This window comes from Ruditapes philippinarum, unplaced genomic scaffold (assembly GCF_026571515.1).
Source record: "Ruditapes philippinarum isolate M1 unplaced genomic scaffold, ASM2657151v2 ctg1745_1_1_1_1, whole genome shotgun sequence".
NCBI classification, from domain to species: domain Eukaryota; kingdom Metazoa; phylum Mollusca; class Bivalvia; order Venerida; family Veneridae; genus Ruditapes; species Ruditapes philippinarum.
This window is the reverse complement of record NW_026863729.1, coordinates 128,640-200,728: the sequence shown is the minus strand read 5'-3', so window position 1 is coordinate 200,728 and position 72,089 is coordinate 128,640. Positions and strand designations below refer to the sequence as shown.

General features: G+C 31.7%; 3 protein-coding genes and 1 long non-coding RNA gene across 5 annotated transcripts; all 4 read left to right on the top strand.

Annotated features, from left to right (window-relative positions):
* Positions 1-21,015: 21,015 nt before the first annotated feature.
* On the top strand, positions 21,016-22,185 carry LOC132723160 (BTB and MATH domain-containing protein 36-like). The gene is made up of 2 exons (XM_060707835.1): positions 21,016-21,287; positions 21,794-22,185. Exons 1-2 carry the CDS (start codon positions 21,020-21,022, stop codon positions 22,183-22,185), a joined length of 660 nt encoding a protein of 219 aa, XP_060563818.1. The 5' UTR covers positions 21,016-21,019.
* A 15,510-nt stretch (positions 22,186-37,695) lies between these two features.
* LOC132723158 (BTB and MATH domain-containing protein 38-like) lies at positions 37,696-46,651 on the top strand. 2 transcript variants are annotated; one of them, XM_060707832.1, is made up of 4 exons: positions 37,714-37,767; positions 38,250-38,284; positions 42,788-43,145; positions 45,839-46,651. In XM_060707832.1, the coding sequence occupies exons 3-4, from the start codon at positions 42,839-42,841 to the stop codon at positions 46,408-46,410; spliced, it is 879 nt and encodes a 292-aa protein (XP_060563815.1). In that variant the 5' UTR covers positions 37,714-37,767; positions 38,250-38,284; positions 42,788-42,838; the 3' UTR covers positions 46,411-46,651. The 2 variants fall into 2 exon arrangements, with proteins under 2 accessions (XP_060563816.1, XP_060563815.1); XM_060707833.1 differs by lacking the exon at positions 38,250-38,284 and having other exon boundaries at positions 37,696-37,767.
* An 8,010-nt stretch (positions 46,652-54,661) lies between these two features.
* LOC132723159 (BTB and MATH domain-containing protein 38-like) lies at positions 54,662-55,805 on the top strand. The gene is made up of 2 exons (XM_060707834.1): positions 54,662-54,927; positions 55,667-55,805. The coding sequence occupies exons 1-2, from the start codon at positions 54,662-54,664 to the stop codon at positions 55,803-55,805; spliced, it is 405 nt and encodes a 134-aa protein (XP_060563817.1).
* Positions 55,806-60,164: 4,359 nt separating this feature from the next.
* Positions 60,165-63,585, top strand: LOC132723150 (uncharacterized). Its single transcript, XR_009624706.1, has 2 exons — positions 60,165-60,200; positions 63,228-63,585. It is a non-coding gene; the product is annotated as an uncharacterized LOC132723150 (long non-coding RNA).
* Positions 63,586-72,089: the final 8,504 nt, after the last annotated feature.

The following is a 72,089-nucleotide window of genomic DNA, read 5'->3' as shown; positions in this document are numbered from 1 at the left end:
CTATGGTGATAATATACTTGCTGACTATATAAATGAAGCATTAGTTTTACATATACACATATGTTTACACAGAACAAAGCGATTTAAATTGTAATAGAAAAGTAATTAGCTAGAAAAATATGAAAGAGATTAACATGCAAAATATCTTCTTAAAAGTATATATTAATAAACTTGTTCCATTATCACCATAGTACTATAGTGACCATTTTCTGTTACAGTTGTTTTTCCTTCTTTCACTTACTTCTTACCTTCTATTACCAAACCCTTTCAACAACTTTTAACTTTCATTTCCATATCTTTTCTTTATTTTTTTTCAAACATGTTTAAAATTTCTATTATTATTTTTGATTAGTTTAAACGTGCTAATTTGTGCATTTATCACTTACGTGTATTTTTGCAACAGAGCTAAAGGGTTTTCCTTTACTTTTTTATGTCTATACACATGTACATTATTATTAAAGATCCTGTATGTTTTTTGACTGATATTGTTACTGTGTGAATACCACACTTGCAAAATATTATATAGTATATAATTATGCAAATTAAACAATTTTCGAACATCGAAGAATATGTCAAATGTGTACTGCAAATATTTGTGCACATTATATTGAATCAATTAATTACATGCATTATTTTCTTATTGGAAAATTTGACCTAGAATTTATAGAAAATAAATTTCTAATTACCTCCCTTTATTTACATGAAATGTTAAATTGGGTAATATCTTTATAAATAATGCTTATTGGAACTTACAATATTGACAAATCTTAATTTGAGCATCATATTTATGAAATTAAACCATGAAAAAATTGTGTTACAGGATCTTTAAGATCGGTTCGATAAGGACAAAACGATTGCAAATTGCTAATTTCCATGACATGTAAAGAAGCAAGTTGATAGTGAAACTGTTAAGTATATTTACAAAAAATACGAATACAATTGTTACCAGTTTATACATATTCTTTGAGATAGTGTTTACGGAAAGAGTTTCTTAAGAAGCTTTTCAAATTTCCTTCTCAATCCGTGTCAATATCATGTAAATGAATTCTTTATGAATAAAATATTGTTTAAACTAACTGGGCACCAACATATATATGCATCTTTTTAATTAACAGATTGGGCATATTTCGGTAAACATTAAAGGTTCGTCATACATTTATAGTTCCATATAATAGCATGCATTTCAGGAAGACGGTTAAAATATTTGATTAAATGTGTTGTCTAATCGTTCTACTCCATTTTTAACCTCATGGTATTCTGATAAAACGGTTTGATCTCTTCGTTTCAATAACCGTTTGATTACTCAAATGCATAGAGTCGCGTCCCTTCTATAGTTTTAAGTAGGAAAAATGCGAGTTAAGGTGACAACGGAGTCAATTATCACTGAAAAAACCTAAAATTTAAAATTTTTTTCCCAAGTAAAATTTTTTCAATCTTTTCTGAAAAACATTCGGATTTAAATTTTTTGGAAAACAGTTAGTCCAAAAAAAAGTGTTTTTTTAAAAGTTTTAAAAAGGTACCTATACTATTTGTAATCTGCTATTCGCGGTTTAACCTGTCGATTATCGATAACGCTCCGCCCCTGTTGAGGCCATCAAAATGAGGGAAATCGGTAGTTCCATATTATCCGTGAATTACAGGTCCATACTGGTCCTTACTTACTCGTAATTACATGTATCGTACAACTAAACCGTACATCTCTTATGAATAATCTCAACATTTAGCCTTTTTTATAAATTAAGAAATTGGTCGGAATGTTACGTAAACATAATGTATGAAACATAAATAATTATGCATAGCGGCAAATTCCCACCGACCGCACGGGGTTGATTAAAAATGTCTAGTTGCTAAAATATCCATAATGTGTTGAGAAATAATTTTGTCTGTCCCGTTAATCTGATAGATATTACATTGAGTTGATAGACTTTTGTACAAGATTCAAGGGCTTACTTAACATTCAACCTCGTTTTTCTAACAATTGCTCAAGTAAAACAACAACAAAAACAGAAACATTTTTTATGTGAAGCGCCTATATGGACTTGTGGTTTAAAGGTGTCCCTACCCAAATTACTAAACCATTTTAGATTGTCTAAGGATGAAATGTTTTCTCTATGAATTAAAAAAAGATATTTAAAATATATTCCTCATGAAAATAAATTGTTTTCGCCAGTTTAAATCGGACACAGTCTAATAAATCTGGTTTTGACAAAGTATGAAAAATTTATTGTCTATCCCGGTAGAAACTGGATTCCTCTATGCCGGCATAGATGATATTCATTTTAATAAATAGAAGTCAAGAAGGCCAATCATAATGATCGATAATACCTTTTATTTCTATTAAAATATTGTGAAAGCAAATTATTCAAATTTGTTGGAAAATATATAATATCCCCGTTTCTTTATTTTGTACATTTATTACCATGGACTTTAAAAGGACTGTCAGAAGCTCAGTGTTTTGTTATTTTAAATTTTATATTTTTAACGGGTAAGAATTTCAACTACACGGAATACAACAGACGAGTGACACTGGTATAATACAAAAAATCAATGCTGATTGATAATAATAATAAAAAACTTCAAAAAGGAAAACAATTAAATAATTCGCAAGCGGTGCGCAAATGCGTTCCATTTCCCCCACTGAGTGCCTCAAATTTTTACCGATAGTCACGTGACATATGCGACAGATACCAGACGAACAGAAATCACGTTAAGAATTGAAGAAATTTCGGCTTTAAACTGATATTAATCAGCAGCTTTTTTTTAATTGGTCAGATGTCACTGGGGTCATAAAATGTTGTTAGAGTAAATTTCCGCGCAACTTGTGACCCTCTCTGGTGCTATATTTGTGATTATGCAATTATTTAGCGTGAAACGTAGGGGGGCCGAGAGAGAACAGCCGATTTATGAACTTTCGTTTGATGCGGGTCGGACTAACTTTGAATCGGCATAACTTTTTTAATAATCAAGAAATTTAACATGCGGTTTTAAGCACATGAAAGGAAATTCATTTACGGAGGGAACGTGTCAGGGATTTTTGTTGGCTAATCAGCGACTTAAATTATCTTTTAATTACCGTTAATAGTATGGTGAAAAAATAGTCGCATAAAATGTTTGACGTTACGTAATATTTTTTTTTGAGGAAAAGATAGAAAAAAATTTGAGACAACGGTTCCCCAGATAATATAAGTATGGTTATTTTCCAAAAGTTTGATGTCAAAAAAATAAAAAATGACTTTGATATACGATTTAAAATTTTAGGATTTTTATTCAAAATCAATCATTTACAAAGGCATTTTTTTCAAATAATGTTATTTTTTATGATGATCAACGATATTTAATGCACAAAGATTAAATAAATAACAATTATTACTAAAATAACTTGGTTTAAATGACATTTATGTGAGTACCACGGAAAGTGTCTGTTGTCACCTTAAGTCCCTTTCATACTCTTCAAGCAATTGGAGCACATCGATTATTTGAAATTTGGCGGGAAGGGCCGAGAAGTTGCGATTATTCTGGAAACGGAAAGTTTTATTGTAGAATGTTTAATGAGGTGGGATGTTTATTTTTGAAGTTGAAAGTTTTTCTTTTATCCTGTTCTTCTCACCAGTCATAGTACCTGGGTTTGTTATCTCTACAAAGGTGATAAAAATACCCTTTCACCAACGAAAGGTTTTTTTGAAAAAACAAAAAGAAAAAAAAAGGGGGTTTTCATCTAAAAGTAAAAATGGGCCATTTTAAACCGAATGTTTTTTTTTAAAATTGTCATTTAAAAAAATTGAAATATTTTTTGGGAATAAAATTTTCCTTAGTTTTTCCCCTTTTTAATAGAAACCCTGCGTTTTTTGTAAAAATTTAAAAAATTTTCCCCCAAAAATTAGCGAAAAAAAATTTTGAAAAAAGGAAAAGGGCAAAGGGCAAAGCCCCTTTTCTGTTTAAAATTATTTAAATTTTCAAATATTTAAATGATTTGAGAAAAAATTTTGGGAAATTTCCTATATAATGTTTTTTATTTTTAAACCCAAGAAACACACGGGTAGTTTTGGGAAGGGTAAGCAGGGGAAATTTTCAATTTAACTTCTAAAAATGAGGAAATTTATACAAAAACGTTTACTTGTGTAAAAGGAAAAGAGGAGGGGTTGTCCCATTCGAAAGTAGATTTTTTTAAAACCCAGTCTGGGGGCCAGTTATGTCCCTTTTTTCGAAGAAAAGGGCTTATGCGAAAATACGAAATTTATTCAAGTAAAAAACAGGTCTATAAAATAAATCTGCATCGCTCACCAGGGTTTTTATAAAATTTTTCGGGCCATGGCCTTAAAAATATAATTAAAAACTTTTTCAAAAAGTTTTTTTTTGAAAAAAATTTCAAAGTTTTATTTTTTTGAAATAAGTTTAAAGGGATTTAACCATATAATTCCCTAAAGGTTAAAAAAATTTTTTGGGGTTTTTAACTTTTTGTTTGTTTAAAAACGTGTGGACGGACGGTTTTGGGATATTCAAAACCGAAAAAGAAGCGTATACTAAACAAAAAGTATTTTCCAATGCTAAACACAGGGGTGGCAAAAATTAGTTTCCTTTAAATTTCCTTTTAAATCGGGGGAAAATTAAAAACCGGCTTTTTCAATGGGATTTTAAAATGCGGGCTGAAAAAAACCAAGAAATTTTCTAAACAAAATTTCCTTTTTTTTAAGTGGCGAAAACCAAAATTCAAATTTTCAAAAATTTTTGGGATCAAAGAGTTTTATATATTTATTTTAGGGTTTAAAAAATTTCCCCACTGTTTAATTTAAACTTGTTAAGCAATGTGTTTGCATAGATTTTTAACTTACTATTTTTTTTATCAGGTTGTTTTTCATTCAAACCCCACACTTTTATTGATATAAATTAAAAATTTTATATCAGGTTTTGTTCGCTTTATTTTGAAGGAAGCAAAAGCGCAGACTTAACTTTTTAAAGAAAACCCCCCGGGAAATAGGGGGAAATAAATTTTCCTTAAACAAAAACCAAAATTTAATTTTCGAAAAAAAAAAACTTTTCCATAAAAACTACAATTAAGGAGAGTTTAAAAATTTTTTTAATAAACAACCCCTTTTTAAAATTTTTCTAACTTTCCCTTTAGGGAAACTTTTAAATGTTTAAAAATTAAAATTTAAGTAAAAATGCCCAACCCTTTTCGTGACTTTTACCCAACCTTTTCCCTTTTTTCTTTGAGGGGGGAAAAAAATTTTAATTTCGAAGTTTATCAAAAAAAATTTTGTTTAAATTAAAAAATTTGGTTTTAAAAATTTTTAGAAGTTTTTAAATCTCCTTTGGGGTTATTAAAACATTTTTGTACCGAAGTTGTATGAAAAATTCTTTTTTGGGTTTCCTGGAAATAATTTTCGTTTTTTTTTGTAAGAAAAAAAAGGGGAAAGGGGTTCCAAAAAAAAATTCAAAACAAATTTAAAAGGTTTTTCGCACAAAGGGGGTTTCAAGGAAAATGCATTTTTAGAAGGTTTTTATTTTTTCGTGAGGTTTAAAATTGTCCTGACAAATTAAACCAAAAATTAATTTTTAGTAATGAAAAACTTTTTTGGTATTTTAATAGAAATTAAAAAAGACATTTTTTTTAAAATATTTGTTGAAATTTAATTTCCATTTTATTAGACCCCCGTCAAAATGGACACCAAAATTTTTCCTAGCAAATGCTGAAAGTAATTGTCGGGGAAAAATAGAAAATTTTTCAAAAAAACATTCCAAGATAAATTTAAAAAATCTGATAGTTTTAGGGGCGAAAAAAATTGGGAGGGGGCTATTTTTAACCCAATTACAGGGCCGTGGGACTTTTTCGGTTTTTGTTGGCTTTTTTAACCATTTTTTGGTTTTTATGTTTTTTGGCTAAACCCAACTATTTTAATTATTTAAAAAAGAAACCTATCAACAAATGGGGCCATTTTAAGAACTATACTAAAAACTGTCCCAAATGTGAAGTACCCTATACAATAACTGCTTTTTGTAAAAAAACTATACTTTTTCTGGGGGGCCCCTTATTATAACTGCCCCATTTGAATTTTATATAAATGCACTAAACTAAAACTGCCCCCTAAAAATTGGGGTTCTAAACTGTATTATATGTAAAAACGTCTATAACTGGGGCCTTGTGAAATAACAAAAACTTGCCATATTTATTGAAAACTTATAAACTGGGGCCCATGTGAAAAAAACTTAACCCTTTTAACTGCCCCTTTTGGAAGAAAACCTTTATAGGGGAATAAATTTATTAAAAACGGGCTATAAGAAGGTAATTATCCCCCAAACGGGTTAAAAAAAAGTAATTTTATTTACCTGCCGCCCATGTGAAAGTCCCTATACTAACCTGCGGCTATGAAAAAAGGCAACTTTTTAACTTTAAAAAAGGGCGCCATGTGAACTCACTATTGAATCTGCGCTTTTAAAAAAATTTAAAATTATAAATACTATAACTGCGCCGTATAAAATTTCCCTTTACCAAAAATTTCCCGTAAAATTTTTGAAAGTGGGCAATCCCAAAGCACTAAAAACTGCGTCATAAAAAAGAAAACTTTTCCCATAACTGTCCCCTACAACAGGCCCCAAATTTTGAAATAAAAAAAAACTTTTCCTGGGCCAACCCAAATAATTTTGAAAATTTTTTGGGGAAGTAACTAAATTTATTAGTTACATTATTATAATGCACCATGTAAATTTAATTTAACAAAAACTGCCCCCAATGAAATAACGTAATAAAAATGCGTTTGTGAAGTAAATAAAACTATCGCCCCAAAATGAAAAAAACTATAAAAAAAATTCCCCCAGGGAAAAAAACCTATATTTATAACTGCCCCAATGAAATAACTATAAAAATAACTTCCCCAAGAAAAACTATACTAAAAAATGGGGCCATAAAATTTTAACAATATTATAAATCCGCAAGAAATATCTATTTTTCAACTCCGGCCTTTTTGAAATTACTATACTATAACAAAAACAAATAAAGGGAAGTAATTATACTATAAACTGCGCTAAAATAAAATTTAACTTTACAAATTACTTCCCCCTTGTAAGAACTATACTATAATTTGGCCCCTTTTGTGAATTAATTTTTTCCCAAATAACTGGCATATAAAGTTATTTTAAAAACCTTTAACTGCGCCTTGTTATTTATTTTAAATTTTATTTAATTGGTTTTTGGGGAAGAAAGATACTTTAACTGGGGGCCTATTTTAACTCCCAAAAAATTTTAAAAAAACACGATATTTTAAACTCCCTTTAAAACTATATAACTGCCCCCAGGGGGAAGTAACTACACTGCGCCATATGGAGTAACTATACCATAACTGCTTCATATGAAGTAACTGTACTATATCTGCGCCATGTGATGAAACTATACTATAACTGCGCCATATGAAGTCACTGTACTATAACTGCGCCATTGGAAGTAACTATATTATAACTGCGCCATGGGGAAATTTTTTTTAATACTTTTAAACTGCGCCCCCTTAAAACGCACCATAATTAAATACCAAATTCTTATATGTGTTTTTAAATGGATAAATAAATTAAAACTTTTTTTTGGGCCCCTTTTAAAATTATAAAATTTACTTTTTAATTTTTTTTTTCCCTTTTTGGTTGAATTTTGGGAAACAAAAACTGAAAATTCTGTCCCCCTTTTGAAAATGTTGTATTTCCCAAAAGACTTTAGCCAGAAATGGATTTACTAAAATAAAAAATTGGGCCTATATTTTTGGGTAAAAAAATTAAAATGGGCATTTAAAATAAAAAATACAAATTTTTCGATTATATTATTTGCCCAGTTTTTAAATAAAAAAACATTAACTAAATTTAATAATATGAAATAAATTGGAAAAAATAAATTAAACTCTAACTTTTTTACCCTTTTTAAATTTTTAAAATAGATTTTTGACTAAAGGGGAAAATTTTGGTATAATAACTGCCCCATATAAAATTTTTCCTTAACCCATTTTTGGGCCCAGTAAAAGTACTTTTTATAAACTCCCAAAATAAAAGCAAAACCCCCGGGAATATTGGTTCCACCCATATTTAAAAATTTTTAAGTTTTTCTATTTTTTTCCCATTCAAAATTGGGGGGAAAATTTTAAAACAGGATATGTAAAAAAAATTTTAAAATTTTCCCTTTTTGGGAATTTTAAACATTTACCTTTTAAAAACCCAAATTTGCCTTTCATTTTTGAATAATTAAAAGGGACCAAAATCCCCGGGGTATTTAAAATTGTTTAAAAACTAAAATGGAAAAATAAGAAAACCCATCAATTTTCCTTTTTCGTATTGGAAAATAGGCATTTTAAATTTAAATTAGGGCAACATTGAAGTAAAAAAATTATATTTTTAATTTCCCCCCAATTTTAATTTTTAAACTTTTTTTCCCTTAACAATTTTGCGCCAAATTTATTTTTGCCAATAAAAAAGAAAAAAATTACAATTTTTTTCGCACCAAAAAGTGACTTTTAAAATTTTGGGAAATCTATAAAAATTGGAAGAAAACCTGTCCCAATTTGGTGGAAAAAAAACCCAAAAAATCATAAAAAAATGGCCCGGTTGCAAAAATTTAAAACTTAAGTTGTTTTTGAGCTGGTTAAAGGTAAAAACATTACTGCACCATAAACAAATTTACATTAGTTTGCAAAAATACATAACTGCCCATGAAAAATATACTTTTGCTGCCCAAAATTAAAACTTTTTAACTAAAACTATAAAATTGACCATAAATAATTAATTTGAACAAAAAATTTTAAAGTTTTAAAAGGATGTGAATCCTTTTTTAATTTTAAACCATAAAATAAAAATATTATAAACTGCGTTTAAACGAATTTTAAATTTTGGATTACGCCCCAATAAAATAAATACTTTTTTACCTTTCCTTTTGAAATTAACTTTATTTTCCATTTGAAAGGGCAGCAATAATTTACCCTTAATAATTTTTGCCCCGGGAAAAATTATTTTACTTTAATTTAAACCCCAGCGCCATGAAATTTTAATTTTACTAAAAATGCACCCAAAGCAAAAATAAAAAAACTAGGAAAAATAATTTATTTTGGTAAGTAAAAAAAGGCCCATTGTACTGCCCCTTAATAATAATAAAAAAAATACCTTAAGCAAAATTAAATTGGGTTTCGCCAATTGAAATTCATTTAAATATTCCCCTAAAAAATTTAATAATGAGAGCCAAAAAATACCAGTTTCTGGCCAATCGGGAACTTTTAAATATAAAACTTATAAACATAAATAAAGTACATAAACAAATTTCCCCAAAACTTTTAAAACTATAAAACTGCCCCAATGTAACATAAATTTTACTAAAAAACTTTAAAATAACGGGCCCGGGGGAAAATAAAAACCACCAAAAAATCAATAAACCTGCCCCCTTGTGAAAATTATGGGCGGAAAAAAACCTTTAAACTGAAAACTATGAAATTTTCTTTTTCCCTTTAAAAATGGCCAGAAAAAGGGTTTTTAAAGCCCGATAAGTTATAATTTGATTTTAAAATCCATCAAAAAGCTTTTTGCCCGGGCCCAAAGGGCAATGAAAAACTTTTATTAAATATAAACCTTTTTTAAAAGGAAAATTTTTCACCCCAAAAGTGGAGAAAAAATTTACAAAAAATAAAGCAAAAATTTATATTTGCCCCATTACAAAGTAAAATATAAACTTTAATATTATTTTTTATAAAATGGCCCAAAGGAAATAAAAACTAAATTTTTTACTGCGCCATGAAAAAAATTCTGGGGACGTTTTAAACATATAAATGAAGCTCAAATTGGCCCCAAAATTTTTATTAATGGATCCCAAAACTATAGTTTTCCCCCTTTGTTTTTTAGGGTCAAGATTTTAATTAATTTTATTTAATTTTAGGTTTATTACACACATTATAATTTCCTTTTGCGCCATGAAATAACTTCACTTTACTATAACTAAATAGTATAATACTGCGCCTTTTAAAATAACTTTCCTTTTTAAAACTCCCGCCTTAAAAATTACATGGAAAAAGGCCAGTATATAAAAGGTAATTTTAAAATTATTTAAAAAATGGCGCCATTTTAAGATAAAAAAAATTTTGGCCCACTACTGCGCCATGAAATAACTTTACTATAACTGCACCATGCAATAACTATACTATAACTGCACCATGCAATAACTATACTATTACTGCGCCATGAAATAACTATACTATAACTGCACCATGCAATAACTATACTTTAACTGCACCATGCAATACTTATACTATAACTGCGCCATGAAATAACTTCACTATAACTGCTCCATGAAATAACTATTCTATTACTGCGCCATGTGAAGTAACTATACAGTAACTGCGCCATGTGAAATAACTAAACTGCGCCGTATGGAGTAACTATACTATAACTGCGCCATGTGAAGTAACTAAATTGCGCCATATGTAGTTACTTTACTATAACTGCACATGTAAAGTAACTAAACAGCGCCATATATAGTAACTTAGTACTAACTATACTATAACTGCGCCATGTGATGAAACTATACTATGCCTGCGCCGAATGAAGTAACTATACTAAAACTGCGCCATAGGAAGTTACTATATTATAACTGCGCCATGTGATGAAACTATACTATGACTGCGCCGCATGAAGTAACTATACTATACCTGCGCCATAGGAAGTTACTATATTATAACTACGCCATGTGATGAAACTATACTATGACTGCGCCGCATGAAGTAACTATACTATAACTGCGCCGCATGAAGTAACTATACTATACCTGCGCCATAGGAAGTTACTATATTATAACTTCGCCGAATGAAGTAACTATATACTATACCTGCGCCATAGGAAGTTACTATATTATAACTGCGCCATGTGATGAAACTATACTATGACTGCGCCGCATGAAGTAACTATACTATAACTGCGCCGCATGAAGTAACTATACTATAACTGCGCCATGTGAGGTAACCATATTATAACTGCGCCATGTGAAATAACTATACTATATCTGCGCTAAACTATATCTGCACCATATGAAGTAGCCAAACTGTGTCATATGTAGTAACTATACTATATGGGCGCCATTTGAAGTAACTATACCATAACTGCGTCATGTGAAGTAACTAACTATAACTGCGTCAAATAAAGTAACTGTACTATATGATCAAGAAATACGAGAGAGGAAAATGTTAAAGGTAGTGAAGCAGAAATATCCTAACTTGCGTGAATTCGATTCAAACTTGAATATGTTTTATTGTTTTAATGCCTAATGTTTCTAACATGGTTCGTCATAATGGAAGACAATGCAATACTTATTTAAAAAATTAAATTATTATATGGGAGGATAAAAGTTTTTATTACAATTTTATTAACAAATAAATTTTCTGATGACAAAACCCACACCTTCTATCGTCTTTTTTTAAAAGTTACTTACGAACCCTGAAAAATGTTTTTCTGTTTTGTTATTGTGTTTAATAGGCTGTTAGACAAAATTATCTAATAATTCACATAAAAGTATGCTGTGTAACTATGTTATGTCTTTTATGTTTATAACAAGTGATGTCTTGATGTTATGTCATACGATGTTTGGTTATGTCATGTGTGTGATGTTTTGATTTTTGCTTATGTCATGTGCTGTTTGCTAATGTCATATGAGTGATGTTTTGATTTTTGCTTATGTCATGGTGCATTAACGTGGTGCATTAACGTGATGTAATGTATTGATGTGATAACAAGTAATGTAAGTGTGCGATATGATGTTGTAATGAGATGTGTTGATGTTATGTAATGTGATGTATTAATGTGATACCATGTGGTGTATTGATGTGATGTCGTGAATGTAATAAGTGATGTCGTGGGTTTAAAAGGTGCATTGATGTTGTGGGGTGTATGGGTAATGCGTGTGATTAAATTTTAAAGGGGATGTATCGATTTTTTGTTTTTTTTTTTGTATATTGAAAGCATTTTGTGATATAATTTTATTTTGTCATGTGAAGTAAAAGATGTGTGTTTTGATATTTTGGGCTGTGATGTTGTTGTGATTCATATAATGTATTTGATTTTAAAGCGATGTAATGTTTTGTTATGTAACAAAGAATTAAGTTAAATAACATGTTAAACACTCACCATAATTAAGAATAGAATATATGCAAACTAATTTGCAAATTCCGCAAAGAAGACACTTTCCAATTAAGAAATATTCTCTAAATCCGTGCTCCAGTGCTAACAAAAATTGTTAAAATACTGTTTGAAAGTACAATCTTATACAAGTATACTGTTTAATAGCGTATTAAATCATTTTTTCTTTCGAAACTTAGATTTTTATATTAAATTTTACCGACGTGTCGTTTATTCATTAGTTAACGCTAAACTCTATTCGGTCTAATTACAAATATGACGTTAGATAAGGTTTATTTTTAAAAAATTGATCAAAGAGCGATTTCAACAAATGACTAAAATAGAATACTGACTTAACAACTGGGAAACCCTGAAAAGTGTTTAAAATATACAGAATATTTGTATCTGGCATAATTATAGAATTTGTTAAACATGATATTAATATCTGCTCTAGTTTTTACAGGCAGATGGTCAGTACGATTCATAAAAATTACAAAACATAATGGCACGTGAGAAGAACCACCCAGGTTCCGTTAGCCATCTGGAAAGCGTCCTCAAATAAAACAGTCCGAAGACAACAGCGCGTTTCGAACCTACAGCGTTAAGAGGGTAGTGGTTTTGAAGTCAACGACCTTAACCACTCGGCAACCAGAATCTGGAACAACTCATCTGAACCTAAGACAAAGGATACTATGGTTTAGTGGTGAGCATACCGGATCGACAATCCAGACACCCGTGGTTTTAGTCCCGGTTGCGGCTTGCCGATTTTTTCTTAAATTCAGTTCTTACCTGTAAATTTTACAGGAAGTCAAACTGATTTTAGTATATTAAGCAGTATAAAGCTTGTTCAGACAGCAGACTGGCGTGGCAAAGGCTTTTCACTTCCGGTTTCAGCAAAGTATGGGTTAATTTAAAACGGGATATGCGTTTTAATCTAGACAAAACACGAAACTAAGTGTACAGGTGTAACTGTCGTACTTTCGCTCAAAGAAATAAAAAAGGCATAAAACAATAAAAAATTCAATACATTAAATTTTTGTTTGTCTTTCTATGTATGTCTGTGAACTGTAATTGTTTTCAACATTAGAATTGCCAAATATCTATCAAATGAAATGGATTGACAATTATGTTTATGTAGTTTTACAAGCATTTAACGTGCATGAAGAGAAAATTTGTCATGAAGTTTTGTAATAGGCACTAAATGTAAATTGAATTAAAAGACCACTAGACAAAGAATTTAAGAAAACAAGGAAAGTATTGACCAGACTTTGTTTTGCACAATAACTTAAATAATAGCATAAATGTGTTGTATATTAGTTAAGTTAAAATTGGTGGAATATACTAGAATAAAGATTTTAAAAAAATAAACCATTTTTTGTAATTATAACATGTTATTTCCATGTAAAACCTTTTTTCATCATCATCATCATAGTCATCACCATCATCACTATCATCATTATCATCATCATCATCCATCACTATCATCATCATCATCATCATCATAGCCATCATCATCATCATCATTATCATCTATCATCATCATCATTATCATCATCATAATCATCATCATCATCATCATCTCAACAACAACAACAACGATAACAACATCATTATTATCATTACTATCGTCATCAAAAACATTAACAACAACAATTAATACAACAGCAGCAACATCAACAACAACAATCACATCATCATAATCAACAACAACAACAACAATATCAACATAATCACCAACAACAACAATAACATCTTAATCATCATCATCATTATCATCATCAACAACAACAACAACATCGACAATGTACATGAGACAAAGTATAGAAAAATGTTTAAACAATAAAATGTGCCAGTTAATGTATATACTGCATAAAAAGTTCATTGCCATTCATATTTATTAACTTACAATGTACATAACTCTCTTAAACAATTTATTGAAACTTTTAACTATAAATTTATCATACTCACATATATTTCTAAAGACAAATTTATTAATGCGTTTAAACCAAATTATTCATGTTCATTTTTGAATACAAAATACTACACAATTATAATTGAAATAAATGAAAAATGTGTATTGACAATATTAGGTTAAAAAATAACTTATTAGATAAATAACAAATAACTATGTAAGTTGTTTATCCTTAAATCATTGTTTTTATGTACGATTGACCCATATTTTTGTATTATCAATTACTATGATATATACATGTAATTTAATATAAAAACTGCAGTAAAAATGAAATCTACATTTATTAAATTATTAAATGAATATCACCTATCATATAGCTAAGTTTAGAATTTAAAATCAATAATGTATAGATATATATATATCGGTATGTAAAATGTGTTATCTTAAACAAAACTCGGGTATCACATTTCTCCTTTGTTTTGGTTTTAAAGTACGAACATGTGTTAAATAGAACTTTAATGTTTCAACAAGATCTGTCGGTAGGACAGCAACGCTCGACTATTCTTAGTGCTTGACAGTAAAAAAACCTTGATAATGTAAAATTTTCTAAGTAAAGAAAGGGGCAAATGTTTTCTTTAAATCCATATTACAGTTATAGGCCTTGGAGAGAGTAAGTGAGTGAGTGAGTGAGTGAGTAAAGTCTTTATTTACTGAGGCTACACTTTTGGTTACCCAGTCTTCTATGTGGGCCTCAAAACATAAATATACATAAAATATACATAATTTACATCATGGTTATACAGTGAAATTCAAATAACATACATGCAAACACAAAATGCATAATATATACATAAAACAACAAAAACAACAAAAGCATGTACATACATTACTTTACAAGATCAAGATCAAGGTACTTATGTGAAATTCCAACTGATATAGGAAGCTTAGAATTTTCCAATAGTTTTAGATTAACGAATAGAAAGAGGGATATTATTCCATAGTTAAGGGACTGAATATGTCAGAGATTTTCTTAAAGAGTCCTATTATACTCTCAAAGAATATTATAACATTTCAACTTGTTTCAAAGCCATATGTCAATGGACTTTCAAAATATTTGAGGTATTACAAAAACTTTAACGGAAATTATAAGTCGAAAAGGGGGCATATTTCTGTCAAAATGTTTGATACAGTTACCTCCTCCTGTCTAAAGGTTGGGGTCATGATGGTGAACAAGTGTGCAAAGTTTCAAAGCCATATGTCAATGGACTTTGAAAATATTTGAGGTATTACAAAAATTTTAACATAAATGGTTAAGCCGACGCCGTATAAATTGCTGTATTACAAATTTAACGGCAGATTTACATCTTTCAGTTTAGCTAACACATTTCTGTCTTAAATTTCCATTTTTACACAAAATTTCTAACAACTTGAAAGAATGATACGTATTGATAATTATGTTCATTCAACATGTATTATTTTTCAAAATTATATGTACGCATTCAAAAGGATTAACCTTCATCGAACTGTATTGTATTTTTACAATGCTAATTAAGACTTGTAAATGTCAGAAATCAATTACAGAAATTTGAGACTATAGACAACCAATAATCCGATACAGTAATATCTTATTGTTCGATTTCGTCAAATATAAATGTTAAACAGCTAAGGGAATAACTAGTTTATTTATGATAAGAATTCATTTTGCCGGTTAAGAAACATTCGGAATAACTTAGGTAAGGAAAGACAAAGTTTAACCTCATGTTTAATTGTTAACTTATGTATACTACTTACATGTCAGTATTATATTATGCAACGTGTGCATACATGTTTTTAGCTTTTGTTTAATAAAGTCTAATATTTCATTAAATTTCACAAACATAACAGAATAATAAAAACGACCATTTGAAAATATAAAAAAAGACTGAATGAAGTTAATTTAGAATTCATTTAAATGAATTGCCATTCAGGTAATTTGGATAAATCAAAACAGAATTTTCCTATCTCGTAAATAATCATATTTTAGTCACATATATATACACCTGCATATATATAGTATGAAAATAGCATATTAACTGTATGAAAATAGCTTAAATGTTTTATAAAAGTAATGATATACAAAATGTATATTTCTAAAGAAACTTGGTTCTACTAATAGCGTGTAATATAGCTACTTTCAATTTCAAATGTATATGTTGTGAAACATAGTGCAAAGTTCTGCCATGATACGAGGATCGGTCAATATGTAATGTAATATGGTCAATAAATGTTTTGCTTTAATTGTCTATTGCATAAGTTTGAAATAATTTCCTCCTACAAAAATAGAAAGTTCCAACATTTTAATGTTTCTATAAAGTCCTTCTTACGTATACCTTTTAAAAATGGACGACCCACATCCATTTCTATTCTTGTTGTGTAGACCTGCAAGTTTTTTTGTTTAGTAAAACAAGGATAACAAATCACAGGGTGCCATGTCTTAAAATATTTGCAGATGTGTTTATTCGGAGAAACAATGTAACATTCAGCTATCTGCTATGAATGTTGTTATAATTGTTGGAAGTAGTTGTTGGTAATTTGTTGGATGATCACCAAACTTTGTCTGTAGCGTTCATATGTGGTCTTTTATCAAATGTGCTCATATGAATTTAGCTAAAGCTAAAATTAGAAAAACCTTTTAATCAAATGTGCTCATATGAATTTAGCTAAAGCTAAAATTAGAAAAACCTTTTAATGTCTCCTTCTACGGATGATCACCAAACTTTGTCTGTAGCATTCTTAGGTAGTCTCTCATATTGATTTGATTGGAACCGTTTTTGGGGCCGCCTAAGCTAAAAAGAGTTCTTTTTAATCTTATTTTTCTACTGAACAAATGGATGGATGATCACCAATCTTTGTCTGTAGCATTCTTAGGTAGCCTTTTATCAAGTTTGCTCAAATTAACTTGTTTGGCCACTTTTAGGCGCCGCTATAGCTAAAAATAGAAAAACCTAATAAAAAACATTTTTTTTGTACTGAACTAATTGATATATTCTCGTTGCATTCTTATATAGTCCGTTATCAAATTTGTTCAAATTTATTTGATTGGTCCCTTTAGGTGCCTTTACAGCGAAAAAAAAACCTCTAACAGCTTCTGCTACAGAACTTATTGATGGATGATCACCAAACTTTGCCTGTAGCATTCTTAGGTACTATTGCATCAAATTTGCTAATATGAATTTGATTGGCCCCTTTTAGGGGTCACATAAACTAAAATGACCCAGGCCATGACATTTCTTCAAATTATAGTCTAATAATGAAAGGGAAACAACTCATCTTGGAATGTCTTCCATACATGTGTACATGTTATGCAATTTTTCTAAAATAAGAGAAATTCTTAATGTCATGACCTGTTTGCTTTTCAAAGATCTTGAAGAAATGGTTTGAGATCATTTGCTTTGTATCTGATCAGTTTACATATCTGCACATTGTTTTTCATTTGGCATACTCAAATAGGACCTCACTAGACGGCAAAGTTCAATTGTATAGAATATAATCTATTCTGGAACTATTTAGTGTTCACAGATGCAATGGTAACAAACATTCCTCTTCTGTTTGTGTTAATTACTTTCAGCTCTAGAATTTGAACAGGCATTGCATCATTCTGGTCATTTGTAGGTCAGTGTAGACAATTTTTCGCAGGAAATGAAATTATGCCTAAAGAAAGATTACATTTATTACCTGTACCTTATTAATATGCTCAATTTGTTTTATTGAATTTTGTTAATTTTGTTGAATTGGACACAAACTTGGAGAAAACACATGTCAATAACTATTGGAACACACTGTTGAACCTAATGTTTCATGTGCATGGATTATTGTCACTGTATATAACAGGTGATTGTTTTTTACTGTGACTCATTTACAGTATATGTTGTATTGTATGAGAATATAATAATAATATATTGTATAGCCTGATCGATGGACCTGTGAGGCTCCCAATAGCCTGAACTGAATCCTAGTTATTTGTTGTTGTTTTGTTTTTGTTTGTTTGTTTTTTTTAATAAGTAATACATGTATTCAAATACTTTTTGAATAGAGAAACACTCTATTCTAGTAAGTTAAATGTTAATAAAATTGAATTTATTTCATAAATGTAGATATGGCTAAAATTCTTTTTTCATCTTATTTTACTTTATAATCTTTTGTAACTTAGCATTGTACATTAAGGAACAAAACTTAAGTCTGCGTGAACTCGTGTCAACTTTAGCAGTTTTTCTTGCATCCCTTTATGTAATTTGTTATTCTTTGTGCTTTTATAGTATCACTTTCAATTGTTTCTATCCAGAATCACATTTTGCACTTGGTTCTCACTTGTTCAAAGTAATTTTGCTCTGTTTCATACAACCCTGTATGTAAAGTTGTTTTATTAAAAGATTTTTCTTGTTCACTGAATACACTTCATTAAAACAACCTTTTGCTATTTTTCCTTTATGTAATTAAAGTCACAATTCTTTCTATTTCTATTAGAGAGTAAGATAATTTAATCTGAAACGTTAACTTTCTGGTCGAGTTGACTAGTATACCTATATTACCTTAAATAAATATTGACCGGTGGTGTCATCCTGACAAACGGTGTAAATGTATATCTAAATACTGAGATTATGTAATTATCTATTTTTTTAGATAAGTAAAAAAGGAAAGATCGCAATTCGAAAGACAGTTATCTGCAAATTTTCTCACAAAATAATGGATGGATGATCAACAAAATTGGTTCCTACCATTTTTACTATGAAGAAAAATAAAACAATCAGTGTCGGCAAACTTTATATAACATGAGAGGCAAGTTGAAGTTAAGCTGGACTTGTCTTTCTACAAGTTAATTTGAAAAATTATTTCTATAATCACTGAAAAAAGTTGTTTCTGGTGAGCGATTCCGGGCCATGATGGCCCTCTTGTTTTGTTTTAATGGCCTAAGCTTGTCCAAAATTGTGTTAAGTTGGCTACTAGGGGACCTGTAGGGCTTTATACAAACTGGTCTTAAGGCATACTTAAGGGCCTTAAAGTGTCCAACCTAATATTATCCGCATTTAAAGTAAACTTTCAATTACAGAAAAACCTTGTTATTTTGGGTTTTAAATGTTTTCATCTAATGAATTAAGTACGTGTACTTATTCCAAGTGATAAACTAGACTGACAGAGTATCATGCTGTAACTTACGAAAAACATCAAGCTACTGAATGAACATGTACAAAACTCATCATCCCATATCACCAAAATGAATACTAGTATTATCTCTGCCTGTAAGTCGTCCTGGTGCATTGTTTTCAGTTTTAATATTTCTAAGTAAATTGAATATATATTTTGGAGCTTATTACTGGTTAAATTCAACAGTCTCCAAAGCAAGATTTGAATAAAGCAACAACAAACAAACACATAAAATATTATAAGAAAATGTAAGGTGACATTATACATAAAAAACGTCTTAGTAATCAGCTTTATAATACTCAAACATGGGCTTTAGCCCATCACCTGATTAAAAGATATGTAATTGTTGTTATAAAAGTAACAAATAGTCCAATAGTAAACAATATACATTTATATTGTATTCTATCCCTTAGTATGCCGAAAGCGAAAATTTTTTAAAAATAATTTTTCATAATTGTTTTTACAATAAACTGCATGTACTAATTAAAATAATGTTCGATACTAATTATTGTTCTTTATTTGTTTTTTTATTATATATGCAATAAGTACAGAGCGGGATATTTCTATTTATTTGTAACCTGAAATGGTTTATTATGAAGTATACAAAGTACCCACAACCTGTTTGTTTCACTATGAACTTCTTTTATAACAATAACAACAATTATAGCTACCATAACTAAAGATATATACAAGCATGCACTAGTCACATAAAAGCTACATCTTAACAGTAACAAAATTTTTATTAGTATGAAGCCGGTATAAACATACAAATCAGTCTCATTTAACTATGATTGAGATGGGCGCGCATGTTTTGTAGGGATGTAACAATACTTATAATAAATGAAATTTTATATACGTATATAATTATTCTTCTAAAATAATTTCCAAACATCCAAGAATATGAACAGAACAGAACAGAACTTTAACATTATATTACATAACCATAAGTATTCAGCATAACCCTGACCATATAGCATAATCCTCAGCATTCAGCATAACCGGTTTAGATTAAGAGATATGTTTTTTCCAGAACTTCTTTTGTATTCTATCTACATGTCTCTTGTTCATAGAGCGCAAAACGGCATCATTTATATATAAATATTTACTATATTCAAACTGAATTGATTGAACAGTTTCTATAATGCTTAAGATATAACCCTTTACCTCATGAGCATATTGTGAAAAATGGCCGTTTCCATTAAAAAGCCTCCTGTTACAAGTTCAAACTGCTATGAAACTTTGAAAAATGCTTCAATACTAATGAAACTTGGCCCAAATGTTATCTGGACCATAGCCTCTGTAACAGAATGCTCAATCTTAGATTTCCTGTTACTATGGCAACGGTAGGACGTCTCAAAATTGCCAAAAATTACTATTTTGCATTGTTTTTATCATAAAAACTGATTTCAAAGTGCTGCAATCTCAATGGATTGATATTGAGTAAAGGGCTTTTCAGTGTTGGTTACACATTACCTTACGATCGAACTAAGGTCATTTGTAGCCTGTCACATGTCCAAATTTTCTTGGCGATGAGGGGGCTTCCGCTCCCTTCAAACCTTCGAAACAGAAGGGGCACATCCCAATTCTGGCAACCCCTTATTGATATGGTGCGGCGCCGAAAAAGTGATCACTCTTTTATCAACATTTCTCAAACGAAAAACAATGTTTGGGGCCTAAATAGGGTATGTTTGCACTGTTTGAGGCAGTCAAAAACACGTCTATATGAGGTAAAGGGTTGAGGACTCAACATGTTTGTTAAAATATATATCAGCTCATACAGTAAAGCCTTATATCGTCTAAGTTTTCAGAATGTCACAAGCAAAGAATATCAGCAAAAGAAGTTATAAAAAAGAAGACAATAATGACTTTTGTAAAGAAAATGGATTCGCAGACCTAACATTGAATGTAGAGAATCACAGAATACACGTTTCTAAGACAGTTTTGTGTATAGCATCCCCCTGGTTCCGCGCCATGCTAGAGAAATCGCAGTCTGAGATGTCATTACCTGACAAAAGTTATAAACATTTCGTGGAGTTCCTGAGATGTATATATCCTGATATGATGAAGAAAGTGACCGGTATGGCATTTATAGAATTTATAATATTTGGTTATCATGAATCTTTAAATTTGATATAGTTGTGTGAGTCTGTTAATATAGTCAAGGCCAACAAACGAAATATTGAATTCAAAATCCATTAAAAACGTGAAATACATAGAATTAGATAATAAATAATGTGCACTTTATTTCATCTTATAAAAATTAAAAAATTTGATGATAAATGATATTTTTTTTTATAAATGTACGTTTCATTAAATTAGATATAATGTGTATTTTGATATAATGACATTATTTTATATAATGTTTATATAAAATATGAAAGGTATGAGGGGGCTAACCACGATACTCACCACGGATGGTAAACGTGGTGTCCTAAATGAAACCTCAAAGGTAGGTTTCGCTTTGAAACATGCGGATGTAAACTTTGCTTTTCATTTTAAAAGTACCAACATACACAGGTTCATTAACATGTAACATCAAAATGTTCATCATGAATCTAAATAGAAATATGTCATATTTTGTAGAAAAGAACGTCTACATGCTTCTTCCATTGGCTCATGAATATAACGTAGGGAAGATGATGAAACGTTGCGAAAAAATGCTCAAGCATATAGTAAAGAATAGGTACACAAGGAATGTGGAAGAATTATACCGGCATATTCATTTGTCTGAACTGTATAGCCTAGAAGAATTGAAAGAAATATGCATTAATTTGGCCTCAGACCATACTTTAAAACAGTTCAAAGCTGCCAGAACGGCATACCAAATATCAGATGAGAGTCATTTCAAGATTATAGAGTTTGCTCTAAGGAGACATGAGCTGGATAAAACGGATGAAAAAAATTTTGAAGTCCATAAGAATAAGGAATATATGGTCAAAGTCTATACTGACAGCGAAAACGAGTTAGATGATTAGTGAAAAATATTTGCAAGATCGCTAAAACTAAAAAAAAGATAAAAAATACCACCAATGATCCACAAATGAAGTCAAATTTGTTAAATTGGTTACAAACTGTTTATGGGAATGTGGAAGAAATTGTAGAATTTGATATTCTCACAGAAAATGTTAAAAATGTTTCTTAAACAACAGTTAGGATTGATGCCATCCTTTAGCGCATACAGTTGATATTTAGGAAATGGTTCCAACAGAATGAGTGTGTTTTGAAATTTTTGAAACAATGTGAGTTTTCTTTCAAAGGCATTTTTTACCTATTTTTTATTTATTCATTCAGCAACAAAAGCATTAGTTAAAATTTTATTGTGTTGTTTCCGGAAGTATTCATATCAGCATCATTATTTGCATTAATGCACCACAAACATACACGTACGAAGTAAAAGGATGTCAACAGAAAATGGCAACAGAAAGTATGAAATGCCTTTCGCATTGTGTACACGTACATGTTCTGTCCTCCGAAACAAGATGATGCTTCTCGAAATAAAAGTATTTTTACTATGGTCAATAACATCCGAACATGTCGCCGGATACAAATACATTGTATACATATCATAAGAAATATCATTGTATATTAAATAAGAAATATCATTGTATATTACAGAAGAGCGTGGAGGAGCACGTGATCTTTACACAGTACCTGATATGTTAGTAAAGGAATCATAATAATATTATGTCTAAATTTTTCAAAGAATTTAATGAGTAAATTACATTGAAACGGACTAAATTAATGTTTGCACTGAAGTACTCGTTTACGTGCAAATGTCTTTGTAGAAATAAATGGAGGACTTTGATGCTTACAAACGTCATATGATTTCGAGCTTTTAGATATACGACATAAATATGGATAAATAAGCAAATTTCAATATCATGAAATGAATGAAACATTCATTCTAAGTCTTGATTATTCGCAAATGATATGATAAAGAAAATAGCACAACCTCAGATTTATGAAAACTGGCTATGCATTTTAATTGTTACACATAAATCAAGTTATTCAAGCTAGCACCACAAGTCATCTTTATTTATCAGAGTATCATCTCAGACATTAATTATCTACAAGCAAGAAGGACAAACATATAAGAGTTGAGAATTAGAATGTATGATATGGAATAAGATACTAGTATTTGCTATGTTGTTCGTGTTTTTCAATGATCATAAATACTCAGCTAATTGAACAGTCACAGCTAATGGAACTGTTACAAGATAATGATGATAGAGAATATATGGAAGAACTATTTCTTCTCCCAGAAAATATTAAAGATGCTGTACAAAATAAAAAGTGAGTGACGGTAATTGAAAAGGCTTGCAATTAACAGATGTTTTTTATTTTTTATTTTAACCTAAGGGCCCTTATTTGAACAAACTTGGTAGACACTAATAAGAGGATGTTTAATGTTAAATGTCTTAGCTCTAGCTCTTTGGGGTTATTAAAAGAAGATTTTTTAAGTTTTTACTATACACATAAAGGGAAAAAACAATGACCCCCTGGTGCGGGCCATTTTTTTACCCCAGGGATTTTATTTGAACAAACTTGGTAGACACCCATTAGAAGATGTTTCATGCTTAATATCTAAGCTCTAGCTATTTTTTTCTTATTTTTAAAACATCTTTTAAGTCTTTACTATATACAAATTAGGAAAATCAATGACCCCCTGGGGCGGGGCCAATTTTTACCCCAGGGCTTTTATTTAATTAAACTTGGTAGACACCCACTAAAGATGTTTCATGCTTAATACCTAAGCTCTAGCTTTTTGGGTTTTTTAAAAAGAAGATTGTAAAAGTTTTTACTATGAACAAATTAATAAAATCAATGACGCCCGGGGCGGGGCAAATTTTGACTCCGGCGCATTTATTTGAACGAACTTGGTAGACACTGACTAGATGATATTTCATGCAAAATAATTTAGCTCTAGCACTTTATATGATGGCAACCTATCATTTTGCGATGTACATGTATGGATAAATTATATGTTAGCATCAATATATATTGTCAACTTATCAATATATCATATCAATCTTTCTTTATACGATGTGCATTCATGAATATATGTTGTGGTAGCATCATTATACACTGCCAACTTATAAATATGGCATGTACATCTTTCATTATTCGACACAAGTGAATATATCTTTACACGATGTGCATTTATGAATGTTTTATGTAGTAGCATCATTATAGTGTCAACTTATCGATATATCAGATCAATCTTTCAAAATACGATGTGAAATTATTATTATACGATGTGCATTTATGAATATATTATGTGGTAGCATCATTATATAATGTCAATTCAACAATATATTGTCAATCTCTTATTGCACGATGAGGAATTATAAATATATTTTGTGGTATAAATATATTTTGTGGAAACATCTTTTTATGTATTTTACATTCTAACACTCCTCGTGACTTTGTCTTTATACACAAAGAAGAAGAAAAAAACGATGTTAAACTGCCAATAAACACTGGTTAGAGGTTGTTATGTTTTCTCACTCGATTATATAGTTTACAAAGCCTTTTAAAGCAACAATAAATCAAAGTGCTGCAGCACTGAATGCGACGGACATGCAACCGGGGAGACATTTAGGGTTATTTAGAAAAAAAAATAAAACACAAAATATAGGAATCTATAACAGAGAAAATTTGTTCCATACAAGGAGCAATATATTTTGTGTCCCAATCTGATATAATCCAGATTTTCTACTTTCAAGCAGAATGAAATATATGCCTAAAACCCTGGTCAAACTTGTAAATCAGTGTCATTATCGATTTATTCCAAGAAATGATATGTAAATGGAAAAAAAACTTTCAACGACATATTTCTAAAATAAAACCATGCAAATAGACTTCAAGCATAATACATTATACCACGGATAAATCCGTGATTATACATGTAAGAATGTTATTTATAATTGCTTCGTGTTTTAACATAGTGGGCATATAGACAATAAAATATAAGTCATTTGTATTTTTATTTCTTTTGGATATGTACGTCTCATTAAAAATATCTTTGGTTAAAATCATCAGCAATTAATAGTCACCGTATTTTTTAGATTTCTTTTATTTGCAAGGGCCAGAGCACATCGTTTTTATTTTAATCTAAATGTCACAATTTTTTTTTAAAAGCACTATAGTGTTTAGTTGTCCTTTTCATTTTCACACTAAATTACATTTTCAACTTGTTTGCTTCTTACAATTGTATAGAATTTCTAAAAGTATTGCATGTGAACAAAGTAAGTATCCGCTGGTTTATAACATGTATAATGGTTTATAACATGAATAATGTGTACTCCCTACTGTCCGAAAATCAGCACAGGTAAAGCAGAATCTATTTTTAGAATAGCGAAGGTTAACTCATATCGTGACCTAGAAAATGTATCTAATTTATTAATAACTGCTGAATATTCAGCTAAACCCGCGGTATGAGTCACGAAAATAGTTCTTCTTTTATTAAATGCGCGAGTTATTCTAGAGTCCAAAAAACTTTTGATTTGTTAATAATAATGTTTGTGTATAATGTAGAAATATTTATTTCCTACTAATAATTTCTTGGAACTCAGAGCTTACACCTTTATTATAGTATAATTTGCTGTCCTACTTTTTCGACAGCGGTAAATCGTTTCGGCAGTAATTTGGCATAATTGCGCAATAATACTACGGGACTACAACGTTTTTTATCAATCATATACGTCCATATTTTAACTTGGATAACTTAATTTGAAATTGAAAGGCTAAATATGGAAGATTTTAAGATATCCGACATAGTATGGGAGTTTTAAAGGATCAAATTCATGTACTTTTTCTTGGGCTGTTAATCGGTTGAGGACACTTTGCGCGAGTGTAGCAGACGAAATCCCATGTAGATGACTTAGCTCTGAACGCGCCTGAGGGCGCGTCCGTCGCAAAAAGCATTTTTATTGATATTGTAAGTTCTTATAATGTTTTCTTTTCAAATAATACCTAAATAATTTCTCACTTACTCTAACGCCACGAATTTGATCCATATCATTTAATGAATATTTTGACAAAACGGCGCCAATCCGCAAGCAGCGTAATGACGTCATCCTAACTTAGGATTCCTAAGTATACAACTCATTCATAAACGCTGACGTCATTTCAAACATATAAGAATGATAAATTGGGCACTGGTGTAATTACAATGCAATCCATTATAAGACGTAAGTTTTTATCGATGAAAACTTGATAGAATTACTGTTTTTCTCATCATTTCTTTTGTTTCATTATTTCTATATCTTAGCAACAGTAGGGTGCGAAGTCAAACAGCGTTATACGAAAATCGGCACCGGAAGTTTTTTCCGCTTGAAAAAATAAGTGATCTTCCTTATTTAATCTTGTTTATGAATCGAAATAACATCAGTCTAAGCGGTGTTTATCGGTTATTTAACATCGGTTGGGAGTTTTGATGCGAAAGAATTGACTACGGCCTTCGTGGATAATTTTTTCGCATCAAAACGACAAAACCGATGTTAAATAACCGATTAACACCGCTAAGACCGATATTATTTCTTAAATATAAGCGGTCAATATGTTATTACATGATGTCAATCTATCATGATATGATGTGCATTTTTAATATATAATGTGGAAACATCATAATATTTTAACAACATACTTATGTCAATATGACATTATACATGTATGATGTCATTGTTTTCATTATATGATGCCAATTTATCAGATTACGATATGCATCAGGGAATATTTTATGTGGAAACAGCATACTATAGAGTTAAAATAACAATATGTCAAGTAAATCGTTCATTATTCGATATGAGAGTGTTCGATATCAGTTATATTGTTATAAGGTGTGTATATTTGAATATATTAGTATTAAAATGACCAATAAAAAAACATTGCCTATATTTCTTCAATGTTAATATTCATCGGTGCATATTGTATAAAGTAAGTTTGACTCAATATATTGCTATTTGGAAATAACAACGGTCAGTATTTTAATTATAACAATATGAATATACTTTATCTACCAACATTATGTTAATCTATCTTTTGAAACAAGGCGGTAAATGTTTTTTATCTCGAGAAAGAAACGTTATAGTGCTTCTTCTTTTGGTTCATGAATGAGGGATTATAAATCGTTGCCAACAAGTGCTAATGCAAATAGTAAAGAAAAGTAAAGAATATGCACACAGGAAATATTGAGGAAATATACCGGCAAATTTATTTGTCTGAACTGTATAGTCTGGACGAAATGAAAGAAAGGAGCATTTGTCTGCACTTAAGCACACTCTCTACCGACTCAAAGTTACCAGAACGGCAGTCCCACAGTCCCAGCACAGTTTATGTGTTTGCATTTAATATACTAAAGGAATAACTCACAATTGCAGATCTTTCTCATTTTAATATATTGCCGTCCGGTTATCATGTCATCAGGTATTGACTGTATGATTGTTTACTTTTTATTGACACTGGACGAAATAAAACTTTTGTTTGACGGAAAAACTGGGAATTTTCCTGAACCGCATCGGCAAGATTGACTTTCACTTCAAAGCTGTATCAAAACATAATGAACACAAAAACGCATTTGTACGTAAAAATATTCGACGCGTCGTACATAAGCTCAGGATCTCTAGCTGCGTAGGCTCTAACCCTGTGAGAGACATGTCTTTGTTTTAAGCACGAAATACGCATTGCCCGGGAACGAAATCGAACTTATAGCTACATACACATTCAAACTAAAATAAACTAGAAGGGTTTTTAATACAAAAACGTTTGTCTCCCAAAACTATGTATGGTCACTCATGTGAAGTTTCACTGAAATCCCACCAGTAGCTTACCTGTGAAAGACAGACAAGATTTTTCTATTTATAGCTCTGACGGCCATTTTGTGCAGCAAAGCGGAACGTGCAGAAGATGTGCACAACCAAGGCTGGTACTGATCACTCCTGTAAAGTTTGGTTGAAATCCCACCAGTATTTTGACCTGTTAAGGCCGGACAACAATATTCCATTTTTAAATCTTGTCGAAATTTGTGCAGCAAAGTGGATTAAGCCGGTAATGTGCATAACTAAAAATAGTACTGATCACTCCTGTAAAGTTTCGTTGACATCCCACCATACGTTTGACCTGTGAAGGCCGGACAAGATTTTTCTGTTTTTAGCTCTGGCGGTCAGTTTGTGCAGTAAAGCGGAACGTATCGGTGATGTGCACAACTAGGAATGGTACTGATCACTCCTGTAAAGTTTGGTTTAAATCTCACCAGTAGTTTGACCTGTGAAGGCCGGACAAGATCTTTCGATTTTTAGCTCTGTTGGCCATTTAGTGAAGGTAAGCGGAACATGCCGGCGATGTGCACAACTAAGGATGGTACTTATGACTCCTATGAAGTTTGGCTGAAATCCCACCAGTAGTTTGACCTGTGAAGGTTGTATAAGATTTTTCGATTTTTAGCTCTGGCAGCCATTTTGTGCAGCGAAGCGGAACATGCTGGCAAAATGCACAACTAAGGATGGTACTGATCCCTCCTGTGAAGTTTAGTTGAAATTCCACCAGTAGTTTGACCTGTAAAGGACAGACAAGATTTTTCTATTTTAACTCTGGTGGCCATTTTGTACAGCGAAGCGAAACGTGCTGGTGATGTGCACAGCCAAGGATGGTACTGATTACTTTGGCAAAGTTTGGGTGAAATCCCACCAGTATTTTGACCTGTGAAGGCCGGACAAGAATATTCTATTTTTAGCTTGGGTTACAATTTGTGCAGCAAAGCGGAACAAGCCGCTAATGTGCACAACTAAAGATGGTACTGATCACTCGTGTTAAGTTTGGTTGAAATCCCACCAGTTGTTTGACCTGTGAAAGCGGGACAAGAATTTTTAGCTCTGGTGGTCATTTTGTGCATCCAAGCGGAACGTTCGGGTATTGTGCACAACTACAGATGGTACTGATCACTCCTTTGAAGTTTGGTTGAGATCCCACCATAAGTTTGACCTGTGAAGGCCTGACAAGATTTTTCTATTTTAAGCTCTGGCGGTCATTTTGTAAAGTGAAGCAGAACGTGCCTGTGATGTGCACACTCAGGGATGGAACTGATCACTTCTGTAAAGTTTGGTTGAAATTCCACTAGTAATATGACCTATGAAGGCCGGACAAGATTTGTTTTTAATTTTTAGGTTTTGCGGCCATTTTGTGCAGCAGGGAGCGGAACGTACTGGAGATGTGCACAACTAAGGATGGTACTGATCACTCCTGTAAAGTTTGGTTAAAATCCCACCAGTAGTTTGACCTGTGAAGGCCGGCAAGATTTTTCTATTTTTAACTCTAGTGGCCATATTCTGAAGCGAAGCGGAACATGCCGGCGTTCTGCCCACTAAGGATGGTACTTATCACTCGGACAAGATTTTTCTGGTTTTAGCTCCGGCAGCCATTTTATGCAGCAAAACGGAACATGCTGACAATCGGCACAACTAGCGATGGTACTGACCACTTCTGTGAAGTTTGGTTGAAATCCTACTGGTAGTTTGACCTGTGAAGTCCTGACAAGATTTTTCTATTTTTAGCTAAGGTGGCCATTTTGTGCAGCGAAGAGGAGTGCCGGCGATGTGCACAAAAGGGGATGGTACTGATCACTCCTGTAAAGTTTGGTTGAAGTCCCACTAGTAGTTTGATCTGTGAAGGCAGACAAGCTTAATGCTAAATAATTGTCTAAATGCAACAACTCTCATGAATTTCTATTATTGTTCTATCTGTGGAAAAAATTCGAGATATTGTCTTTAAATGTATTAATTGTGAAATATCTAGTAGTAAGGTTATTTATGACCTATCGTGTAACATTCAAAGTTTTAAGTAAATACCTTAGTTTAGAGATTTGCAGATATGTGTAATTTGTGGACATTTTTATGTTTTGAAAAAAGACGTGCCAGTAAACGGTGGTATAACTATATCAAAATTAAAAAGGTTGTTAAATTAGGCCTACTGTCCCGTTGTATATGGTTTCATGTTAATACCTACTGGTTTAAATATGTTTAACATCCCATTGATTTCTGTTAGTAAATACATTATTTGTCTAAGTAACATATATTTATATATGGACATATAAATAAAGTTGACTTTTAAATATTTGAAATTAAATAACGAAAAATGCAAGTTGGTTTTATGTGACCTAGCTAAAAACGAGAAAAAAATCTAAATTTAGCTTCACCATACAGTTTCACTATCGCTCACTTTCTTAAGTAACGCGGGTGCATTCAATCAATGAGCTGCGAAGAGAGCGTAACAGGAAGAATACGGGTAAGTTCATATACATGTATCTATTAATAACTTATAACATTTTATCAATTACTCAAAAATATTTATAAATAAAAACGATCGTTGACAAAAAAAAGCATTTACATAACTGAATCTCATGAAATTGTGTTTTCAAAACAACTTTAGACAAAGGAAAAGTAAATTTTCTTGAAAACGATTGTTTATCATTTTTAAACCATATCTATCTGTTTCAGTATAAACTTGTTATACTAGTATAAATTAGCTTATTTTATTTTAAATATCTAATCACATAAAATGAACTATTAATTGTAATATTTTGCACAGACCCATGAAAGGATCGGGAAAAATCGGAATATTTCGACATGTTCCGTGTTTCTAAAGGTCGTGTCATTCGACTACTTTCGTAGGGAATGTCAGCTTAATGTTTACTCATTCCTATCTATTGATATATATTGAAAAGGAATTTGTACATATCATTTATCTCGCTGTAATATATTGATTTTGTCAAGTCTTTTCTCAACAGACTTATTGTATTGCAACAAAACAAGTATTAACACATGAATAGCATTAAAATGTTTAAGTAGCACTGTAATTAAAAACCAGTATGCATACAGTATTCGCTGTGCATAACCTGTGCGGGCTTAAATGTTACAAATGACTTCTACAGTTTTGTAGGAAACAAATGTGAGTACTTTGAACACGAAAATGTGATACAAATGGCATTGAAAAATTCAAGGGGAACTGTAGTCAAAATTCTAAATAAGGTCCAGTTGGCTGACATACCATGCATGATAAACCACAAAGTTGTTTCATTGTGTCAAATGGTTTTAGAATTTTCTATTTGATAAGTTTATCTTACGTTTTATTTGGTGGCACATCCTTCAGCGTTCAGTATAACCCGTTTAGATGAAAGGATTTGCTTTTGCCAGAATGATACTTGTACTCTATTTATGTCCCTGATAATACGGTCTGAAAAATGAAAAAAGCCAAAAGTGTATTGTTACGAGCCAGGCGTAACGAGAAAGAAAAGCCAGCAACAAACTTGTAACAATAACAAATTTATTACAGAAAGGTTATTAAAGAAAAATTGAAGAACAATTTATGATTATAAATACCTGAAGTCAAAATAAAAATATTAATCTCAAATGTCTAGAAGATCACTCTAGATAAGTATTTTATGTTCTTCAGTAATCATAATCTAGCACCTTCAACAATAAAGAATAATCTGGAAATTTCTATCTAAATATAATGCATGAATCATAATCTAGAATTTTCTACAACAGTTAAGAAACTTCTTGTTAAATCTTTTGTTTATATTATACTATGGTACACATGTAGTTTATGTTCTAAAAATAGAACAGTGATAATATTGGAAATACCAACTTGTCAGAGATAAACTTTATACATGTAATATGTTGCATACATAACAGTATAAATATTTAATATATTTAAATTAGGTTAACTGAACAATTTTTAACGCTAAAAGAACCAAAATGTTTTGATAAAAATTCGCTCATACAGTAGTATATTCTATCGTCTATGTTTCCAGAATGTCAAAAGAAAAGAATATCAGCTACAACAGTCATTTAAAGAAGAAATGATGCGTAAAGAAAAAATGACCAACAGCAAATTTTGTGAAGAAAATTAACATTGATTGTAGAGAACCACAAAATACCTGTCTCTAAGACAGTTTTGTGTATAGCATCCCCTGTGTTTCGTACAATGTTAGAAGGTCACTTCCGGGTGTGAATCTAATGTGTGTGAATCTATTATTATACGATGTGCATTTATGAATATATTACGCGGTAGCATCATTATCATTATAATGTCAACGTAACAATATATCAAGTCAATCTTTCATAATACGATGAGTACTTATTAATATATTTTGTGGAAACATCTTTATATTTCAAATTAAAAATATATGCAGTCATTATGTCATTATATGATGTCTATCTATCATAATATCGTGTGCATATTTTTGACAACATGTAACGACAGATTGACATAATATATCATTATTTTGACTAATTTAAGAATGATTCCGCACAATATACATGTATTTTGACTCTGTATATAGATGGTTTCACATAATATACTACAAAATACATCGTATAAGGACAGACTGACATAATATACTGTTATTATGGCTCTACAAAAAGATGGTTTCACATTATATACTAACAAATACACATAGTATATTGATAGATTGACATAATTTATAGAGACATTGACATCATATATTGTTATCTCTATATGAGAATTATTCCATATAATATATTCATAATTTCACATCTTATAATGACAGACTGACATCATATAATGACAGATTGACAGAATATATACTTATTTTGACCTTATATAAGGATTGTTTCACATAATACGTTCAAAAAATAACATGGTATCATGATAGAATGACATCATATAACGACACATTGACATCATGTATTGTTCAGTTGAATTGATATTAGGATTCTTCCACATGATATATTCATGAGTGTACATTGTATTAAGAAAGGTTGACTCAATATATTGCTATTTGGACGTTTTATAATTATAAGACAGTCAAGGCTTTTAATTATTTTACCACACCAATTATTTTCAAACTTAAAATACTTGTCAGTTTTATTATTTTTTAACGTCATCTTTTTTACACAATGACTTGAAAATTTACCACAATCGTCTCCTTAAATGTTATTATACGTTAAATTATTTGAACGGAATTTGAAATAAAAATAATTATAGCTGTACCTGTTTTTGTTGTTGTTTTTGATATTTTTGTTATAAACGTCCACAAAACTATTCGTCCACATACCAATATTTTTACAACTGATTTTTACAACTGAAATCGTCATTTATCACTGTCATCTTTACTTGTTCATTCCTTGTGGTTCTATAAGTATTATTGCTGTTAAACTATATGGGAGCCATAAATATGATACTTAGTAAAAAAAGGACATGTGTGCTGATTTCTCAATGATGACTGACGCTACAGTACATGTCTGTAAGAGGTCGATGAGTGTGAATACAAGACAGGACATAAATAAAATACATGTACATATATTAGAAATAAAAACAGATATTTTAATCATCTATAAGATTTTATTTGTATGCAATTATATTCTTTAAATGACGACAATGATTTATCTTGATGTCGAATACATATTATACATTACCCAACACAATAACAAGAAGAAGAACAAGAAAAACACTGCATTTGTACATGTACTTTTATTACAACAAAAAAGAAAGAAAACAAACAAATTTTACATATAGTTACATGTATATGTACAGTACATGTTACAGTACATGTACGTACGTATACTGATGTTTAAATACAGTAATTAATTTTTAAAATTTAAGGTTTCCACCGCGTTGACCGGTGTTTGACCGCCGCGTTCCTCCGCAATTTACCACTGCGTTCCGCGGGGGAAACGGTTTCAGCCGCCGATTTATGTCCGCGGTGGTGAAAATTTTCTGTCCGCGGGGTCACGCGGACAATATCTGAGCAAATTTTCGTCCGCGGTAAACCTCATCCGCGGGGTCACGCGGGTTTTGAAAAAGTCGCGCTGAGCGTACTGTAGCTCTGAGGAGACGAGAGTTGCATATATTTGATGACAGAGTCTTTCAGGTTTGTATTCAAGAAATTCTTACGGAATAATTTGTGAATTAAAAGGACACATCTGCACGGAAGGAAATTGTAAAAGAGAGATTTACTGAGCATTGAGACTAATGGAAAGATTCAAAATTACTGCAAATCACAAACGCATCATGTCAGATCTAATTGAACTGTTACAAGATAACTCTAATGATGGAGAATACGAGGGTTGTCCAAAAAATTCGTGCACTGCAGTTATTGTCGTGAGAGTAATTAATAAAAACAAATGAATTATATATCACTTGAAAGAGAATTTTGTCTCAAATAAGAAAACAAAAGAAAAAGCCGAGTAACCGGCGTGTCGTGTAAAAGAATGGTCATTGAGTTACCTTAGTAACGTAATACCGTGGCAAGACAAAAAAATGGGTAAGTTCATTACTGTAATTGTATTATTTGTTGCTTGTAAATATTAAGTGGTATTTGCTTTTTATGTTATAATTTGTTTTACTGTCAATAATGGAATGATTAATGAAAAGTATTGTGTAGTTTTTATTGTTTTTTATGCAACGTACATGTAGCATATTCCACCAGTGCAGGAATATATTGGACAAACCCTCGTCACATGCGCCGGCATTACGGACGGACGTCTGCCTGACTAGTTGTCATCGTCTTCCGACTCTCTTTCTCTTCCACTGAGCGTATGTGCCATTTAAAACCAGACTTGGTGACACTGAACTTGTCCCGCTTGCCCTTTTTAAGTTCTTTGTAGGTATCTGTTGGTAATTTACCAATATTTGCACCAAATTTAATGATCTTCCGTATTTCCAGACGTTTAGCGACTGACATTTTCACGTAATTACAGTATTGATGACCGCACACAAATGTTTGTTTACGACTGTTAAAATAGGGAAAATGACGCCATATTTTTTAGTGACGTTAGGAATACGTACACACACTTTTCCCTGAATTTTAACGTTAATATGTAGTGTTTAAAAAATACTGGGATGCATCAAAGTAATGAACTAACCCAATTCTTTGTCGTGCGCCAGTATTACGTTACCAAGGTAACTGTATGACGTTTCGTTTTCAGAACATGTCGGTAACATGTTTTTTCTTTTGTTTTCTTATTTAAGATATATCTCCCCTTCAAGTGATATATAATTAATGTTTTTATCAATTACTCACACAACAATAACTGCAGTGCATGAATTTTTTGGACAACCCTCGTATATGGAAGAATTTCTACTTCTCCCAGAAAATATTAAAGATGCTTTACAAAATAAAAAAAATAGATGACTGTTATTAAAAAGGATCATAATGACTGAATGTTTCTTTATATTTATAACTTTGAATGTGATAAAAACCAGTGTTTAAAACGTATAAGAAATAAAACAATCTAAACTAAAAATCTAAAATAAGTCACATTGATGGCTTTTGTAATGTAATACAATACATTGATCTTTCCGTAAAATGAATTCCCTGTTCAAGAATAAAAAAAATATTCATTATTTTAAAAATCAGTTTACACGTTTTCATAATTTAACAATTGTACTTACAAAGTCATAGCAGTGAAAGAATTATTGCCGCAAACAATCATATATCAATTGGTCACAAATCTGCGTTGACTGTTTGAGAACAATTTCCCATTGACCTTAGAGACCCGAAATATCTTAATAAAATACTGTTCCACACTTGGCATTCAATTATGTTCGGTTGATAAGTTGTGCCAGAATGTGTTCCGTGAAAGCCCACGGTAGTTTAACCACTAAACAAGGCAATAGTGTATTTATGTTGTCTGAATATATTACAGACGCACCTAGACTTTTCACATGCAAACAATCATCGCTTAGCAACGTTATTTGTAACGTTTCTATAGAAAATTAAACAGACCGAAAAAAACTGAGATTTTAACAAAATTAAACATAAAATAATTTAGAGGCAAAGGCTTGGCAATGCTTACGAACTGACATACCCGTTATATTCTACTCTTTTTTCTAATAGAATATTCACCAATACAGTTTGTAATTATGCTTGTTCTTATAAAGCAATCTGCTTTAGGGTAGCATGTGACTTTTTGTATATTGGAACTTTGGTTACATATGGTTGATTCTGACACAAAACTTGAATTTGGTGTATTGGTAAGATAAAGATCAGTATCAAAACAATATGTTAGAAAATGTTGGTAAATATATTATTATAAGATTTTCGGGAACAACAATGCATGTAAATGCATGACTAAGTAGGAACTAAGTAAAGTGTATATTAGATGGCTTTGAAATGGAAATATTTGTATACTATAAACAATGATATTATCCGATCATTTCATGTTATAACAAGAGCCATGTCAACATGGCCATCCCCCACCGAATGTGTTTGCTCATTTGAAGAATGTATATGCAGTGCAGAAGTATTCAATTTTAGAGGTACATCTTTAACACTTTTTGAGATAAGCTCCGGACAAAAGAGTAGGAAAAAGAACAAGGGCAATAACTAAAATTATAGGGAAGAGTTATCATTGTTGCGCACAGCATTCCTCCTCAGTAAGATCTATCCACCTATGATGTTTCATGTTGACATCTCAAACACTTTGAGTTATGCTCTACTCAGGTAAAAATTTAATTATAAAAAATAACAAAGGGCAATAACTCAATAATTATGAACGGTAGAGTTATCATTTTTGTGCAATACATACTGTCTGAGTATGATCTATCCACTCATGAAGTTTCATGTTGATATCTCAAAGGCTGTTTGAGTTATGCTCTAGAAAAATATAATTTTGAAAAATAACAAAGGACAATAACTCAAGCATTTTTGCAGAGTTAATAGCCCAAGAAGAAAAATACATTTTGGGCTATTGATGAGGCCACATTTGTGATCACTGATCGCTCTTGTATATACTAAATATTAACTTACATCTAATCATAATATATTGCCGACCGGTTTCTATGTCATCAGGTATTAACTAAATGACGGTTTAACTTTTATTAAAATTAGAACAAATATGAAACATTGTTTTTTTTACAGAAAAAAGGGAACTTTCCTAGACTGCATTGGCAAGACAAAGCTTTTTCAAAGAAATGATGAATACAAAAACATTAAAATTATTGTTACGGAAAAGTAATCTTAGAATCACGAGCTGGGTGTTTGCAAAAAAACTTAATTTTTACTCATTGCTCAGTAATACTCGTAGTTAGTTCAAGTAACGCATTTGAGCTAATAGGTCCCTATACACATTCGAACTAAAATAAATTTCGTAAAATCTTAATAATTGAATAAAAGCAATAACCCTCATGAATTTCTATAATTGTTTATATGTGGAAGTTTCAAGTAAATACCTTATTTTAGAGATTTGCAGGTATGTGTAATTTGTGGAGAATTTTATGTTTTAAACAAACACGTGGTTTATCTACAACAAAATACAAAACGAATTATTAAATTTGGTCTACTTAGTGGTCATAAGGTTTCATGTAGATACCTACTGATTTAAATTTGTTTAGCATTCCAAACATTCAATAAATTCTTTAATTTTATTTAGTAAATACACCCGTTTGTCTAACTAACATATATTTATAGAAAATTTAGACATTAAGTAAAGTTGGCTTTTAAAGAGACGCATCATATTTTTATCTGACCTAGCTGAAAACGAAACTAAAATTTTTGGATAATCTAAATTTAGCTTTAACATACAGGAAGAATACGGGTAAGTGTATAAATATATTACTTACTTATTATATACAAATATGCATTTAAAAGTATTTTTATGAGTGTTTAATATGTTTACCAAAGCGATCGTTGATAAAAAATCATTTACCTAACTGAATCGTGAGAAATTATATTTTCAAAACAAGTGTAGACATCTAAACAGAAAGTAGAATGTTTTGAAAACTAATGGTTTTCATTTTCAAACCATATCTGTCTATTTCAGTTTTAACTTGTTATACTTTTTAATTTCAAATATTTGATCACCTAAAAACAATCTATTGATAATAACATTTTGCAAGACCCTTCAAAGGCTCGGGAAAAATCGGAATATTTCGACATGTTCCGTGTTTCATAGTTATATTAGAATGGAAGGTTATCGATTCTGTCAATTGATATATTTTGAAAAGGACAGTGTACATTATTTATTATTTACTTATCTACCTGTTATTATATTGATTCTGTAAAGTCTTTTCTCAATAGAATTAATGCAGCTTTAACATACAGGAATAAAACAGGTAAGTTTGTATATCCATTTTCTACTTATTACATAAAGTATGCATTTAAAAGTCTTTATGACTATTTAATATGTTTAGATATGATTTGATACCATAACTGAATCGTGAGAAATTATATTTTAAAAACAAGTGTAGATAGAATGTCATGAAAACTAATGGTTTTCATTTTTGCCATATCTATCTATTTCAGTTTTAAATTGTTATTCTTTTAATTTCAAATATTAGATTATATAAAAACGAACTAATATTAACGATTATTAAATTTTGCTAAGACCCATGAAAGGATCGGGAAAATTCGGAATATTTCGACAATTAACGCGTTTCCAAAGGAAATGTCAATCGACAACTTCATAGTTATACCCAGCCAACATTCTATATCGGCCCGACATAAAACCGACATGGTTTTCTATGACGGCCCGATGTCGGCTTTAACATCGGCTGCAAATAGGAATGATGTTGGCCCGACATCGGCAGAACAATATCGGGCCGACATCTTAACGATATAGGCCCGATATTTCTTGCCGACATCGGGCCTACATCAAAACAATGGCGGTGCGATGTCAGCCAACATTAGAAAGATATCGGTCCTATATCGACCAGGTACATGTATCATCCTTATGCTAGCATGTTGATGACATCTAGCAGCAAGCATTTGGCACAACCTGCAAAAAACACAAAATAAAATATAATTATTCTACAAAATTAGACAATAAAGACACATATTTTAACTTAAATGTGCAAATGACAATCACTACCCGCGAAATCATGTGACAAATATTTTCAAACATGATTTTACATCTAAAAAAGAGACAAACAGATAAATTGTGTTTTTCCAATAATGTTAAGTGTAAAAATCAAATTATTAACAGCGTTTACAGATTTTTGAATCATCATTACATTAATAAAAAACATGCTTTTCATAACCTTCCTTTGTTAGCTTTTCTTTTTGGCGCTTAATCTGTTAATTGTAGGACTGCGGTGAATATTTTCAAGCTTTTCATTTAAGATATAATAAAAGAGTGATTTTTATGTAGTCAAAACGTAAATATTGAATTTAATAACAAACCACATATCATTTCCAAACTCATCTATGATTATTTTAGAAATTCATATCAAAAATTACAATTATTTGCTGCATGATTTTTAATTCAACAGAAAACGCAATATCGTACCGATGCCAATCCGATATACAAAATACTTGCATTGATAGGTCATGTAGGCCCGACGCAGACCCGATGTATCTTTTTTGATCTAACACAAAATGTGGTTGATATTGTTCTAGTAATTGAAATCATACACAGGACAATTTATTCACATTATTAAGTCAATAATGGCATTGCAATTAGAATTTTTCAAAATATTCAATATGTCGGCACTGCAGCGGCCCGACGTCGGCCAATAGTCGGCATATTTTGCCGACATGCCGACATTAATCCTATATCGGCCCGATATGGTGATGCTAGCTGGGTATTAGATGGAAGAATTTTTAAACGCGCCTGTTTATTGATATACATGTATATCTAAAAGAAATTTGTAAATATCATTTATCTACCTGTTATATATTGATTTTGTCAAGTCTTTTCTCAATAGAATGAACATATTGCAACAAAACAATTATCAACATGCATAACATTAAAAACGGTGATGCAAATACTGTACCCATCGTGCATATCATGGGCTTATTTCTTACAGTCTTAGAGAATTTTGTGAAGCTGGAAATGTTTCAATAGGACACGGGTGCCCCCTCACGCCACTGTTATGTCAATTTTATGATTCTAGGTCAAATATTTTTTGGACAACATGTGCCACAAGTTAAAAACAAAAAAATCTTTTACTAAGTAAAGGGCAGGAACTTTACAAATACTGAATTAATCCACAAGCAAACCCCAAGGTGCGGAAGTACACATACTGACAACATTCTTGTAAACTTTCAGGCCTACAGGTCAAATACTTTTTGAGCTATGCATGAACAAGTTGAAAATTGCAAATTAATACTACTGTAGGTCAAGGGCAATAACTCTAACAAAACTGAAACAAATCCACATTCAAAGCCCCAGGAGCATAGCTTCACAGTGATGTTGATCACTATTCCTGTAAAGTTGGTTGATTCTCACTCAAGCACTCAATGAACAAATAACACAACATAATGAAACGGTTTTTACTAAGCCAAGGGAAATAACTCTACAAATGCTGGATAAATCCACAACCCAAGGTGCAAAACTACATATGCTTAGCAACAGTCCCGTAAGGTTTCATGGCTCTAGGTCAAATCCTTTTTGAACTACATGCAACACAAGTTGAAAATTGCAAAATTTTACTAACTCAAGGACAATAACTCTAAAAATATTTAATAAATCAACTCGAAAAAAACCCAGGTGCACAACTGCTGCACATGCTGATCAACATTCCTGTAAAGTTTTATGACTCTTGGTCAAATCTTTTTTGAGTTACATGTGACACAAGTTGAAAATTGCAAATGTTTACTAAGTCAAGAACAATAACTTTAAAAATACTAAATAAATCCACATGAAAATACCAAGGAGCACAACTACAAATGCTGATCAACATTTCTGTAAAGTTTCATGAGTCTGGGTCAAATACTTTTTGAGTTACCTGTGACACAAGTAGAAAATTGCAAATTTTTACTAAGTCAAGGGCAATAGCTCTAAAAAATACTAAATAAATCCACACGAAAATACCCAGGTGCACAACTGCACATGCTGATCATCATTCCTGTTAAGTTTCATGACTCTATGTCAAATACTTTTAGAGTTACGTGCGACACAAAAGAAAACAGACTGACAAAAGGACGGATGGACAAGGGAACATCTAAATGACCCCCCTCTAAAGTCGGGGCACACAAAATTTACGAAATATATGCTTGTTTTGAAAACGTAAACATAATTTTCAAAGAGGTCAAGTTTAGCTGACGTACCATGCATGATAAACAACATAGTCGTTTCATTTTGTCTCAATACTTGAGAATTGAATGAACTTAACTCAAGTTTATCTTACGACATCAGCATAACACATTTAGACTCACAAGCGTTCGGCACATTGTCCTGCCAACAATGGTCAATTTTTTATAAAATAACCTCTCCTTGATGATCAAGACTAGCTTCCATTTAATATATACAGTGAAATTTGAGAAAACCGGACGCTGAGAAAATCGGAACTCTCTAAATACCGGACGAATAATTCAGTCCCAAATTTTCCCTTCTTAAAACTATTGTATTAAACATTGACAATACCGGAATCTGTAAAAACCGAATATCGGACGGTTGATTGGGGACTACAAAGTCAATTATATAGACAATTACCCTGACAATACCGGACGACGAATGTGTGAATAACCTTGTGTACTTATCAATTGGCTAATACGTTAACTGAGCGGAAACGGAACAATGATTGTCTGATTTGTTTATAATGTCTCTTTTCACAGTTTGATTTATTGTAAGGTATAGATGTTACCGTTTTATATAAATGCCAAAATGCACGAGGAATTGATCAGGTAAAATCAGTATGAATAAACAATAGAGTATTTTTTCTACTGTGTTGCTTTTTGTATATTCATTTCCTAAAATGAAAACGACATTTATCGGCGCTAAAGTCTATTCCATGGCCGAAAATAATTCGACGAGAGCTGTCTACAAGTGTCAAAGTTAAATTAATTAAAGACAGTGAAACTTTGCCGAGACCTACTTTTAAAATCGGATCAATATGTTATTATTATAAACAAACAAAGTAAACTATGTTCGTTAAATCATTACCCATTACCCAGATGTAAACATATGCGGATGTACTCGGACTTGATCGTTATGAGGTAACTTCTGTTCATTTAAATCCAAACTTTAATTGTATTTATATGCAAAAATGGGACAAAAACTGTTACAATTAAAACATATTTTCTTGTTTTTTTATCATTCTTTATTTAGCAATTAACGTACACATGATCATGAAAATGCAAATATACAGCATCCTTTGTAAGTCATTGCCCGGTTATAATATGAGATCCTGAACAACTGAAGGGGACATTGAGAATACCGGACCGCTGAGAAAACCGGACAAAACCCTCAGTCCGAAAGCCGTCCGATTTTCTCAAATTTCACTGTATAACATTTATACAAGGTATATAATTCGCCGTAGAGTATTCCCCTTGGCATATAATATATCATTCAGTAACCGTTTAAATTATTAAGTCATCTTTATTCATTTACGATAAATAAATTATCAAACGTGAAGAATTACCGTACAATTGTGAGGTCGACATGTTTTATGCAAATGAAAATTCCAAGATTATACCACAAGTAGACATACATTTAGCTGTTAGCCAAATATAAATGTGCAGAACGGGTGTCTTTAGATTAAGATATCTGCTTTTGTCGAAATAGTTTTCACATATCTATCTATGTCAAAAAAATGGTCATTAATATTGAGTATTAATGGGAAGTGTAACCGGTTTCTATAATTTCAAAAGACCAAAAATGCTTTTACCATTTTCAGTTAATATCAGCTCATACAGCCGAACATTCTGATATCGTATTAGTTTCCAGAATGTCACAAGAAAAAAAGATCAGCTGCAGCAGTTCTGAAAAAGAAGAACTACAGGATAAACAGATATTGGTCAACAATGAATTTTGTGAAGAAAATGGAATCGGAGACCTAACGTTTATTGTAGAGAATCACAAAATACCTGTTTCTAAGACAGTACTGTGTATAGCATCCCCAGTGTTCCGTACCATGCTAAAAGGTCACTTCCGGGAGAAAACGGAGACTGAGATACCATTACCTGGCAAAAGTTACGAAAGCTTCGTTGAATTCCTGAGATGTATTTATCCTGACAAGACAAAAAAGGTGAAAGGTAATTGCTATAACTTTTAAAGTGTATTTTTAAGGACCCAAATGTGCACCAAAACGAATCTACTTTTATTCTTTTATTTATATTTTTTTCTCTTTTCTAGACAGTTTTGTTAGTTTGTTTAGATTAGTTTTCTAATCTTCAATTATTAATTGTATTCACCATTACATATCAAAAGGAATGATATTTGCATATGAAATTAGTTTTTTTGTTGCAATTATGTATGTTTTTGTTTTTATTTTTGACCTTTAAAATTTACAAAGTGACTTTAAAGAGTTTCCACTGAGGTTTTTTGACATGATGGGACTGAAAATATTCTTTTCGAGATAAATGTACCATTTGATAAAGGTGTAGACCACGAATCTTTGTGCAACTTTTCAGAACATTCGCGCACTTAATTTTTCCAGAATAATTATTCAAATTGTAAAAAAATGACCCAAAATAAAAAGCGATTAAACGCTTTTCACTCAAATTAGGCTAAGAAAAGCATAAAACTACGATTTTTGATTTATTTTAAAGTATATTTCTTAACTATCTTTGCAATATATTTCTGTATAAAGCGCCCCAGTTCATTTATGTAAGAAATTCTTATGTTATGTTTTTAGACTTTTTAACCTCAGTGGAGTCCCTTTAAGTAACAAATAATGATAGCTTTAGCCTTTAGTATTTCATCTTAAATAAGCGTATGAAGAAATGCAGTTGCGACCCGAATTCGATCTGCTGACCTATCACTTCATAACCAAGCATGTTACCCCTAAGCTAGAGGCTTCCAATACAGTTATCAAGAAAATGTTAGAGTAAAACAAATGTTTCTCTAAATTTAGAATTAGAGTTAGTAATCATCTTAAAAGCTGAATGCCTCTAGATGAGTCAAAATATCTCAAGAAAATTAACTTGAGAAAAATGTACAAAGATTCTATGAAAAATATTTTTTTCAAGATTCCAGTAAAAATTCACATGGTGTGTGATTAATTATTCATTTTGCAGTTTTTATCACCATATCTCTACTGTGTTACTATCGCGGTAAGATATTTTTGTTAATTCACGCGGATTGTAAATGCTGTTTTCAATTTGTAAATTATTAAAAGTGCAAAATTCAACCATTTTAAAGTGACATTATGCTCATTGTTTTGACTATATATTTCAAAAGACTGACTGTTAAAACATGTAAAGCCCATCTAAATACTCGTACCCACTCTTTTGAAAAAAAGAGGACGTTGGTGGACAATATGTTACAGCTAATATCCGATATATAATTATATAAATTTACTTGGGTCACGTGAGTTATTTATCGTTAAGCAAGCTTAATCATAAAACTGAAAGGAATCATGGCAAAAAGTAAGCTCAGTACCGATCTATCGAACACATTTGCCCTCGCCTTCCAGGTCCGAGAAGTCGAAATTCAACTACATATTTTTGTTATCAATTACAGTAAAACACTAGGATTACACAGGGAGAATGTCCGTTAAACATGGGAAGAAAAGTTTACGTTTAACTGTAAAAAATGCAACGGGCATAGCATTACTTTCACTTTCGTACATCTGGATAATTATTTTAAAGCTAAACACAAATCATTTAAAGAAAACTGACTCTAAAGATATGGCACCAAATCTTGAGTGTTTAACGTAGCTTTGATAAGCAATTATGTATGCAATAATCTTCCGAAAGTGCTAGAGAGTGTCCTGTTAGTCACTTGATGCTAATTAAAGTGAATTTAATAAACAATCAATGACATGAAGCATAAGGTGACTCACATCAATTATCAAATACTTACTTTGCATTCTCATATTGTTGTCATATAATTTTCTAGGTCTCTATAGCAAAAAATGATACCTTTTAGAAATTTAAGTATCAGTTGAATGCCTGAAGGTGAACCACAAATCATCCAATTTAGATATAAGAACGGTACTATACTACTAAATACTTTGTTGCGAACCATTTATAAGTAATTTGTTTCGTCTACTGCTGACCGATGAAATAAGTAATTTACTTATTAATGTTTTCTAAAAATGCCAAGAATAATGCATACATAAGACACCATGCTTGTGTATAGAATTCAAAGCGTATTTTATCCTGTAAGCCAATGCTCTACATCAATCTTTTTCCCAGTCCAAGAAAACAAGCAAAATCAAAGTTATCAGAGAGACTCTCTGATACTTTCCGAATTATCAAAGGAACTTTTGGTCATTAGAAAAATCGGGCAAAATTTTAATATTTACTTTCCATTATAAATAGGTCATTATCGCTGGCAAAGAAACATACCACAAATGAACAAGTAAATATGTACAAATGAGAAAAAGATATGGAAATTTTACTAACATCTACCAGATTGAAGAGATAAAAAATTGACTAAAAAGTTTGTTCTGACACATAATACAATATGTAAGGCAAGAACAATCGTCAAAGTTTGATTTTAATTAGTATTACAAACTCTCTTTGTTTAAAGATGAAAATAATTATTTCTGACGATATTTGTGTTGATATATTCACAAGTTTTCCAACGAAATCCCTGACAGTTATCAGAAGTACTCCTAAAAAGTTATCAGAAGAACTCCATCCATCGAGTAACAGTTACTACCCTTACACATGTGTCCACACTTTATACTCTTGGATGGGCATAATGTCACTTTATGCATCAATAGTACATTGTATTCAATTGCTAATAAGATTTTGTTGTTCTTTTTATCTTTCTCCAGAAAAAAATGTGTACATGCTTCTCCCCTTGGCTCATGAATATAACGTTGAGAAAATGATGAAACGTTGTCAAAAAGTGATCATGCAAATAATAAAGAATAGGCACACAAGGAATGTGGAAGAATTGTACCGGCATATACGTTTGGCTGAACTTTATAGCATAGAAGAAATGAAAGAAAGATGCATTTATCTGGCCTCAGAGAATACTCTTAAACAGTTCAAAGCTGCCAGAACGATGTATCAAATATCGGATGCAAACTATCTCACGATCATAGAGCTGGCTCTGAGAAGGAAAGAGCTTGATAAAGATGATGAAAAGGGCCTATCTTTAATAAAAAAAGAATCGAATGATTTTTTTATTGACCAAGTTACTTTCACTCTCAAAGGGAAAATTGACATGAGAGAAAAAGCTTCAACAAGATGTTTGAAATCATTAAGACTGGCTGAAAGATTCAACATTCAATTTGACAAATCAAAACTACTTGACACTCTGAGGCATTCTTACAACAAAATCAAAGATAATGAAGAATTTGACCTGCTTCCAGACACCATTAAATCTGCTTTAAAGAATTGAAATTAAGTATTTTTGTTATTTTAAGACTAAGACTAGATACCTGTCTGTCACACTTCTGTTTTGATATGAACTTATTTCATCTGATAATATTATAAAACATTTTACCTGCACAGATCAAAGATAAATTTGAATGTTTTCCTTAAATTTTGCATGCACATTTTTATGTTACAATAGAAAAGTCTTTTTCACACTCATTTCATTGTTGATGAGCATGATGTAACATTACATAGCTTGACGTACATTTTCGAAACTTTGTTATGTCACGAAGGGCAGCAAATTTAAATCGAACCGTCTGTCTGTCCGTCCGTCTGTGAGTCAAAACTTCATTCATATCCGGACTGTAATTTTGTCAAACATTGAGGGATTTTGAAATAACTTGGCACAAATGATGCAACATCAAGCCGATGCGTCGCGTTTAAAAACCACGCCCATACTGCAAAGGTCAAGGTTAAAATAACATTTTGAAGTTTCATATTATCACGATAAGAGTTAGTAGGTACACGCAATTATGTCCTGGCTATATATATAAAGGATTATAGAATACCTTGGTATCAATGTTTTCCACATCAAGACAATGAGGGTTATTGTGTCACGTCCAATAACTATGTCCCTATCTCAAAGGTCAAGGTCACTCTTTCATTTTGAAGTTTCGGTTTATAAAAATAAGAGTTTATAGGTACACACATTTGTGGTCGGACTGTAATTTTTTCATGCATCGAAGGATCTTAGAATAAATTAGCATAAATGTCTACCACACCAAAGTGATGTGACGCGTCTACGAATCACGCCCATATCTTAAAGGCCTTGAATACACTACCATTTGTAAGCTCACTTTATCACAAATAAAGTTTATAGGTGCATACATTAGTGTCCGGACTGTAACTTTGCAATTCATCGAAGTTTTTTAAAATAACTAGGCATAAATGTCAACACAAGACGACATGTCGCGTCGCGTACAAAAATTTACCTTCAAGGTCAAGGTCACACATATAATTTGGTATTACTCATTCTCTCGAGAAAAGTTTGAAGATACGCATTCATGTCCGGGTTGGAACTTTGTCATGCAATGAATGATTTTTAAATAACTTCACAAATTTCTAGCACATCAAGACGATGTGTCACAGCTTAGGCTTATGTCCGTCTGTCCGTCCGTGCGTCCTCGCTTACACAACTATTATGTCCGGACTATAACTTTGTCATGCATTGAAGAGTGTTTAAATAACTTGGTACAAAAGTCTACCACATCACGATGACATGTTGTATGTAAAATCCATATTCCTACCGCAAAGGTCAACGTTACTCTAATAGTTTGAAGGTACATATGATAAGATTTTGAAGATACACATAAAATGTATCGCATCCAAGACCCTTGTCCCAAGGTGTTAAGCTTGCTATAAATAGCACTTCATTTCACAAAAAAATTATTAAGCAATTAGTTACTTAAATTCTCGTTTTTTTCATAATACCAGCATGCTTAAGAAACCTTTTAAGGGGCATTTGTCACTTGCATGACAGCTCTTGTTCTCGTTATTTTCAATAATTCTCGTTTAGCAGTATTAATAATAGAACCTGATAAAAAGGTTTAAAAGAACAACTTTGTAGTCCTAAAGTTACAAAACAAGACCAGTAACGAGTTCGCAAAAACAAGATCAGGACCGAGTTCAATCTTACCAAAATCGTTAAAAAATATTATAAAGCCTCGAAAAAATCATTCATACATTGTACGTAGAAACCAGCTGTGGCATCTAAAATAGATTAATCATCATCATCATCTCAAGTAATTGCATCGCTCCGCAAGGAGTAAGCTCGCAATCGGACAAAAACTGTATATACATACGCAGCAGGCAGGACTGACTGTTTTCCAAAATAAAAATAAAAAGTTCCCCTATTTAAAGTTTCTATTAAAAGAGAAAAAACAACTCCGTGACTAGTATTTTATATGTTGGCTGGCCAGAGCTGATTGGAAAGCATCCAGGCTGGTCTAGTAAACAACGTTTGGGGGAGCTTGTTCCGAAGCACGATGGTTGCGGAGGAGGAGAAACTCTTTTGGAAGATGGAGGTACGTGCTCTGATTTGCCGGAAGCGTTGGTTGTGCCCTCTGATAGTCGGGATTAAAAGCCATCTGCCAAACATCCTCCCAGGATTGGAGACTATCAAGGTCATGTTGAAGTTGGCTGAGTCCTCGGGGCTACGGATGATTCTATACAGGAGGCAATCATCGGCGAAGAGTCGAGCCGTAGATTGGACTTTAGATGGTTAATCATTAATGCAGGCCAAGAAAATAAGAGGGCCAAGGACGCTGCCATGAAGGACACCAGAGGTGACAGGTGAGGTAGCTGAAAAGGTGCCCTCAAGGACAACCTGTTGTGCGCGTGAAGAAAGTCTTCAATCCAGGAGTGAGTTGTGCCTCTTATTCCATTTTTCACAATATGCTCATGGGTGAAAGGGTTAAGTAAATACCTTATTTTAGAGATTATGAAGATATGTATAATTTGTAGACATTTTTAAGTTTTGATAAAGAACGTGGTATAACTTTATCAAATTTAAAAAATGTTGTTAAATTTGGCCTTTTCACCCTTCATATATGGTTTCATGTTAATACCTACTGGTTTAAATATGTTTAACATCCAACAAATCATTTGATTGTATTCAGTAAATACATTTTATATCTAAATAACATTTATTTAACATACAGAATTCAGACATAAAGATAAAGTTGACTTTTAAATATTTGAAATTATATAAAGATACGCATCGACGTCTTATTCTTCCTTTCGCTCATGAATATAACGTAGAGGATGATGAAGACGTGCTTATGCGCACAGTTAGGAAAAGTAACAAAGAGAATGTTGAAGAATTGTATCGGCATATCCAATTCTCTGAAATGTATAGCCTAGAAAATTGAAGGAGAAGTGCATTTATCTAGCTTCAGAGCATACTCTTAAACAATTTAAAACTGCTAGAGAAAAGTACAAAATAACAGATGTCAGCCATGATAAGATTAAAGAGCTTGCCCTGACAAGACATGAGCTGAATAAAGCTGATGACAAAGTTTTTACAGCAAGGGCAAAACTCCATCTGTATTCTTCTCTGGACGCGGTGCAGTGTGACTTTAATGGGAAATTAATTATAGATGGAAGAAAGGCAAGCGATGTTTGCCAAGCATTAAGAGTAATTGAAAGATTTAAATTTACTACAGATAACTCAAACATTAAGTCAAACTTATTGGAAAAGTTACAAATCTTTTATGACAGTGAAGAAGATATGGAAGAATTTGATCTTCTCCCAGAAAATGTTAAAGCTGCTATACAAAACAGAAACAGAAGTTAAGCATGTGTTGTTGTAAAATAATACGAGTGATGAACATGAAATTAATCTATAAGGAAGGTTTGATTATCATTTAGAGTATTATCCTGTTTACGATAATTAGTTTTTATATCTATAATTAGTGTTCTATCCTAGCGACAATATCAGAAATCAAATATAAATATTCTTATTTATCAGTGTGTTAAATGTAGTACTAATAATACATAACGTCACAATAAAATTAAAAAATGTAAGCATTCAGCTAAAAAAATAAAGTTCATAGAAAAAAATACAATAAAATATGACATTAAGAATTAAAAACATGTAAAGATATACATAATCTATGAAATGATTTCGTGTTTGTTGCTAGAACTTTGTACTAACAAATTACTATATATAACATAATTATTTAAATATAAACAAAGTTCAATAATTTGACCTGGACAGTCAAGGTCATTCAAAGCTCAATGTCAATGTCAGTTTAACCTTCTAGGAGGTCTTTTCCAAAATGTTGTTTTGCCAAATATGAAGATAATCCATTAATTTATTACCAAGTTAAAGTCAAAAATCAATATAAATTCAATAATTTAATCTTCAAAGTTAAGTTCATAAAAGAATTAAGATAAATATAAGTTTAATTTACATGTTAGCCTTTCTCTAAAGAATATTTTGATATAATATGAAGTCAATCCATTTCAAAACATAATAATAGACAGTTATAGCAAAAAACATAAATAAAATAAAAAAAATATGTAAATGAAAATAATGAAATGAAATATGAAAATTTCATTAATTTAACTTTCAAGATCAAATCATTTATGAGTGATGGTCAATAGCTCTCTGATAACCTTAAAGTCTATCCTAAAAATTATACATTATTTTCAAGTTTGAAGACAACCCTTTTAAGAATAACAAAGTTATAGCCACTAATATTTACAAAAATCAGCTAAAACAAGCAAAATATAGACATTTAATCTTGAAGGTCAAGAAAAGCAGGTCTTTATAAAGATTTTGTCCCAAGGGATGTTGTAGTCAAGTATGAACACAAGACATCAAGAACTTAAAAAGGTTAAACGTTGATGACGGCAAGCTGAAAGACGATTGACGTCTGAAATACGGAAAGTTCATATTAACAAAACAACCGGATAGGACTTTATAGAATTAAGAAACGTAAAAACACTGAATAAGTGTTTGCCAAAACATTGCTGGGTTTACAATGTAATTATCTTAATATGTTATGAAAACATTCTGTTATTAACGATATAATGACTACTTTAAATATTAAGATATATTGTAGAGAATGTATATGATCTGTATGTACTTTAATACTAGCTTAAATTAGTTCATTTCTTTACTGTATAATACGTCTTACTATTTTAAACATGTGCAAAGTGTATGTCTTGTGTAATAAAGTATAATTGCTTGATATGTATTGTTACTTTCAAGCGCCAGCATATCTTATGTGTTCGCATTTAATATACGAAAAGAATAACTGACAACTTGTGATATTTCTCATTTTTATAAATTGTCGACTGGTTTCTATGTCCTTAGGTGTTGACTGTATGCTGGTTTACTTTTTATTTAATACGAAACTTTTTTTAAAAGTAAAACGTTATTTTCCCGAATCGCATTTGCAAGTGTGGCTTTCAATTTAAAGCTGTGTCAACAAATTATAGAAACGAAAACGTTCAGGATCTCTAGCTGCGTCGGTTCAAACGCAGTAAAGAACATGCGTTTGCTTCCTTGAGCAAGAATTACCCATTACTCCTGAGAGATTTCGAGCTGATACCTACACGTTCGAACTAAAATAAATTTTGTTTGTTCGTTAGATTGGTATTCACGTCACGCTGGCACATAAAAGGTCATTTGGCGATGTTAAAGCATTCCTGGTGGAGGAAGACCGCAGGTGCCCTTCCGTGTATTCTTTAAGGCACGAACGGGTACCTGAGTAGAACCACCGCCGTTCCGTAAGCTAGCTGGATAGCTTTCTCACATGAAAGAATTCAAAGTCCATGTCGGGATTCGAACCAACAGCGGTGAGGGGCAAGTGGTTTGAAGTCAACGACCTTAACCACCCTGCCACGGACGCCCCGAATAAATTTTGTATAAACTAAATAATTGAATAAAAGCAATAACCCTCATGAATTTCTATTATTGTTTAATCTGTGGAAAACTTTCTTATTTGTGTTACATGAAACAATTTGTGATATTGTCTTTTCATGAATAAACAGAGAAAATATATCGTAAGTTTATTTATGGCCCATCATGTAACATGCAAAGCTTCAAGTAAATAACTTGCTTTAGAGGAAGCTATCCAGCTAGCTTACTGAAGTCGGTGGTTCTACTCAGGTGCCCGTTCGTTCCTGAAATAATGCACGCAAGGGCACCTGACACTTTCCTGCACCAGTGAAGCTGAAACGTCACAATATGTGTCGATGTGACGTAAAACCGAAAACAAAACAAAAACAAAGTATTTTAGAGTTTTGCAGGTATGTGTTATTTGTGGACTTTTTTGTGTTTTGGAAAAAAAAACGTTGTATAACTTTATCAAAATTTAATAAAAAATAAAAAGGTTGTTACATTTGGGCTACTGACTCGTCGTATATGGTTTAAATATGTTCAAATAACATCTCACATATTCTGTACTTTTATTCAGTAAATACATTTGTTGTCCAAGTATCATATATTTTTACAGAATTCTGACATATAAATGAAGTTGACTTTTAATGTTGAAGTTATACAAAGAAACGCACCATATCAAAATGCAAATTGTTTTTATCTGACCTCGCTGAAAACGAAAGTACAATTATTTGAAAAAGAATACGGGTAAGTTTATTAACCTTTTGCTTACTTATTACATAACAAATATATGCACTTAAACGTTATGAATATTTTGAATATTTCCTATATTTTGATACCAAAACGATCGTTGATAAAAATTTATTTACATAACTGAATCGTGAGAAATTTTGTTTTGAAACAAGTTCAGACAACGAAACAAAAAGATAAAAGATAAAGATACGCAGCATATCTGATATCTGACCTAGCTTGAAACGAAACTAAAAGATAGAATAGAGGTATGTTTATTACTTACTTACTTACTTACTTACTTACTTACTTACTTACTTACTTACTTACTTTACGTATGTACGTTCTTACGCATTCACTCACTCACTCACTCACTCACCCACCCACCAACTCATTCTCTCACTCACATAAAAATATGCACTAAAACGTCTTAATGAATGTTTAATATGGTTTGATACCAAAATGAGCGCTGACATTAATTAATAAATTATTAAATTACTTTACCATCTCTATTGAATTGCGAGAAATAATGTTTTCAAAACAACTTTAAACATCGAACGAAAATTGTTTTGAAAACGATTGGTTATCATTTTTAAACCAGCTCTATCTATTTCAGTATGAACTTGTAATACTAGTAAGAGCTTAATTATAAATTTTTATTTCAAATATTTAAATAATCACATAAAAACGAACTATTGATAATAATATTTGAAAGGCTGGTAAAAATCGAAATATTTCGACATATCCCGTGTTTCATAGTTATCATACTAGATAAGAAATGTCAGTTTTATGTTAATTTGACGAATGATTAACGCTCCTATCAATAGATTTTATTCGAATAGCATTAATCTAGTTATATATTGATTTTGTCAAGCCTCTTTTTAATAGACTGATTGCAACAAACAATTATTTAAGAGGAAACACTGTTATACAAGTACAGTACACGTTTGTGCATATCACGAGGTTATTTGTTACAGTCTTACTTCAAGTGTTGTATGACAGCTGTAAAAAAATGCCCCATACTTCACTTCAGTGTTTTATATTTTTCTGGTCATTCGGGATCATTGATGCCAGCACTATAAAGTGTTGAGAATTTAAAACCGCTCAAGCCGGTGCTAGGGGGCGTGAGGGATGTCGCACGTATTCATTATCCCTCATGTACAGACTCAAGCAAACCGAGTCTGCAATTCTCTTGTAATTTTGTTGTGATTAAGGCTTCCGACAGATCACTTGTTTCCAGATTTTTAGAGAGTTTACAAAACGTCTGCAAAAATAGGTGCTTGTTTTCGAAAACCAACAACTGTTATAAATGGAATTGAAAAATTAAATATAGAATATAGACAAAATTTTAAAACAGGTCGAGTTGACTGATGTGCCATGCTTGATAAACAACATATTTATTTCAATGTGTCAAATTGCTTGCGAATATTCTGGACATACCATGAGCTTGGTAAGTTTATCTTATGTTTCATAATGTGGCATAACCATCAGCACTCAGCACATCCCGTTTATATACAGAGATCTACCATTGCCAGATTTATATTCGCATTCAACTTATTTCCCTGATAATAAGATCTAAAAGAAAAGGCATTTATATATAAATATTTAATATATTTAAATTTGGTTGATTGACCAGTTTCTATTTTACTGAAAGACCAAACAAGTTTTTAAATCAAAGTCAGCTCATGCAGGGATATGTTCTATCGTCTTAGTTTTCAGAATGTCACAAGGAAAGAATATCGGCGACAACAGTTATGAAACAAAAGTAGATATTAGTCAACAATGAATTTTGTAAAGAAAATGGAATCGCAGGCCTAACATTGATTGTAGAGAATCACAAAATACCTGTTTCAAAGGCAGTTTTGTGTGTAGCATCCCCAGTGTTTGTATTTGTATCGTTTTTTGTTAACTATATTCTCTGCATGAACGGAATAGATCATTTGAATTATATATGATCTGGTATTCAAATTATTTAAACCTTTCACTGTAGAAAACATTTTATACTTGGTATAATGAACAGTTTAGATCATATTATTACGACATTGTAAACTGAACATAAAGCTTGAACATTATAACTTGTATAAACGTTATCACTATATATCATAGTTTGTAAAATAATTTCAAACCATCTCCAGCAATGTCTACAGAGATGAATGTCAACGACGAATTTCACAAAGGTGGTAAATTGGCAGATGTGACACTCGTTGTTGAGGATCATAAAATATTAGTTTCTAAGGCAATACTTAGTATCGCTTCGCCTGTGTTTTGTGCCATGTTCGACAGTGACTTCCAGGAGAAAACAGAGAAGGAAATACAATTACCCGGAAAGAGTTACAAAGATTTTGTTGAGTTTCTAAGATGTATTTATCCTGACAAGACGAAGAGGACAACCGGTATAGAATGGTATTTTAGTCTTATATTGTTAATGTTAATACCTATTCTTTGAAATAATATAGTTTTATCTTAAATGATGGTTTTAACGCAATTTTCAGTGTTGAACTTAAGATAAACATTTACATCCAAGTATTGTCAAACTAGTTAATTTATTTTTATTGATCAATGTAGAGATATCATACTCATGTGTCAGCGTTTTTGTCACAATGTTGGTTAATGTTTTCTATGGAAAGCATTGACTGCCTTATGATTATAAAATGAACGTTGTTGTATCACTCTTTTTTTACAATGTCCACTCATGAATATATCATGTTGACTCAATATATTGCTATTTGGACGTTTTATATTTATAAGACAGTCAAGGCTTTCAATAGTTTTCTTACAATACCAATTATTTCCAAACTTACAATATTTGTCAGTCACCATCATCCTCATTTCAAAACGTGTAATGGTTGAGTGTGATGTCTTACTAACAGTTGTTGTTTAGTCTTCGCAATAATTTTAAAGAAGACAATTTAAAAATGGTGTCCTTAATATACTTTATCTATCAACATTGTGTTAATCTTCCTTTTAAATGTGTTTATGATCAGAAGGAAACGTCTACATCCTTCTTCCTTTGGCTCATGAATATAACGTTGAGGGGATGATGAAACGTTGCCACCAACTGGTAATGGAAATAGTAAAGAATAAGCACAAAGGAAATATTGAGGAATTATACAGGCACATTCATCTTGTCTGAACTATATAGCCTGGAAGAAATGAAAGAAAAATGCATTTATCTGGCCTCTGAGCATACTCTCTACCGGCTTAAAGCTGCCAGAACGGCATACCAAATATCAGATGCCAGTCATTACAAGATAATAGAGCCGAGAGTTGTATATATTTGATGACAGAGTCTTTAAGGTTTGTAATACAAAGGAAGGAACATATCGGGAGGAAATAAATAAGAATTCAAGAAATTCTTACGGAATAATTGTGAATTAAAAGGACACATCTGCACGGAAGGAAATTGTAAAAGAGAGATTTACAGAGCATTGAGACTAATGGAAAGATTCAAAATTACTGAGAATCACAAACGCATCATGTCAGAGCTAATTGAACAGTTACAATATCATTATGATGATGGAGAATATATGGAAGAATTTCATCTTCTCCCAGAAAATATTAAAGATGCTTTACAAAATAAAAATATAGGTGACTGTTATTGAAAAGGATTATAATGAATGAATGTTTCTTTATATTTGTAACTTTTCAATGTGATAAAAACCAGTTTTTAAAACGTGTAAGAAATAAAACAATCTAAACTTTAGTCACATTGGTGGCTTTTGTAATGTAATACAAAACATTGACCTTTCCGTAAAATGAGTTCCCTGTTAAAGAATAAAAAAAATATTCATTCATCATAAATAATTAGTTTACACGTTTTCGTATTTAACAATTGTACTTACAAAGTCATAGCAGTGAAAGAAATATTGCGGCAAACAAGCATATATCAATTGGTCACAAATCTAAATTTTCTCTTTTCTCCAAAAAAGATTGAAAGTAAGAACAAACGCTGGTATTAGAATATCTAATTCATTTAAAATAAATAAAAAAAAATAAAACACTGTGATAACCAAACTGTTACTTGTTTGTATGACCTCTTCGTACTGCAATGACTGCTTGACAACAATTTCCAATTGACCTCAGAGACGGATAATATCTTTATAGAAAACTGTTCCAAATTAGGCATTCAATTAAATTCAAAAGATTATGTTCGATTAATTAGTTGAATGTGTCAGAATGTGTTCGGTGAAAGCCATTGCTCGTTTAACCACTAAACAAGGCAATAGTGTATTATGTTGTCTGAATATATTCAAGACACACCTAGACTTTTCACATGCAAACAATCATCGCTTAGCGACGTTATTTGTAACGTTTCTATAGAAAATTAAAGAAACCGAAAAAAAAAAACCCAGAGATTTTAACATAATTAAACATAAAAAAATTTAGAGGGCCACTATTGCAAAGGCTTGGCAATGCTTACGAACTGACATACCCGTTATATTTTACTCTTTTTTCTAATAGAATATTCACCAATACAAATTGTATTTATGCTTGTTCTTATAAAGGAATCTGCTTTCGGGTAGCATGTGACTTTTTGTATATAGGAACTTTGGTTACATATGGTTGATTCTGATACAAAACTTGAATTTGGTGTAATGGTAAGATAAAGATCAGTATCAAAACAATATGTTAGAAAATGATTTTCGGGAACAACAGTGCATGTAAATGCGTGACTAAGTAGGAACTAAGTAAAGTGTATATTAAATGGCTTTGTAATGGAAATATTTGTATACTATAAGCAATGATATGATCCGATCATTTCATGTTATAACAAGAGCCATGTCAACATGGCCATCCCCCACCGAATGTGTTTGCTCATTTGAAGAATGTATATGTAGTAGAGCAGAATTATTTAATTTTAAGAGGTCTTTTAGTAATGAAAACTGATGGCTGAAGTGATTACAGATTTAAAACCTATGTGAATACTGATGGCTGAAAATAACAAAGAGCAATGACTGAACAGTAATGCAGGGTAGGTTATCATTCTCGTGTGCTGCACTCCTCCTCAATGAGATCTATCCACCTATGAAGTTTCAAGTTGATACATCTTTAACACTTTTTGAGATAAGCTCCGGACAAAATAGTAGGAAAAAGAACAAGGGCAATAACTAAAATTATATAGGGAAGAGTTATATTGTTGGCCAGGCATTCCTTTCCTTTTCAAAACACATCCACCTATGAATGTTTCATGTTGCATCTCAAACATTTGAGTTATGCTCTACCTCAGGTGAAAAAATTTTACCCTTATGAAAAATAACAAAGGGCAATGACTCAAAAATTTTGAACGGTAGAGTTATCATTCTTGTGCAATGCATACTTTCTGAGTGAGATCTATCCACCCATGAAGTTTCATGTTGATATCTCAAAGGCTTTTTGAGTTATGCTCTAGAAAAAATTAATTTTGAAAAATAACAAAAGGCAATAACTCAAAAATTATGCAGGATATAGTTATCATTCTTTTGCACTGCACGCTTTCTCAATGAGATCTATCCACCTATGAAATTTAAAGTTGATACCTCAAATACTTTTTGAGATATGCTCCGGACAAAAATATCGGACGGACAGACGGACGAAAGGACGGACGAAGACTATTTCTATATCCCACGCCGCCTTTCGGCGGGGGATAATAAGCAAATAAAGGGTTCGTAAATCTTGGCTACAATAATTGAAATCTAACATAAATGATCTTACATGTATCGATCAGTGTGATAAATGTTGTATTTAACACAACAGCACAGTGGTATTCAAATATGTACGTTTTCATATAAGAAAGTAAAGTTTATTATAATATAACAACCGGAATCGATATTAAAGAATGTTAGAAATCTGAACACACATAATATCCCGCTAAATTTGCATGCGTGTTGCTTTTACCAACATATTGCATGTTTACAATGTAACTATCTTTAATATGGTTTGTGAATATGCTGTTATTAACAAAGTTATGACTACTTTAAATATTTAGATATATTGAATGTAGAGAATGTATGTGAACTGTACGTGTTTTAATACTAGCTCAAATTATTTTAGTTCTTTACTTTTTAATATGTCCTCTTACTATTTAAAACATTCTAAAAGTGTGTGGCTTGTGTAATAAAGTGTATTTACACGAAATGTGTTGTTATTTTGAATTTATGTTTTTGCATTTTTGTGTCGCCTGGTACTAAGTAGCTGCGAGATATACTTCTCCGTCGTCTGTCCGTCCATCTAACAGTCACAAAACTTGTCCGGACTACTCCTCAGAAACTACTGGTGCAAATTCATCCTAACTTTAAAGGAATGATCAGTACCAAGTCTGATATGAATATCATCGGTACTCATGGTTCAATAAATTTTGTAAGAGTTCTGGGCCTTTAATAATATTCATTTTTAAAGTCTGTCCGGAAGACTCCTCTAATACCACTTTCGAAATTTTAATGACACTTTACAGGACTGATTAATAGCTCAAGTCGCTTGAATGATATTTTGATGAGTTATGGCCCTTGGATAAAAAGTTTTTTGTATTTCCTGCTACACAGAAGCTTGTCAGAGCAACTTGTCAGAATTTACTGATGCAATTTCATTATGTTTAATTGTGCATATTGTCAGCATTTTCCAGTTCAATATTTCATTGTCAGACTTATGGAACTTTAATGATTTTTATTTTTTAAGTTTTGTCTAGACTACTTATCTTTTACTAATGATGCAAATAAAAATAAACTTTACAGGAGTCATCAGTACCTCAAGTACTTGTGCATAATTAGTTTTCGGGTGAAATGATTTTTGCAGAGTTTATAGCCCATGAAGAAAAATGCGTTTTGGGCTATTGATGATAAGGCCACACTTGTGATCACTGATCGCTCTTGTATATACTAAATATTAACTTACATCTAAACATAATATATTGCCGACCGGTTTCTATGTCATCAGGTATTAACTACATGACGGTTTAACTTTTATTAAAATTAGACCAAATATGAAACATTGTTTTTGACAGAAAAAACAGGGAACTTTCCTAGACCGCATTGGCAAGACAAAGCTTTTTCAAAGAAATGATGAATACAAAAACATTAAAAATTATCGTTACGGAAAAGTAATCTTAGAATCACGAGCTGGGTGTCTGCAAAAAAACTTAATTTTTACTCATTGCTCAGTAATACTCGTAGTTAGTTCAAGTAACGGATTTGAGCTAATAGGTATTTATACACATTCGAACTAAAATAAATTTCGTATAATCTTAATAACTGAATAAAAGCAATAACCTTCATGAATTTCTATAATTGTTTATATGTGGAATTAAGTTTCAAGTAAATACCTTATTTTAGAGATTTGCAGGTATGTGTAATTTGTGTAGTAGATTTTTATGTTTTTAAACAAACACGTGGTTTATCTACAACAAAATACAAAAACGAAATTTTATTAAATTTTGGTCTACTTAGTTGTCAAATAGGGTTTTCATGTAGATACCTACTGATTTAAATTTGTTTAGCATCCCAAACATTCAAATAAATTCTTTAATTGTATTCAGTAAAAACACCCTTTTGTCTAACTAACATATATTTATAGAAAATTAAGAACATTAAGTAAAGTTGGCTTTTAAAAGAGACGCATCATATTTTTATCTGACCTAGCTGAAAAACGAAACTAAAAATTTTTGGAAAATCTAAATTTAGCTTTAACATACAGGAAGAATACGGGTAAGGTTTTATATATATTACTTACTTATTACATACAAATATGCATTTAAAAGTCTTTATGAGTGTTTAATATGTTTACCAAAGCGATCGTTGATAAAAAAATCATTTACCTAACTGAATCGTGAGAAATTATATTTTCAAAACAAGTGTAGACATCTAAACAGAAAGTAGATGTTTTGAAAACTAATGGTTTTCATTTTTCAAACCATATCTGTCTATTTCAGTTTTAACTTGTTATACTTTTTAATTTTCAAATATTGATCACCTAAAAACAATCTATTGATAATAACATTTTGCAAGACCCCTTCAAAGGCTCGGGAAAAAATCGGAATATTTCGACATGTTCCGTGTTTCATAGTTATATTAGAATGGAAGGTTATCGATTCTGTCAATTGATATATTTTGAAAAGGACAGTGTACATTATTTATTATTTATTTATCTACCTGTTATTATATTGATTTTGTCAAGTCTTTTCTCAATAGAATGAATGTAGATTTAACATACAGGAATAAAACGGGTAAGTTTATATATCCATTTTCTACTAATTACATAAAATATGCATTTAAAAAAGTCTTTATGAATATTTAATATGTTTAGATATGATTTGATACCATAACTGAATCGTTACAAATTATATTTTCAAAACAAGTGTAGGCAAGAATGTCATGAAAACAAATGGTTTTCATTTTTGCCATATCTATCTATTTCAGTTTTAAATTGTTATTCTTTTAATTTCAAATATTTGATCACCTAAAAACGAACTAATATTAACGATTATTAAATTTAAACGACCCATGAAAGGATCGGGAAAATTCGGAATATTTCGACAATTGACGCGTTTCTAAAGGAAGTGTCAATCGACAACTTCATAGATATATTAGATGGAAGAATTTTTAAACGCTCCTGTTTATTGATATATATCTAAAAGAAATTTGTAAATATCATTTATCTACCTGTTATATATTGATTTTGTCAAGTCTTTTCTCAATAGAATGAATATATTGCAACAAAACAATTATCAACATGCAAAACATTAAAAACGGTTATGCAAATACTGCACCCATCGTGCATACCATGGGCTTATTTCTTACAGTCTTAGAGAATTTTGTGAAGCTGGAAATGTGTCCATAGGACACGGGTGCCCCCACACGCCACTGTTCTGTCAATTTTATGATTCTAGGTCAAATATTTTTTGGACAACATGTGCCACAAGTTGAAAACAAAAAATATTTTACTAAGTAAAGGGCAAGAACTCTACAAATACTGAATAAATCCACAAGTAAACCCCAAGGTGCAGAAGTACACATACTGACCAACATTCTTGTAAACTTTCAGGCCTACAAGTGAAATACTTTTTGAGCTATGCATGAACAAGTTGAAAATGGCAAATTAATACTACTGTAAGTCAAGGGCAATAACTCTAACAAAACTGAAACAAATCCACATGCAAAGCCCCAGGAGCATAGCTTCACAGTGATGTTGATCACTATTCCTGTAAAGTTGGTTGATTCTAACTCAAGCACTCAATGAACAAATAACACAACATAATGAAACGGTTTTTACTAAGCCAAGGGCAATATCTCTACAAATACTGGATAAATCCACAACCCAAGGTGCACAACTACATATGCTGAGCAACAGTCCCGTAAGGTTTCATGACTCTAGGTCAAATCCTTTTTGAGTTACATGCAACACAAGTTGAAAATTGCAAAATTTTATTAACTCAAGGACAATAACTCTATAAATGTTGAATAAATCAACACGAAAAAACCCAGGTGGACAACTGCTGCACATGCTGATTAACATTCCTGTAAAGTTTTATGACTCTAGGTCAAATATTTTTTGAGTTACATGTGACACAAGTTGAAAATTGCAAATTTTTACTAAGTCAAGAACAATAACTTTAAAAATACTTAATAAATCCACATGAAAATACCAAGGTGCTCAACTACAAATGCTTATCAACATTTCTGTAAAGTTTCATGACTCTAGGTCAAATACTTTTTGAGTTACCTGCGACACAAGTTGAAAATTGCAAAGTCAAGGGCAATAGCTCTAAAAATACTTAATAAATCCACACGAAAATATCCAGGTGCACAACTGCACATCCTGATCAACATTCCTGTTAAGTTTCATGACTCTATGTCCGACACAAAAAAGAACGGACGGACGAAAGGACGGACGGACAAGGATACATCTAAATGCCCCCCCCCCCCACCCTCTAAAGTGGGGGCACACAAATTATACTAAATATGTGCTTGTTTTGAAAACGTAAACATAATTTTCAAAGAGGTCAAGTTAAGCTGACGTACCATGCATGATAAACAACTTAGTCGTTTCATTTTGTCTCAATACTTGAGAATTGAATAGACATATGCCATGAACTCTTACGACCTCAGCATAACACATTTAGATTCACAATCGTTAGGCACATTGTCCTGCCAATAATGGTCAAATTGTTATAAAATAATCTCTCCTTGATGATCAAGACTAGCACCCGATTACTATATATAACATTTATACAAGGTATATAATTCGCCGTAGCGTATTCCCCCGGCACGGTCGGTATTTTGCTTTCGCATGTACGTCGTGCAAACAATATATATATATATATATATATAATATATATATATATATATATATATATATATATATATATATATATATATATATATATATATATATATATATATATAATTCAGTAACCGTTTAAATTATTAAGTCATCTTTATTCATTTACGATAAATGAATTATCAAACGTGAAGAATTACCGTAAAATTGTGAGGTCGACATGTTTTATGCAAATGAAAATTCCAAGAATACACCACAAGTAGACATACATTTAGCTGTTACCCAAATATAAATGTGCAGCACGCCTGTCTTTAGATTAAGATACCTGCTTTTGCCGAAATAGTTTTCACATATCTATCTATGTCAAAATAATGGTCATTAATATTGAGTATTTATGGGAAGTGTAACCGGTTTCTATAATTTCAAAAGACCCAGAATGCTTTTAACATTTTCAGTTAATATCAGCTCATACAGCCGAACATTCTGATATCGTATTAGTTTCCAGAATGTCACAAGAAAAGAAGATCAGCTGCAGCAGTTCTGAAAAAGAAGAACTACAGGATAAACAGATATTGATCAACAATGAATTTTGTGAGGAAAATGGAATCGCAGACCTAACACTGATTGTAGAGAATCACAAAATACCTGTTTCTAATACAGTTTTGTGTATAGCATCCCCCGTTTTCCGTACAATGCTAGAAGGTCACTTCCGGGAAAAAACAGAGACTGAGATACCACTACCTGGCAAAAGTTACGAAAACTTCGTACAATTTCTGAAATGTATTTATCCTGACAAGACAAAAAAGGTGAAAGGTAATTGCTATAACCTTTAAAGTGTATTTTTAAGGACCCCAATGTGCACCAAAACGAATCTACTTTTATTCTTTTATTTATATTTTTTCTCTTTTCTAGACAGTTTTGTTAGTTAGTTTAGATTAGTTTTCTAATCTTCAATTATTAATTTTATTCACCATTACATATCAAAACAAGCAATTATCATAGTATTGCAAGGAATCCATAAGTCCCCTACCGGTTAGAACACCATCAACATTCTGAAGGGCCATTGGCCATTCACTTATGTTTCAATTTTTCTCTATTTTAAGTAAACTTGTTGGAAAAGTTCTTTAAAAGTGATCACAGGAAACAGTTTTTATGAACAGACAGACAGACAGACTAAAGGACACTCTAAAGTTAATATTTGAAACATCCCTGTTACCAAAATATAACATTTTAAAAGCAAAACTCTTAAAGAGGAGATAACTCTTGAATTAAAGATCAATTTCATTAAAATTTTCAGCTCTTTTTGACTAATCACAAAAATTGTTATATTTGCCATGTTTTAAGCCTATTTGTTGCCAAGGCAACTGATATTTTTTCAAAATAGGAAGAACAGATAAAACATGCATAATCTCAACACTGCTATCTACCCATATGTCAAGTTTCATAAAAATATTTCCAGTACTTTTTGAGTTATCACTGGATTCAGTGTATGTGTAAAATTTGCCATATTTTCAGTCTATGTGTTGCCATAGCAACCAGAATTTTCAACATAGGAAGAAAAGAAAAAGACTTGCATAATCTCAACACTGCTATCTATCCATATATCAAGTTTCATAAAAATATTTCCAGTACTTTTTGCTTTATCACTGGATCCAGTTTATGTGTAAAATTTGCCATATTTTCAGCCTATTTGTTGCCATAGCAACCAGAATTTTCAACATAGGAAGAAAAAAAAAGACGTGCATAATTCCAAGACTGCCATCTACCCATATGTCAAGTTTCATAAAAATATTTCCAGTACTTTTTGCGTTATCACTGGATCCAGTTTATGTGTAAAATTTGCCATATTTTTAGCCTATTTGTTGCCATAGCAACCAGAATTTTCAACATAGGAAGAAAAGAAAAAGACGTGCATAATCTCCATACTGCCATCTATTCATATACCAAGTTTCATAAAAATATTTTCAGTACTTTTCAAGTTATCGCGGGATCCAGTTTTGTGGACGGACGGACTGACGGACTGACAGACAGACGGACGGACGGACAGACGGACGGACAGACGGACGGAGGGTAAACCTAAAGTCCCCTCCGGTAAACCGGTAGGGGACTAAAAAATATATTTGCATATAAAATTAGTTTTTTTGTTGCAATTATGTATGTTTTTGTTTTCATTTTTGACCTTTAAAATTTACAAAGTGACTTTAAGTAACAAATAATGATAGCTTTAGCCTTTAGTGTTTCATCTTAAATAAGCGTATGAAGAAATGCAGTTGAAATGAACTTGAATTCGAACTGCAGACCTATCACTTCATAACCAAGCATGTTACCCGTGGGCTAGAGGCTTTATGTCAGAATAAAACAAATGATTCTCTAAATTTAGAATAAGAGTTAGTTATCATCTTAAAAGCTGAATGCCTCCAGATGAGTCAAAATATCTCAAGAAAATTAACTTGAGAAAAATGTACAAAGATTCTATGAAAAATAATTTTTTTCAAGATTCCAGTAAAAATTCACATGATGTGTGTGATTAATTATTCATTTTGCAGTTTTTATCACCATATCTCTACTGCGTTACTGTCGCGGTAAGATATTTTTGTTAATTCACGCGGATTGTAAATGCTGTTTTCAATTTGTAAATTATTAAAAGTGCAAAATTCAACCATTTTAAAGTGACATTATGCTCATTGTTCTGACTATATATTTCAAAAGACTGACTGTTATAACGGTGCTTGACCAACATTTGATACTAGAAAATGTTAAGCCCATCTAAATACTCGTACTCACTCTTTTGAAAAAAAAGAGAACATTACAGGTAATTTCAGGTGGATAATATGTTACAGGTGATATCCGATAGATAATTATAGAAATTTCCTTGGGTCATGTGAGTTATTTATCGTTAAGCAAACTTAATCATAAAAGTGAATGGAATCATGGCAAAATGTAAGCTAAGTACCGATCTCTCGAACACATTTGCACTCGCCTTCCAGGTCCGAAAAGTCGAAATTCAACTACATATTTTTGTTATCAATTACAGTAAAAACACTAGGATTACATAGGGAGAATGTCCGTCAAACATGGAAAGAAAAGTTTACGTTTAACTGTAAAAAATGCAACGAGCATGGCATTACTTTCACTTTCGTACATCTGCATAATTATTTTAAAGCAAACCATGCTCAATAATTTAAAGAAAACTGACTCTAAAGATATGGCACCAAATCTTGAGTGTTTAACGTAGCTTTGATAAGTAATTATGTATGCAATAATCTTTCGAAAGTGCTTGAGAGTGTCCTGTTAGTCATTTGATGCTAATTAAAGTGAATTTAATAAACAATCAATGGCATGAAGCATAAGGTGACTCACATCAATTATCAAATACTTACTTTGCATTCTCATATTGTTGTCATATAATTTTCTAGGTCTCTATAGCAAAAAATGATACCTTTTAGAAATTTAAGTATGAGTTGGATGCCTTAAGGTGAACCACGAATCATCTTATTTAGATATAAGAACGGTATACTACTTAATACTTTGTTGCGAACCATTTATAAGTAATTTGTTTCGTCTACTGCAGACAGATGGAATAAATAATTTAATTATTAATGTTTTCTAAAAATGCCAAGAATAATGCATAAATAAGACACCATGCTTGTGTATAGAATTCAAAGCGTATTTTATCATGTAAGCCAATGCTCTACATCAATCTTTTTCCCAGTCCACGAAAAAAGCAAAATCAAAGTTATCAGAGAAACTCTATGATACTTTCCGAATTATCAAAGGAACTTTTGGCCATTAGAAAAATCGGGCAAAATTTTAATATTTACTTTCCATTATATTAGGTCATTATGGATGGCAAAGAAAAATACCACAATGAACAAGTAAATATGTACAAATGAGCAAATGATATGGAAATTTTACTAACATCTACCAGATTTAAGAGATGAAAAATGGACTATAAAGTTTGTTCTGACACATAATACAATATGTAAGGCAAGCACAATCATCAAAGTTTGATTTTAATTAGTATTACAAACTCCCTTTGTTTAAAGATGAAAATAACCATTTCTGACGATATTTGTGTTGATATATAAGTTTTCCAACGAAATCCATGACAGTTATCAGAAGTACTCCTAAAAAAAGTAAGAAAAAATATCCTGGAACAGTTACTCCCCCTTGCCTGTTTCCCTTTTGGGGATGGAAATTACTTTTGCATCAAAAGTACACGTATTAAATTTTGAAATAAGTTTTTGTTTTTCATTTATTTCCCCAAAAAAAAATGTGTAATGCTTTTTTTTTTTTGGCTATGAATAAACCCCTTTGAAAAATGAGAAACGTTGTCAAAAAGGATCATCAAAATAAAGATAAGCAAAGGAAGTGAAGATTTGTTCGGTATACTTTTGGCTAAAACTTTTGGGAAAAAAAAATGAAAGAAATTGCATTTTTGGGTCAGAGAATATTCAAAACATTTAAAAGTTCCCCAAAGATGTTCAACAAAAAGATGAAAAAATTTTTTTTACCCAAAGATATTGGGGGTTTTTTAAAGGGGGAAGAGTTGAAAAAGAGATGGGGTATTTTTTAAAAAACCAAAGTTTTTCCTACTGACGGTTTTTACCTGGGGGGAAAAATTGAATGAAAAAAAAAACTGAAACGATTTTGAAATCTTTAGACTGGCAAAAAAGATTAACATTGAAATAAAAAACACTTTACAATTGGTTTCTTAAAAAAAATAAAAGAAAGAAATTTTGACCTGCTTCCAACCCAAAAATCTGCTTTAAAAGAAAGGCTTTTAAAGTATTTTTTTTATTTTTAGACAAAGACGATACCTGTCTTCACCTTCGTTTTGATTGAAATTTTATTGAAAAATTTTAAAAAACTTTTACCTGCAAGATCAAAGAAAAATTTTTTGAATGTATTGGTAATGATTTTTCCTTTAAAATTTTGCATGCCTTTTTTAGTTACATAGAAAAGTTTTTCACACCATTATTTTTTGATTCATGAGGAAATTACATAGCTTAGTCATTTTCGAAATTTGTTTTCCAAGGGAGAAATTTAAAACGAGGCCCGTCCCGGGGGTTTTTTTGCCCTCTGTTGGTCAAAAAATTCTTATGTCCGGGCTTTAATTTTTTTCAAACATTGAGGGGGTTTTTTAAATAACTTGGCCCAAAAGAACAAATAGCCATGCGTCGATTTTTAAAAAATGTCCCTACTCCAAATCAAGGTTAAAAAAAACTTTTGAAGTTTCATATTTCACGATTAAATTAGAGGGACAACAATTTTGTCCGGCATAATTTTTCCGCATCAAACAATTTTAAAAATAACTGTATCATGTTTTCCCCCACAAAAACAATGAGGGGTTTTTGTGTCACGTTTTCCAAAAACCATGTCCCATTCAAAGGGCAAGGGGCATTTACATTTTGAAGTTTCACTTTATAAAAATAAGAGTTTATAGGTACACACATTTGTGGTCGGATGGTAATTTTCTCATGCATCGAAGGATCTTAGAATAACTTAGCATAAATGTCTACCACATCAAGGTGATGTGACGCTTCTACGAATCACGCCCATATCTTAAAGGCCATGGTCACACTACCGTTTGTAAGTTCACTTTATCACAAATAATGTTTATAGGTGCATAAATTAGTGTCCGGACTGTAACTTTGCCATTCATCGAAGGAGATTAAAATAATTAGGCATAAATGTCAACACAAGACGACATGTCGCGTCGTGTACAAGACCCTACCTTCAAGGTCAAGGACACGCATATAATTTGGAATTACTCATTCTCTCGAGAAAAGTTTGAAGATACACATTCATGTCCGGGTTGGAACTTAATGTATGTCATGTAAGGAACGATTTTTAAATAACTTGTCACAAATTTCTAGCACATCAAGACGATGTGTCACAGCTTAGGCTTATGTCCGTCTGTCCGTCCGTGCGTCCCCACTTACACAACAATCATGTCCGGACTATAACTTTGTCATGCATTGAAGAGTGTTTAGATAACTTGGCACAAAAGTCTACCACATCACGATGACATGTTGTGTGTAAAATCCATATTCCTACCGCCAAGGTCAAGGTTACTCTAATAGTTTGAAGGTACTTATGTTAATAAGAAGAGTTTGAAGATACGCATAAGTTTTCTAAACTGTAACATTGTCATGCATTGAAGGATTTTAAAATAACTTGGCATAAATGTTAACCACATCAAGAAGATGTATCGCATTCATAATACCAACATGCTTAAGAAACCGTTTCGGGGACATTTGTCACTTGCATGACAGCTCTTGTTCTCGTTATTTTCAATAATTCTCGTTTAGCAGTATTAATCATAGAACCTGATAAAAAGGTTTAAAAGAACAACTTCGTAGTCCTTAAGTTCCAAAACAAGACCAGGAACGAGTTCGCAAAAGCAAGATCAGGACCGAGTTCGATCTTACCAAAATCGTAAAAAATATTATAAAGCCTCGAACAAATCATTCATACATTGTACGTAAGAGAACCAACTGTATCATCTAAAATAGATTCATCATCATCATCATCTCAAGTAATTGCATCACTCCGCAAGGAGTAAGCTCGCAATCGGACAAAAACTGTATATACATACGCAGCGGGCAGGACTGACTGTTTTCCAAAATAAAAATAAAAAGTTCCCCTATTTACAGTTTCTATTAAAAGAGTGAAAACAACTCCGTGACTAGTATTTTATATGTTGGCTGGCCAGAGCTGATTGGAAAGCATCCAGGCTGGTCTAGTAAACAACGTTTGGGGCAGCTTGTTCCGAAGCACGATGGCTGCGGGAAAGAAACTCTTTTGGAAGATGGAGGTACGTGCTCTGATTTGGCGGAAGCGTTGGTCGTGCCTTCTGATAGTCTTAGCATTGATAAGTGGAGAATCTGGTATAATATCCACAAGGTTGTGCATTATCTTGAAAAACATGCTATTTCTAGTGCTGTTGCGCTGGTGTTGGAGGGTGTCCTATTTGAGGTCGGTGACCATGTCTGTGACGCTGCTTGTTCGCGTGTTTTCTTGTTTCACGAATCTTGCAGCGCGACGTTGGACCATTCCTAGTTGGTTGATGAGGCCCTCAGAGTGAGGGGACCAGACATATGAGGCGTATTAAACAGTAGGTCTGATATATGTCTTGAAAGCATTATACTTGGCACTTGGAGGGCTAGATCGTATGTTTCGCCTGATGAAGGACATGGTGGAGTTAGCCTTTTTGGTGATGTTATCGATATGTTTTTTCCAAAAGAGGTCTGAAGAGATGGTGACTCCAAGATATTTGGCATGATCTGCAGTGTTGAGTTCTTTTCCGTGGATGCTATAGATGTTGGTGATAGGTTTTCTTTTTGTGGAGATGTGGGTGACTTCACATTTGTCGGGATTAACAGCCATCTGCCAAACATCCTCCCAGGATTGTAAACTATCAAGGTCATGTTGAAGTGGGCTGAGTCCTCGGGGCTACGGATGATTCTATACAGGAGGCAATCATCGGCGAAGAGTCGAGCCGTATATTGGACTTTAGATGGTAAATCATTAATGTAGGCCAAGAAAAGAAGAGGGCCAAGGACGCTGCCCTGAGGGACACCAGAGGTGACAGGTGAGGTAGCTGAAAAGGTGCCCTCAATTCAAGGACAACCTATTGTGCGCGTGACGAGAGGAAGTCTTCAATCCAGGAGTGGGTTGTGCCTCTTATTCCATAATGGCCCAGTTTCTGAAGGAGACGTGAGTGTGGAACTTAATCAAATGCTTTTGAGAAGTCAAGCAGAACAGCGTCAATTTGGTGGTTGTTATCTATTCCATTGGCTAAGTCATTCATGGTCATTAGTAGTTGAGTGTCGCAGGAGCGTTTTTTCTGTCAAATAGATTAACCACACGTTGGAAGTCTCTATTTTATATGTTTACTTAATTATGTCTGTAGAATTGTATATTTTTGTGTATATAATAATATTATAAAATAATATTAAACTTAACAAGTCTCTGAACCAGTACTTTGTATCGCTTACTGTACAGCGGGTTATTTTCGCGTGTGTTTTATTTTCGCTATATTCGTGGTTTTCAATCATCTGCGAATTCAAAACACCCGCGAGTATTTGCCACTTACGCAACAGGATTACTTAGATATCAAGACAAGAGTATGTTGTAAATAACTTCGCAATACAATTACCAATATCAACTTTCAACTATTAAATATCAACTATCATTGTTTATTTTGCAAAACCAATGTTTCATTTCATATATGTTTTGCATGTACAGATTTAAATTTGATACTAAACAGTTTATTCAAGCAATCAGTTTGAGTAAATATTTGGTGAACAATGGAACTATTATTGCACATTCAGGAACACTTCCATTTAAATGCTGTGGCAAGGATCACGCTACAGGTTTAAAGCAAAATGTTTTTTTTTCTTAAAGAGTTACTTATACGTGTAACTATACATATACTAAGTAAAGAACAGTAGCAATGACTTAGTATGATATATTTGGGACACTCGTTGATAAAAATTTATTTTTACATCCTTAACTAAACATTATCTATTTTATTATTACATTTATTTCTTTTGATAAGCTGCATATCTGACAAATTTAGTGTTATCGGTCACCCGAAGCTTTATCAGACAGCTCACCAATACACATTGTAATGAGAGGAAGATAACGGAATATTTTAGCTCGTTCTTTATGGTTCGAAAATATCTAAATTGAGTAGAACTTTTAAACAATAATGAATCTCTTTCAATTGAATAAAAATAATTGTGACTATTTCTAATCAAAATGGCTGTAAATGCATGTTTTATTGCATGCGGCATGACCTGGAGAGGTCCTAGACAGGATTTTTGTTGCAAATTAAGATTTAACAAGAAATGTCGGACGACACATATACCCCACCCCTTTCTAGCCATTGACTCACATTATTGGTAATTTTGTTATAGAAACTTGCCATAAATGGGTACATAAAAGTATTCAGTTATGGAAATAATGACCAACTAATTATAATCAATCAATATTTGAAATATAAAGACCTTGACCTTTGAGATAGTGACCCCATTATGACAAATAAATATGTGAAATTTGAAGAATTTGGGATAAAAAGTTTTCAATGTTATAAGAAGAAATTATATTCACATTTAAGGCCCATGTGACCTTGACCTTTGAACTAGTAATCCAAAAATTAATAAGGGTCATCTACTACATATGGCTATTCAAAATGTAAAATATAGATACTTTGTGATAAATAGCTTACATAATTATGGACAAACACCATTCTGACCTTTAAGGCCCCTGTGACCTTGACATTTGAACTAGTGACCCGAAAATCAATA

Bases quoted from the DNA above. Each gene is read 5' to 3' on its own strand.
- LOC132723159 (XM_060707834.1), top strand. From the start codon at position 54,662: ATGTCTACAGAGATGAATGTCAACGACGAATTTCACAAAGGTGGTAAA. The intron at 54,928-55,666 runs GTATTTTAGTCT...TGAACTATATAG, and splicing joins AGGACAACCGGTATAGAATG to CCTGGAAGAAATGAAAGAAA.
- LOC132723160 (XM_060707835.1), top strand. From the start codon at position 21,020: ATGTCACAAGCAAAGAATATCAGCAAAAGAAGTTATAAAAAAGAAGAC. The intron at 21,288-21,793 runs GTATGGCATTTA...CATATTTTGTAG, and splicing joins TATGATGAAGAAAGTGACCG to AAAAGAACGTCTACATGCTT.
- LOC132723158 (XM_060707833.1), top strand. From the start codon at position 42,839: ATGTCACAAGAAAAAAAGATCAGCTGCAGCAGTTCTGAAAAAGAAGAA. The intron at 43,146-45,838 runs GTAATTGCTATA...ATCTTTCTCCAG, and splicing joins CAAGACAAAAAAGGTGAAAG to AAAAAAATGTGTACATGCTT.